The sequence below is a fragment of the Hyla sarda genome, chromosome 4 (assembly GCF_029499605.1).
Source record: "Hyla sarda isolate aHylSar1 chromosome 4, aHylSar1.hap1, whole genome shotgun sequence".
NCBI classification, from domain to species: domain Eukaryota; kingdom Metazoa; phylum Chordata; class Amphibia; order Anura; family Hylidae; genus Hyla; species Hyla sarda.
The window spans coordinates 21495350-21567438 of NC_079192.1; the positions used below are offsets into that span (position 1 = coordinate 21495350).

At 45.0% G+C, this 72089-nt stretch overlaps 8 non-coding genes across 8 annotated transcripts; 2 read left to right on the top strand and 6 right to left on the bottom strand.

Annotated features, from left to right (window-relative positions):
* Nucleotides 1-17444: 17444 nt before the first annotated feature.
* TRNAD-GUC (transfer RNA aspartic acid (anticodon GUC)) lies at nucleotides 17445-17516 on the top strand. The gene has a single exon. It is a non-coding gene; the product is annotated as a tRNA-Asp (tRNA).
* Nucleotides 17517-17595: 79 nt separating this feature from the next.
* TRNAL-AAG (transfer RNA leucine (anticodon AAG)) lies at nucleotides 17596-17677 on the top strand. Its single transcript has one exon. It is a non-coding gene; the product is annotated as a tRNA-Leu (tRNA).
* Nucleotides 17678-21253: 3576 nt separating this feature from the next.
* TRNAG-GCC (transfer RNA glycine (anticodon GCC)) lies at nucleotides 21254-21324 on the bottom strand. Its single transcript has one exon. It is a non-coding gene; the product is annotated as a tRNA-Gly (tRNA).
* Nucleotides 21325-25554: 4230 nt separating this feature from the next.
* On the bottom strand, nucleotides 25555-25625 carry TRNAG-GCC (transfer RNA glycine (anticodon GCC)). The gene has a single exon. It is a non-coding gene; the product is annotated as a tRNA-Gly (tRNA).
* A 15952-nt stretch (nucleotides 25626-41577) lies between these two features.
* On the bottom strand, nucleotides 41578-41648 carry TRNAG-GCC (transfer RNA glycine (anticodon GCC)). The gene has a single exon. It is a non-coding gene; the product is annotated as a tRNA-Gly (tRNA).
* Nucleotides 41649-51515: 9867 nt separating this feature from the next.
* TRNAG-GCC (transfer RNA glycine (anticodon GCC)) lies at nucleotides 51516-51586 on the bottom strand. Its single transcript has one exon. It is a non-coding gene; the product is annotated as a tRNA-Gly (tRNA).
* Nucleotides 51587-59637: 8051 nt separating this feature from the next.
* TRNAG-GCC (transfer RNA glycine (anticodon GCC)) lies at nucleotides 59638-59708 on the bottom strand. The gene has a single exon. It is a non-coding gene; the product is annotated as a tRNA-Gly (tRNA).
* A 9318-nt stretch (nucleotides 59709-69026) lies between these two features.
* On the bottom strand, nucleotides 69027-69097 carry TRNAG-GCC (transfer RNA glycine (anticodon GCC)). The gene has a single exon. It is a non-coding gene; the product is annotated as a tRNA-Gly (tRNA).
* Nucleotides 69098-72089: the final 2992 nt, after the last annotated feature.

Sequence of the window (72089 nt, forward strand, 5' to 3'; positions counted from 1 at the left end):
AGGGGGGGGCATAGCAAAAATCGATATGGGCCTCCTATAATGACATCTTAATCCCACCCCCCCTTACCTTCCATGTCCTAATGGAATGTGACCAACCAAAATGGGGCCCCCTCTTGGGACCACATAGTCTGCAACTATGGCACAAACATCCGAGTATGTGGCTGTTTGAGCTGTGTATGTAAACTTGGCTTTACACATTCCCCAGACAGCAGGCTGCTGTATTCTGGGGCCCCACATCGGGGATTAATTTTGTCCATGTAACTGTATAATAAAAGATAATAGGATTCTTTATCTGGTCCTCCAGGTGATTTTTTTATTTTGTTGCTATTCCTCATGGGTCACTCATCTCCCTTTATTGAATGATGGCCACCATACTCCCAATTACGTCTACCAATGGTGTCGAAATGTTGGCAGAAGGCTTGGTTGACCCTTCACATTCGAGTAAAACAATAGAAAATGCCCAAAAACAGTAGTGTGATAGCCCCAACATCCGTGATAGTCCCTCCCATTTACAACACTAGTGTCTTCCTGTACAGCAGAGAAGCCCATTCCCCCGGACACCAGGGCCCAAGTTTGATTGTGAATATTTTGGCCCTAGGAGACAACAGTAGAGGAGATGTGGGAGCTCATTCTTATTTGTGAAGGTTCTTACGTCTTTGATGTCCGAATTTACATAACATTCAACATATCAGCACAATGGCCGAGGAGCCGATACCGTGTTAGTGTCTCTATATTCACCGCACGGTATTGTTCTTCTTATACACAACAATGGCCCAGGAGTGTGCAGAGAAGTGTGCATATTGTATACATGCCTGTTATATACACAGGGGGACCATGTTTGGTAAACAGAAGGTTGTGAGGTGAGCGTTGTGGATTCTCCCCCCTACAAACCACAGACAAAGCCAGAAGGGAAATGTATTGTATCCCCACAGAAGATTCTAATGGGGGCGCTAATGAGATGATAATTTAGTTGTAGCTACTACCAAAGTAGATGTCAATCCCACCATATGAAGACTGTAGGAGGTCATCAGAAATCTGAGGAAACCTGAGTAGTCAAGAAAATTACTTTTTGCGACATGTTGGTGTTTGGTAGAATCTGTACATGAAATTGTTCCATAGACTAAAAAGCTTAAACCACAATAATTTATGTAGACCAAGTCTAACTAGACATTTGCTATAGAAAAACTAGACCAAAAATTGTGGAAACTAGTGAAAAATTGTGCCGGCTGCACCGCTACTACACAGGGTCCCCACCAGCATACTCTTACAGCACCAACTACAAGTGTACAGTGACCCCCCGAGCTGCGATGGCCCCGACACACGATAATTTCAGCATACGATGGCCTCTCAGAGGCCATCGCATGTTGAAGGCAGCATCAATATACAATGCTTTTGTATGTCGGGGCCATCGCATAAATGGCTATCCGGCAGCTCAGACTGCTTCAGCTGCCGCCGGATAGCCATTTACAGTGCCCTGTGTGGTCCGGTGATGGTCACTCACCTGTCCCCGATGTTCCGGACCGTCCTCTTCGGGCTCCACTGCATCACTGGCGCTCTCCTTCATTGTCATCACGTCGCCGCGCACGCCGTCCCGTCATCCAATAGGAGTGGCGTGCGCAGCGACGTGATGACGATCCCAGCCAGCAGAGACGGTCCGGAGCGGCGGGGACACCATGGGGACGCGGCGACAGCGATGGAGGGTGACATCCAGGGCAGCGATGACGGTCCAGAGCGGCGGGGACCGGTGAGTATAACTTCCTATACTTTACATTGCACGGATCCCTCAACATACCATGGTTTAAACTAACGATGGTTCATTTGGAACGAATTACCATCGTAGTTGAGGGATCACTGTACTGCCAAATTGGACCTGAGGAAGGCACTTTGTAAGTGCTGAAACATGTTGTCCGTACTGTCTAATAAAATATTTATTGTCCTGTGCCGGCCTGAGTCCGTCTTACTTTGAACACCCCTGAGCAGCGCCTCCAAGACCGCCTTTTCCTACTAATTCTCATATTTCTATGCTGGTCCCCCATTGGGAGTCCAGAATCGGTTCGAGTGCAGCAGCTCTATTTCCACACACTCAAGTGTACCCAAACCACTACGACCCCCAACAGCTGTGGATCAAAAACGTCATCATCTTATAGGTGAGTATATCATTCAGGTGCGGTGGAGGGATCACACCGAGTCGATATTCGCTACAAGGAAGCGCCCCCTGTCTCTTTATCTATCTCTCCCAACTATTATCATTATGTCACACCGCTATCATTCAGTCTCCTCTCTATGGGGGACATTTATGAAAGCATTTACCCATTTTTTCTTTCATATAAGTGTCTCATAAAAGTCGCAACTGCTCCTACGCAATTTTCTGTGCGACAAACATCCCTAAGAGCGAGAAAAGCAAGAAAATTGATTTTTGCTTATCTAAGCAAGTTTTACAAATTAACTTGCAGTAGTGAGAGATTTATCAAATGGGACTGTTGCTAAAAAGTCGCTATAGTGCAAAACTTAAATTTACTCCAGCACATTCCTGGCTTACTAAATGTCTTACATCCTCTAAAATGAATTGTCCTCTTATCCTAACCCCTTAAGGACGCAGGGTTTTTCCGTTTTTGCATTTTCATTTTTTCCTCATCACCTTCTAAAAATCATAACGCTTTCAATTTTGCACATAAAGTTCCATATTATGACTTATTTTTTTGTACCACTAAATCTACTTTGCAGTGACATCAGTCATTTTACCAAAAAATCCACGGCGAAACGGAAAAAAAATTCATTGTGCGACAAAATTGAAGAAAAATTGTAAATTTTATAAATTTTGGGGGCTTCCGTTTCTACACAGTAAATTTTTCGGTAAAAATTACACCTTATCATTATTCTGTAGGTCCATACGGTTAAAATGATCCCCTACTTATATAGGTTTGATTTTGTCGCACTTCTGAAAAAAATTATAACTACATGCTGGAAAACTTATACTGAAAAAAATCTCATCTTCTGACCCTTATAACTTTTTTTATTTTTCCGCGTAAGGGCGGCATGAGGGCTCATTTTTTGCGCCGTAATCGTAAGTTTTTATTGGTATCCTTTTTGTGTTGATCGGACTTTTTGATCACTTTTTTTTTCCATTTTTTTCATGATATAAAAAGTGACCAAAAAACGCTATTTTGGACTTGGAATTTTTTTGCGCATACACCATTGACCGTGTGGTTTAATTAATAATATATTTTTATAATTTGGACATTTCCGCATGCAGCGATACCACATATTTTTATTTTTATTTACACTGTTTTTTATGGGAAAAGGGGGGGTGATTCAAACTTTTATTAGGGAAGGGGTTAAATTACCTTTATTAACTTTTTTTTTTTTTTGCAGTGTTATAGCTCCCATAGGGGGCTATAACACTGCACACACTGACCTTTTACACTGATCGCAGCAAAGCCATAGCTTTGGATTGATCAGTGTTATAGGCGGTCGATTGCTGAAGCCTGTATCTCAGGCTTGGAGCAATCAATCGTTGATCGGACGTGACAGAGCAAGGTAAGGGGACCTTCACTCGTGTCCTAGCAGATCGTGACATTGCGATTTTATCGCGATGGTCCCGATCAGCCCGACTGAGCTGCCGGGAAGCTTTCACTTTCAATTTAGACGCGGCGATCAACTTTTTCCGCCACGTCTAAAGGGTTAATAGCGCGCGGCACAACGATCGGTGCTGCACGCTTTTAGCCCAGAGTGCTGGCTATCATTAGCTGCCGGGATCGAGCCGGTATGAAGCGGGGTCATGGCGTGACCCCGTTTTATATACCGGGATCGGGCGTAGGGCGTACAGGTACGCCCTGCTTCCTTAAGAGGTTAATGGCATTCTTTGTTTTTTTTTTTGTAAAGTGTGATAACTGCATTTTACATATTATTTTTTTTGCTTACTTTTGGGAACTGTCTGCGATTTTTTTATTTTTTTTGTCTTTTTACACTGATTGCCATAATCAACCTCTTCTACTCCAGCTAATTCCAATGTTGACTTGTCAAAACGTCATTTAACCCCTTAAGGACTCAGGGTTTTTGGGTTTTTGCACTTTCGTTTTTTCCTCCTTACCTTTTAAAAATCATAACCCTTTCAATTTTCCACCAAAAAATCCATATTATGGCTTATTTTTTGCATCGCCAATTCTACTTTGCAGTGACATTAGTCATTTTACCCAAAAATGCACGGCGAAACGAAAAAAAAATTCATTGTGCGACAAAATCGGAAAAAAAACGCCATTTTGTAACTTTTGGGGGCTTCCGTTTCTACGCAATGCATATTTCGGTAAAAATTACACCTTATCATTATTCTGTAGGTCCATACGGTTAAAATGATCCCCTACTTATATAGGTTTGATTTTGTCGCACTTCTGGAAAAAATCATAACTACATGCAGGAAAATTTATACGTTTAAAAATGTCATCTTCTGACCCCTATAACTTTTTTATTTTTCCATGTACAGGGCGGTATGAGGACTCATTTTTTGCGCCGTGATCTGAAGTTTTTATCGGTATGATTTTGTTTTGATCGGACTTTTTGATCACTTTTTATTCATTTTTTAATGGTATAAAAAGTGACCGAAATACGCTTTTTTGGACTTTGGAATTTTTTTGCGCGTACGCCATTGACCGTGCGGTTTAATTAATTATATATTTTTATAGATCGGACATTTACGCACGTGGCGATACCACATATGTTTATTTTTTATTTTTTTTACACTGTTTTATTTTTTTTATGGGAAAAGGGGGGTGATTCAAACTTTTATTAGGGAAGGGGTTAAATGACCTTTATTAACACTTTTTTTTTACATTTTTTTTGCAGTGTTATAGGTCCCATAGGGACCTATAACACTGCACACACTGATCTTTTACACAGATCACTGACATGTATTAAAACGCCTGTGATCAGTGTTATCGGCGCTTGACTGCTCCTGCCTGGATCTCAGGCACGGAGCAGTCATTCGTCAATCGGACACCGAGGAGGCAGGTAAGGGCCCTCCCGGTGTCCGATCAGCTGTTCGGGACGCCACGATTTCACCGCGGCGGTCCCGAACAGCCCGACTGAGCAGCCGGGTCACTTTCACTTTAGAAGCGGCGGTCAGCTTTGACCGCCGCTTCTAAAGGGTTAATACCGCACAACGCCGCGATCGGCGATGTGTGGTATTAGCCGCGGGTCCCGGCCATTGATGAGCGCCGGGACCAACGCGATATGATGCGGGATCGCGGCGCGATCCCGCTTCATATCGCGGGAGCCGACGCAGGACTTAAATATACATCCTGCGTCGTTAAGGGGTTAAACTTAAAATTTAAAACTGAAAAGAATAATGAAAAAGAAAACACCTATGAGAAAATTTTTATTTAGTTAAAACGCAAAAGAGCTTTGCCAAATTTCACAATACGAGGAAAGCAAACAACACATATGGAATTATATATTGTTTCATTGAATTGCCATTGATAAACGAAACAAACATCTTCTAGACACTCTTTCTATTACACTCGTATTTACTTATGCTTTAACAGGAATCGTACTCTGCTTCTGTCGTTATTAGCAATGCATTGGGACGTAGGACATTCATACATAATTATAATAAATAATTAAATAATAATTAATAGATTAACAAGTGAGGACAGCAAAGAACCACCTCTGTAGCTAACGAGGGAACAGCAGAGCTATCTCCGGCACTTACCTCACAGCTTTTGCTTACGTGGGGGGATTTTCCCACTTTTGTTTACGTGCGACAAATTTATTAAAGGGGTACTCCGGCTCTAAGACATCTTATCCCCTATCCAAAGGATAGGGGATAAGATGCCTGATCGCGGGGGTCCTGCCGCTGGGGACCCCCGTGATCTTACACGCTGCACCCTGTTTATAATCAGTCCCCGAAGCGTGTTTGCTCCGGGTCTGATGACTGGCGATCACGCGGCCGGTGCATTGTGACGTCACGACTCCGCCCCCGTGTGACGTCACGCTCTGCCCGCTCAATGCAAGCCTATGTGAGGGGGGCGTGACAGCTGTCATGCCCCCTCCCATAGGCTTATATTGAGGGGGCGGAGTGTGACGTCACATGGTGGCACGACAGCTGTCACGCCCCCTCCCATAGGCTTTCAATTTTGGGGGGAGTGGAGCGTGACATTACACGGTGGTACGACAGCCGTCACGCCCCCTCCCTTCCCTTTCATTGAGGGGGCAGAGCGTGACATCACACGGGGGCGGAGCCGTGACATCACAATGCTCCGGCCCTGTGATCGCCAGTCATCAGACCCGGAGCGAACATGCTCCGGGGACTGATGGTAACGGGGTACTGCGTGCAAGATCATGGGGGTCCCCAGCAGAGGGACATCCGCGATCAGGCATATTATCCCCTATCCTTTGGGTCGGGGATAAGATGTTTTGGCGTCGGAGTACCCCTTTAAGGCCGTGGACAGAATAAAAAATGTATTGCTCGTAAGCAAAACAGTAGGTGGGAAAAAAATTACTAAAAAATAGACTACTAAAGCAAAGTTTCCTAAATGTCCCCCTATGTTCTCTGTACTTTAGACATTCAGAGATTGGTTGGTGACTGGTTCATCCAAATTCCTTCTCTTCGTAAGAAAACAGCTTGGACGACCCTTCACATCTGAAGAAACAGTAGAAAATGACCAAACAGTAGTAAGAAAGCCCCCAACATCAGTAATAGCCCCTCACACCCTTCATGTGCCATTTACAATACTAGTGTCTACCTATAGGGCAGAGAAGCCCATTCCCCCGGACACCAGGGCCCAAGTTTGATCATGAATAATTTGGCCCTAGGAGACAACAGTAGAGGAGATGCGGGAGCTCATTCTTATTTGGGAAGGTTTTTATGTCTTTGATGTCCGAATTTACATAAAATGTAAGTTAGTGTCTCTATATTCACCACACGGTATTGTTCTTCTTATACACAACAATGGCCCAGGAGTGTGCAGAGAAGTGTGCATATTGTATACATGCCTGTTATATACACAGGGGGGCCATGTTGGGTAAACAGAAGGTTGTGAGGTGAGCGTTGTGGATTCTCCCCCCCTACAAACCAAAGACAAAGCCAAAAGGGAAATGTATTGTATCCTCACAGAAGATCCTAATGGCGGCGCTAATGAGATGATAATTTAGTTGTAGCTACTACCAAAGTAGATGTCAATCCCACCATATGAAGACTGTAGGAGGACATCAGAAATCTGAGGAAACCTGAGTAGTCAAGAAAATTACAGTGGTCCCTCAAGTTACAATATTAATCGGTTCCAGGACCACCATTGTAGGTATAGACCATAGCTCTATGGGAACCTGGTAATTGGTTCTGAAGCCACCAGAATGTCATCCAAAAATAGGAAAAAGTGAGGATTAAAGAAAAATAAGTGGATAACTAATACAGACAAAGCAAATCTTTACATATAAAAGTAATAAAGATCTGCTGGGAGCTGTAATCACTGTATATGTAGAGGACAGGAGCTTCTTCAGGGTCCTGTACAGTACACAATGTCCTAAAAAAAAGTAATGGAGCCGCCCTCACCTGGTGTCCAAAGGAGCAGCTAACCCTGGTACAGGTAAAGAGTACAGAACATGTAATACCTCCCTGTACTGTGGGGGGCGCTACCAGACACCAGTCAGTGCATACACTTCAGTAATACAGGTAAAGAGTACAGAACATGTAATACCTCCCTGTACTGTGGGGGGCGCTACCAGACACCAGTCAGTGCATACACTTCAGTAATACAGGTAAACAGTACAGAACATGGAATACCTCCCTGTACTGTAGGGGGCGCTACCAGACACCAGTCAGTGCATGCACTTCAGTAATACAGGTAAAGAGTACAGAACATGTAATACCCCCCTGTACTGTAGGGGGCGCTACCAGACACCAGTCAGTGCATGTACTTCAGTAATACAGGTAAAGAGTACAAAACATGGAATACCTCCCTGTACTGTAGGGGGCGCTACCAGACACCAGTCAGTACATACACTTCAGTAATACAGGTAAAGAGTAGTACAGGACATGTAGTACCTCCCTGTACTGTAGGGGGCGCTACCAGACACCAGTCAGTGCATGCACTTCAGTAATACAGGTAAACAGTACAGAACATGGAATACCTCCCTGTACTGTAGGGGGCGCTACCAGACACCAGTCAGTGCATACACTTCAGTAATACAGGTAAACAGTACAGAACATGGAATACCTCCCTGTACTGTAGGGGGCGCTACCAGACACCAGTCAGTGCATACACTTCAGTAATACAGGTAAAGAGTAGTACAGGACATGTAATACCTCCCTGTACTGTAGGGGGCACTACCAGACACAAGTCAATGCATACACTTCAGTAATACAGGTAAAGAGTAGTACAGAACATGTAATACCTTCCTGTACTGTAGGAGGAGCTACCAACCAGCCAGTCAGTGCATGTACTTGAGTAATACAGGTGTTTTACCAATAAAATGTCCGTTCTGATTGGTCGGTTCTTCCAGCGATTGACACATTTCTGTACATTGTACACTGTCTGTACATTGTATGTTGAGTCTGGTGTCAAGTTATAATGGTACAGAAAAGAACATTGTATGTCGAAGCTATTGTATGTTGAGGCCATTGTAAGTTGAGGGATCACTGTACTTTTTTCGACATGTTGGTGTTTGGTAGAATCTGTACATGAAATTGTTCCATAGACTAAAAAGCTTAAACCACAATAATTTATGTGTCTGACAAAAGGGGTGTGACGGCACCACTGAGAAGCGTTCCAATTGCACTGAACAGGTGGAGGGCAAAACTCAACCTTAGTAGTGAGTCAGCAGAGGTGCTGGGACGTGATAGAGGGATAGACATAGTGGCCCTCATTTACTAAGAAAATCGGGTTGTAAGTCTATCTTGCTTTCTTACCCGACTGCTTTTTTCCCCTGGTATTTATTATTATGTTGCATCCTGTTTGTCGCACGTGGGTTTTGTTGGTTTTGGTTTCCAACTCCTCTGAGCTGTCGGGAAAAAATCCACAACAATTCAACAAATTTGGGTTGGAAACCTTTATAAATATGTGGGAAAGCTCAGAAATGTCGGGTTACGCCCCTTTTTCGGGTTTGGGAGAATCCACATCGGGTCCGTCGGGAAAAAATGTCGCATCGTGTCGCAGACTGGCGCACGATGTCTGCGACATGGCGCAGACAAAGATGCGACAAAAAAAACAGACAAAAGAGGTCGGGTTTAGAATAGTAAATGAGGGCTAGTATCAAATAAACCATTAAAGCATACAGAAATATCCGGCACTCACCGCTCAGCATCAGACTCAAAGCTCCTTAACCCCTTAAGGACCCAGTCATTTCACACCTTAGGACCCGGCCATTTTTTGCACATCTGACCACTGTCACTTTAAACATTAATACCTCTGGAATGCTTTCAGTTATCATTCTGATTCAGAGACTGTTTTTTCGTGACATATTCTACTTTAACATAGTGGTAAAATTTTGTGGTATCTTGCATCCTTTCTTGGTGAAAAATCCCCAAATTTGATGAAAAATTAGAAAATTTTGCCTTTTTCTAACGTTGAAGCTCTCTGCTTGTAAGGAAAATGGATATTCCAAATAATTTTTTTTTATTCACATATACAATATGTCTACTTTATGTTTGCATCATAAAATTGACGTGTTTTTACTTTTGGAAGACACCAGAGGGCTTCAAAGTTCAGCAGCAATTTTCCAATTTTTCGCAAAATTTCCCAAATCACGTTTTTTCAGGGACCAGTTCAGGTTTGCAGTGGATTTGAAGGGTCTTAATCTTAGAAATACCCCACAAATGACCCCATTATAAAAACTGCACCCCCCAAAGTATCCAAAATGACATTCAGTCAGCATTTTAACCCTTTAGGTGTTTCACAGGAATAGCAGCAAAGTGAAGGAGAAAATTCACAATCTTTATTTTTTACACTCGCATGTTCTTGTAGACCAAATTTTTGAATTTTTACAAGGCGTAAAAGGAGAAAATGGATTGTTATTTTTGTAGCCCAATTTCTCTCGAGTAAGCACACACCTCATATGTCTATGTAAAGTGTTCGGCGGGCGCAGTAAAGGGCTCAGAAGCGAAGGAGCGACAAGGGGATTTTGGAGAGTACGTTTTTCTGAAATGGTTTTTGGGGGGCATGTTGCATTTAGGAAGCCCCTATGGTGCCAGAACAGCAAAAAAAAAACACATGGCATACCATTTTGGAAACTAGACCCCTTGAGGAACGTAACAAGGAATAAAGTAAGCCTTAATACCCCACAGGTGTTTCACGACTTTTGCATGTGTAAAAAAAATATATAATTTTTTTCACTAAAATGTGTGTTTCCCCCCAAATTTCACATTTTTGCAAGGGTTAATAGCAGAAAATATCCCCCAAAATTTGTAACCCCATCTCTTCTGAATATGGAGGTACCCCATAAGTTGACCTGAAGTGCACTACGGGCGAACTACAATGCTCAGAAGAGAAGGAGTCATATTTGGCTTTTTGAGAGCAAATTTTGCTCGGGGGCATGTCGCATTTAGGAAGCCCCTATGGTGCCAGGACAGCAAAATAACCCCCACATGGCATACTATTTTGGAAACGAGACCCCTTGAAGAACGTAACAAGGGGTACAGTGAGCATTTACAACCCACTGGTGTCTTTCAGATCTTTGAAACAGTGGGCTGTACAAAATGTTTTATTTGCACAACCCACTGTTCCAAAGCTCTGTCAGACACCAGTAGGGTGTAAATTCTCACTGCACCCCTCATTCCATGAGGGGTGTAGTTTCCGAAATGGGGTCACATGTGTTTATTTATTTTATTTTTTTTGCGTTTGTCAAAACCGCTGTAACAATCAGCCACTCCTGTGCAAATCACCTCAAATGTACATGGTGCTCCCTTCTGGGCCCTGTTGTGCGCCCCCAGAGGACTTTACGCCCACATATGGGGTATCTCCGTAGTCGAGAGAAATTGCATTACAAATTTTTGGGGGCTTTTTTCCCTTTTACCTCTTGTCAAAATGAAAAGTATGGGGCAACACCAGCATGTTAGTGTAAAAATTTTATTTTTTTACACTAACATGCTGGTGTAGACCCCAACTTCACCTTTTCATAAGGGGTGAAAGGAGAAAAAGCCCCCCAAAATGTGTTTCTCCCGAGAAAGGCGATACCCCATATGTGGCCCTAAACTGTTGCCTTGAAATACGACAGGGCTCCAAAGTGAGAGCGCTATGTGCATTTGAGGCCTGAATTAGGGATTTGCATAGGGGTTGACATAGGGGTATTCTACGCCAGTGATTCCCAAACAGGGTGCCTCCAGCTGTTGCAAAACTCCCAGCATGCCTGGACAGTCAACGGCTGTCCGGCAATACTGGGAGTTGTTGTTTTGCTACAGCTGGAGGCTCCATTTTGGAAACAGTGGCGTACCAGACGTTTTTCATTTTTATTAGGGAGGGGAGGGGGGCTGTGTAGGGGTATGTGTATATGTAGTGTTTTTTACTTTTTATTTTATTTTGTGTTAGTGTAGTGTAGTGTTTTTAGGGTACAGTCACACGGGTGGGGGATTACAGAGAGTTTCCCGCTGCGAGTTTGAGCTGCCGCGCAAAATTTGCTGCATCGCAAACTTGCAGCCTGATAATCACTGTAAGCCCCTGCCCATGTGAATGTACCCTGTACATTCACAGGGGGGGAACCTCCAGCTGTTGCAAAACTACAACTCCCAGCATGCACAGTCTATCAGTGCATGCTGGTAGTTATAGTTTTGCAACAGCTGGAGGCACAAGGTTGGGAAACACTGAGTTAGGAAACAGACAATGTTTCCCAACCAGTGTGCCTCCAGTTGTTGCAAAACCACAACTCCCAAACATTCTCAGGCATGCTGGGAGTAGTAGTTCGGCAACATCTTTAGAGCCAGATGTTGCCGAACTACAACTCCCAGCATGCTTGGAGTTGTAGTTTTGCAACATCTGGAGGACTACAGTTTGCAGACCACTAATACAGTGGTTCACAATCTGTGCCCTTCCAGATGTTGCAAAACTACAACTCCCAGTATGCCAAAACTGTCCAGGCATGCTGGGAGTTGTAGTTCTGCAACATCTGAAGGGCCAGATGTTACGGAACTACAACTCCCAGCATGCCTGGACAGTAAGGGCATGCTGAGGATGTGTAGTTTTGCAACATCTGGAAGGGCACAGTGGTCTCCAAACTGTGGACCTCCAGATGTTGCAAAACTGCAACTCCCAGCATGCCCAGACGCCAAGGGCTGTCTGGGCATGCTGGGAGTTGTAGTATACAGGGTCCCATTACAGCAATGCATGTCGCTTCACGGCGACGTGCATTGCTGTAAAGGGCCCGACCACGGCTGAAGATCCACTCACCTGTCGCCACCGCCGTCTTCATCGCCGGGATCCGGGTCTTCAGGGATGAGGTAAGTACCGGGGCTGGTCCCCAGCACTCCCCCGTCCCCCACCGCATCCTCCGGTCTTCCTCCCGTCCTCTCCGGACTTTCAGGGGCCGGACAGGACGGGAGGAAGTAACCGCCCCCCCCTGCGATTGGTCGGTTAACTAACCCACGGATCGCAGGGGATCGGAGGAGGTGGCAGGCTTGCCACCTCGCTCCTAGGCTCCAGCATGGTCCTGGCTGTCTGTGACATCTGGGATCATGCAAAATTACTGGGCGGTCGGGTCCCAGAGATCCGATCAGCCCGGTATCGCCGCAGATCGCAAGGGTGATTTCCCTAGCGATTTGCGGCGATCGCCGACATGGGGGGCCTACATGGCCCCCCTCGGCGTTTGCCCTGGATCATTTCAGCAGGCATACGCTTCCGATCTCTGCCCGGCGCGCGGCAGGGACCGGAAACCACCAGGGCGTAAGTTTACGCCCTGGGTCCTTAAGTACCAGGGCGCCGGGGCGTAAAATTACGCCCTGGGTCCTGAACAGGGGTACTCCAGTGGCAAACTTTTTTTTTTTTTTTTTTTATCAACTGGTGCCAGAAAGTTAAACAGATTTATAAATTACTTCAATTAAAAAAATCTTATTTCTTCCAGTACTTATTAGCTGCTGAATACTACAGAGGAAATTATTTTCTTTTTGGAACACAGAGCTCTCTGCTGACATCACGAGCACAGTGCTCTCTGCTGACACCTCTGTCCATGTCAGGAACTGTCCAGAGCAGCATATGTTTTCTATGGGGATTTTCTCCTACTCTGGACAGTTCTTAAAATGGACAGAGATGTCAGCAGAGAGCACTTCACCAGTTGATTTAAAAAAAAAAAAAGGAGTACCCCTTTAACCTCTTAGCGCAAATGGAGGTTTATTAACGTCCATATGCGCATCCCCAAATATACTGTGCGCTCAGGAGGTGAGCGCGCATCATACCCAGTGGGTCCCAGTTGCTATAAGCTGAACATCACTGATTGGGCTGTGTCCGGCATTAACTCTTTAGACGCGGCGATCAAAGTTGATCGCCACATCTTAAAGTGAAAGTAAAAGCATTCTGGCTGCTCAGTCGGGCTGATCGGGACCATCGCGATGTCCAGATCAGCTAGGACGCAGCAGGAGGGTGGCTTACCAGCCTCCTGCCTGTCCGATCGGTGATTGATTACTCCAAGCCTGAAATCCAGGCTTGAACAATCAACCTCCAATAACATTGATCCATGCAAAGCTATGGCTTTGCAGTGATCAGTGTAAAAGATCAGTGTGTGCACGGTCAATGGCGTACGCGCAAAAAAATTCCAAACTCCAAAATAGCGTATTTTTGGTCACTTTTTATACCATAAAAAAATTAATAAAAAGTGATCAAAAAGTCCGATCAAAACAAACATGGTACTGATAAAAACTTCAGATCACAGTGCAAAAAATGAGCCCTCATACCGGCCCGAACATGGAAAAATTAAAAAGTTATAGGGGTCAGAAGATGACAGTTTTAAACATATACATTTTCCTGCATGTAGTTATGATTTTTTCCAGAAGTCCGACAAAATCAAACCTATATAAGTAGGGGATCATTTTAACCGTATGGACCTACAGAATAATGATAAGGTGTCATTTTTACCGAAATATGTTTTTTTTTCAATTTTGTCGCACAATGATAGTTTTTCAGTTTTTCCATAGATTTTTGGGTAAAATGACTGACGTCATTACAAAGTAGAATTGGTGGCACAAAAAATAAGCCCTCATATGGATTTTTAGGTGCAAAATTGTTATGATTTTTTAAAAGTAAAGAGGAAAAAAACGAAAGTGCAAAAACGGAAAAACCCTGAGTCATGAAGGGGTATGCTACAGAATTTTCTCTGTAGCATAAAGCTGCTAAAAAGTACAGGAAGGGTAAAGATTTTTTTTTATAGAAGTCATTTACTTTCTGGCACCAGTTGTTTAAAAAAAAAAAAAAGTTTTCCACTGGAGTACTGTTTCCACAGTCCATGCTGTGGTGTCTGTTCTGTCTGTGGACCACCGTCCGATCCTTCAGGGTCTCTAATGCATAAATCGAGTGGATATTGGTCAAAATTTGATGGTTTTAAAGTCATGTGCACCTCCGTCACTCAAAAATTAGGCAGTAACCCTGAATCATAGGTCAGACTGGCCAAGGTTCTACCATAGAAACAGACCACGAGGTGAAGGAGAAAACCCTCTATGACAGTCACTTGGGGGCCATCACTTATTGTTTGGGACAATTAGATTGGGAAAGAATTGTAGAAGAGATTATTGGTGCAATCTGTGTGTACATTGACAACATCAACAGACAATGTACCGAAAAGTGGCTTCACACATTATGTGTACAGTGACCCCTCGACCTACGATCATTTCAACATACCATGGCCTCTCAGTATGTCGGGGCCATCGCTTAAACGGCTATCCGGCAGCGCAGACTGCTTCAGCATCCACCGGATAGCCGTTTACGGTGCCCCGTGTGGTCCGCTGATAATCACTCACCTGTCCTTTGGGTTCCGGCGCGTCCTCTTCGGGATCCCCTGCATCGTTGGCGCTCTCCATCGTCGTCATCACGTCGCTGCGCACGCCGTCCCGTCATCCAATAGGAGCGGCGTGCGTCGCGACGTGATGGCGGCGACGGAGAGCGAGGATGCCGGGGAAGCAGAGGCCTTGCTGGAGCGTCGGGGACACCTCGATGGACGGCGACATCCCGGGCAGCGGTGACAAGCGGTGATGGTCCGGAGCGGCGGGGACAGGTAAGTACAACTTCCTCTAACAGTGGTCTTCAACCTGCAGACCCCCAGATGTTGCAAAACTACAACTCCCAGCATGCCCGGACAGCCGTTGGCTGTCCGGGCATGCTGGGTGTTGTAGTTTTGCAACATCTGGAGGTCCGCAGGTTGTAGACCACTGTCTTATACTTTACATTGCACGGATCCCTCAACATGCGATGGTTTCAACAAACGATGGTCCATTTGGAACGGATTACTATCGTATGTTGAGGGACCACTGTATTTTGGGGGTTGGATCCCACAACTGCCATTTTGCTGAGCTCTTTCAGCTCACGTCACATGCCTGGTTGTTGGTGAACAACACTGTCCAGCATTCCTGAGGGATCTTCAGATACTAAAGGAGGTGTTTAGGACTCGGGGGGCACGTGTGACTTGGTGTTTGGTGCTGTGGAGGTCGTGCAGCACTGAAATTCAGACATGGGCTGGTGTAGGGTGGGAACATTCCCCCTTTGCTTGACGGGCTCCCTCAGCTACAGGCTCAACACTTTCCCCTGCCCTAAGGGAAAGCAATTGATTGGTGGAAGCCGGTCCCTACCGGCCATTTATTAGGCTATGCTCCTTAACTAATCAGCGCTTCCCCTTTAATGCGGGAGAGGTTCTCGTCCCGCTCTCGTTATGGGCGCTGTATTAACGCCTGCCAAGATGTTGTGCAGAGCAGCTGGAATACAATTTCAAAGAGGGACCCACAGGGATCATCTGTACTCTGCGTTTAATAGGAATATGGTGAACGGGAACAAATACAAAACTGACAAAGGTGCCATAATCTGCACCGAGCTGAAAAAGCCAGGGATATTCACAGAGAGGTTAACCAATCAGGAACTCCACTCTATACTAGCCAGAGCTGAGCAGCCAAGACAAGCTGATCCAGAGTGATAGATCGGCTGTGAGACAGTTGCAAAGCCAGGGACCCAAATAGACTATTAGGCTAGGTTCACACTTTGGAATTTTGGGGCAGAATTTCTGCCGAAGATCAAGCTGGCGGCACTAGGACCGCGCAGACTACATTGCTATCCCCATAGATGGCAATGCATTAAAGGAGTAGTCCAGTGGTGACTCAGTGGTGAAAAACTTTTCCCCTATCTTAAGGTTGCAGATCGCGGGGGGTCCGACCGCTGGGGCCCCCTGCGATCTCCTGTACGGAGCCCCGAGAGCCTGCGGGAAGGGGGCGTGTCGACATCCGCACGAAGCAGCGGCCGACACGCCCCCTCAATACAACTCTATGGCAGAGCCGAAGCGCTGCCTTCGGCAATCTCCGGCTCTGCCATTGAGATGTATTGAGGGGGCGTGTCGGCCACCGCTTCATGCAGGGGTCAACACCCGCTATCTGGCCGGAGAGCCAGGGCCCCGTACAGAGAGATCGCAGTGGGCCCCAGCGGTCGGACCCCCCGCGATCTCAAACTAATCCCCTATCCTTAGGATAGGGGATACGTTTTTCACCATTGGACTACCCCTTTAATGAGCTGATCTCCCAAAATATCCACCCAGAAATGCATTGCAGTCTATTGGGGGCAGCAATGCAGTCTGCTTGGTCCTAGCACCGCCGTCTCAATCACCGGCAGAAATTCTGCCCAGAAATTCTGCAGTGTGATCCCAGCCTTTAGGGGGCGTTCACATGTGCATATTTGCTGCTGCAGATTTTGCTTCACATTTAAGTCAATGGGCAGCAAAATCTGCTGAAGCAGATTTGTAGTAGAAAATATGCACATGTGAACACACACTAAGGGTACGTTCACACGTGCGGTTTTACAGCATATTTTACGCTGCAGATCCGCCGCTGAAGGACCTCTGTATGGTGCCCTTAAATGTGCCTGCTCGGAGCGGCACATATAAAGGCAGCATATAGGAGGTCCTTCAGCGGCGGATCCGCAGCGAAATGATCGTATCCCCGCGGCAGTGCTGCGGGCGATCGGATCATCCATTTAAAGTACCTGATGTGTATTGATCATGGCATCTGAGTAGTTAATGGCGGACATCCGCACGATCGTGGATGTCCGCCATTACCGGCAGGTCCCTGGCTGCTGATAGCAGCCGGGATCTACCGTGCATGATGTGAGCACCGGACCGGTCATGGCGGAGCGTAAATGTACCTCATGGTGTGTTAAGTATCATGGCACCATGATGTACATTTACGTCCATTGTCGTTAAGGGGTGAAAATTGTTCATTCTCTATCATGAATTCTTCAGCACTGCCCCTTTAAGGAGTTTACTACGGGTCACCAGCTATAAGCCATTCCTCGTTAGTATAGTGGTGAGTATCCCCGCCTGTCACGCGGGAGACCGGGGTTCGATTCCCCGACGGGGAGGCTGATCTCTTTTGACCTTTTTGTTAGTTATGCTTAGGTCTGTGACCTCAGATAGTATGAAATGCAATCAACACCATGTGGTAGCGTGGCCGAGCGGTCTAAGGCGCTGGATTAAGGCTCCAGTCTCTTTGGGGGCGTGGGTTCGAATCCCACCGCTGCCATAAAACACATTTTGCTGTTATACGTTCTTTCAGCTCACGTCACATGCCTGGTTGTTGGTGAACAACACTGAGGGATCATAATGGAAATGTGCAGCATTAGATGGTAGGTTCTGCATAGACCCCTGCTTAGCAGATATAGTCACCCAGCATAAATAGATCAAATAATAGAACAACAAAAGGGTATGCATGTTCAGGGTGTGCTTAAAATGTAACTTTTAATATTTTTGGTTAAAATATCACCAAAATAATATAATGTGCCTGTGCACCCCAAAGGTTTGAAAATAATGTATATACAAATGCTGTATATACGCTAGCCCATGAGTCGTGCAGGAATTGTCAACCCAGTACTGACAGGGCTAGTCTTATAATAATCAGCACCAGCTCACCAACCCAATGTGGGTCCTATGAGAGCAAGTTGAACTAAAAAAAAACACCAACGCGTTTCTACCTCGATGTATGATGAGGTGTCATCAGGGAGGTTTAATTACAGTATTACTTATTTATACCACAATTAACGCCCAGCATGGGAATGCAAAATATTCATAAAATTCAGTGGCTACAACCACCAAAGTGAAATCGGCAACATTCCATAAACAATATATATATATCGGGGCATATGGGGACGTAATCCCTCAACCTGTATGGAAAAAGATTGCACAAATCACAAACATCAGTCTGCTGTAGCCACTTCTAAACTTTTCAGGAGCGCCGTCTTTGGACCTGTAAAAACAAAAACGGGACAGGCACAAGCCCGTTCAGTACTCGCCCTGTGGGAAGAATAAGGAAAGGTATACGAACCCTTTCCCTTGCTACTCACGGTTCTGTAGTGTGGACAGCGGGCGATGCGCCAACCTGCATGTAGCGCAGGGAGCCATGAACTCCGGCTCTTGCCGCCTGGTATGGCGAGGTGTCGGCGTCTGAGGCAGCTTCCGGCCGTGAGCGGAAGTATATGTGCGTAGCTCCGCCTACCCTCCCGGCGCCGTCACACAGGAGGGCGGCCTAACTACGCTTACTATTAACAGCCGCTCATCTATTGGACCCGGAGCAAGAAGTATGATTGGATTTAACAGGCAGGTTAAGTATCTTTGCACTATAACAACAGTAGGATGACCGCTAATGTCAATGTATATGGGAGTAGTTGGTAATCATTACGTCCATTATAAGACCAGGAGCTAGGGAACCAACCAATTCACACAGCTCACAAGGGATATAATTATTGTAATAGATATTAAAGGTGAAGCAAACATTCTCAATGGCCACAGGAAACAGGAGTCATATATAGACCTTAATATGACCATGTACCTGGTTCCTGTAGAGATCGAGTGGTATGAGGTGCCTACGGTGGGACCCTAACAGGGGTGGGGGAGTGTAATATTCAGGGGCCTAGTGAGCCTATTCTGACCCTATTTGGCCCTACGGTAACTTAGCGGTCCTGCGCAGGAGCCTCCTATTATGCAGCTATCATGCCCCAACTAGGAGGTGGCTATTGGCTCTTAAGGGACTTACTAAAGTCCTCCCTGACTACCTCACCACCACTCCAGCACCCCAACCAGTCAATCGCTACAGGAAACAACCATAATTAAGTTGCTCATTGAGCCCTTTGGGTGCCACTGTATCCAATCGATGGATCCAGAGAAACTCTCGCTGGAGCAATAATCTATCCATGTCTCCTCTTCTCTGTGAGGGTGTCAAAAATTAGACTCCCACAAATTTTAAACATGTAAGATCTCCATTGTGTGCTGTATTGATGTGGGTGGCAATGTCTCCCTTTTGTTCCTGCAATACCCCAAATGTTTTTGTGGTTGTAGCCACTGAATTTTATGAATATTTTGCATGCCCATGCTGGGCATTAAATGTGGTATAAATAAGTAATACTGTAATTAAACCTCCCTGATGACACCTCATCATACATCGAGGTAGAAACGCGTTGGTGTTTTCTTTGAGTTCAACTTGCTCACATAGGACCCACATTGAGTTGGTGAGCTAGTGCTGGCCCTGTCAATACTGGGTTGACAATACCTGACCGACTCATGGGCTAGCGTATATACCGCATTTGTATATACATTATTTTCAAACCTTTGGGGTGCACAGGCACATTATATTATTTTGGTGATATTTTAACCAATAATATTAAAAGTTACATTTTAAGCATACCCTGAACACGCATACCCTTTTGTTGTTCTATTATTTGATTCCTGAGGGATCTTCAGATACTAAAGGAGGTGTTTAGGTCTCGGGGCACGTGCGACTTGGTGTTTGGTGCCGGGTAGAATCCTGTGGAGGTTGTGCAGCACTGAAATTCAGACATGGGCTGGTGTAGGGTGGGAACGTTCCCCCTTTGCTTGATGGGCTCCCTCAGCTACAGGCTCAACACTTTCCCCTGCCCTAAGGGAAAGCAATTGATTGGTGGAAGCCGGTCCCTACCGGCCATTTATTAGGCTATGCTCCGTAACCAATCAGCACTTCCCCTTTAATGCAGGAGAAGCTCTCGTCATGCTCTCGATATGGGCCTGCCAAGATGTTGCGCAGAGCAGCTGGAATACAATTTTAAATGCGTGTGGCGACTCGCACATCGCAGTGTGTCTGCTTGTAGCGGCGTATTGCAGCTCCGAGCAGGCACATATAAAGACAGTATATAGGAGGTCCTTCAGCAGCGGATCCGCAGCTAAATACGCTGCGAAAATCCTCACGTGTGAACGTATCCTTAGGCAGGAAAAAGACAGAACAGCTGGATGATTCCTGCTCTTCGTAGCAAACACCTCATGTCTTTTCCGTTCATAAAATAGATTGACCCCAGGTCTAGTTGTTTAGAGATATCATCATTCGGGCATAATCATGAGGATAGCCCTAAAAGAGGTTATCCAGGATATTAAAAACAACACATGACTACTTTCCACCAAAAACAGGAACACCACCCCCTGTCCTCGTGCTGTGTGCGGTATTACAACTCATTTCCTTCCAGTTCAATGGAACTGAGCTTCAGTACCATGCACAAACTGAGGACAATAGGCGTGCATATGTACTGCCAGTGATTTAAGGATTATAGAACAAAAAGTCCCGGCACTCACCAAGTTGCAAGCCAATGCGTATTTATTGTATGCGGCTAAACAGGACGCGTTTAGGCAAAGCCTTCCTCTGCTGTCTCAGACAGCAGAGGAAGGCTTTGCCGAAACGCGTCCTGTTTACCCGCATACAATAAATACGCATTGGCTTGCAACTTGGTGAGTGCCGGGACTTTTTGTTCTATATGCCTATTTTTTCCACGTGCACCACCCACCACAGAAGTGCCGACTCTTTTTTCCTATACTAGTGATTTAAGGATTGTCATTAGGTCAAAAGAGTCAATAAAAAAAAACATGGCAAAATTGCGGGAAAACCGCACAGTATGAACACAGCCTGTTATAAGGCAAATATGTAGTGACTACAATCCCTTTCAGCCTTAATGTGCATTTACCTGACCTCATTGCATAGACATCCGCACTAGAGATAACTCTCTATAGTTACAGGATCTCAATGGTACACAGAACAGTAAACTCTTGCTGTAATATTAAAAAAAATAAAATAAATAAAACAAGCTGCATTGGCCGGGAATCGAACCCGGGCCTCCCGCGTGGCAGGCGAGAATTCTACCACTGAACCACCAATGCTTAGCTGTATAGATTTTGTTATACACGGATTATAAATGTAGGTCGTGTGAATGTAGGCGTCAATGTTCTGCAGATTTGTTTTTTTATGCTATACACTTTCAGCCAGATGTTGCTGTTCCCAAGTTTAACAATTACAGCTGATTAATTTTTTCCTGATACATTATTTAAAGAGTACCTGTCCCCAAACTAAACTCTTAATATATTGTTCCTTATGTAATTATGAGACACTTTGCTATTTACTTGCTGTTAAAATTCTCAACCTTGATATGTTTTTAATGTGATTGAAAAAACGACCACTAGGTGGCTCTGTTCTGTTTCCTGCTGCAGGTCAGTTAGTTTGGTCTCCAGCCGGACTTGCAGAAGTCCATACTCAGGAAGTGCGTGTGGGGCAAGGCGAAGCACAGCTCTCACAGGCTTCAGTGACATCACGCCTGCTGGGAAACATCCACTTTCTCCTGCCGGGAGCTTAGACAATGGCCCTCATTTACTATTCTAAACCCGACCTCTTTTGTCGGGTTTTTTTGGCGCATCTTTGTCTGCGCCATGTCGCAGACATCGTGCGCCAGTCTGCGACACTATGCGACATTTTTTCCCGACGGACCCGATGTGGATTCTCCCAAACCCGAAAAAGGGGCGTAACCCGACATTTCTGAGCTTTCCCACGTATTTATTAAAGTTTTCAACCCGAATTTGTTGAATTGTTGTGGATTTTTTCCCGACAGCTCAGAGGAGTTGGAAACCAAAACCTACAAAACCCACGTGCGACAAACAGGATGCGACATAATAATAAATACCAGGGGAAAAAAGCAGTCGGGTAAGAAAGCAACATAGACTTACAACCCGATTTTCTTAGTAAATGAGGGCCAATGTGAGCAAGGGTAAATGTGTGATACACAGCTTTTTAAAGCTCGGATAAAAATGTTAAGGGCAGGAAGGGTATTAGAAGTAGTTAGGGAATATAATCTGAGTTAGTTTAGTAAATATAGTATAATGACAGGTACTCTTTAAATGGGTTTTATTGACTTTTGGCAATTTGTCAAGGGCACAGAATAAATATAAAATATATTTAAAAAAATGTCCAGCACCACTATGTGGCTCTCAGCAGAGGTATCCCAATGCAGGATCACTAGTGAAACACATAAAAAGACCTGAATGATGAAGGATCACTAGTGGAACACCAAGAAAGACCTGAATGATGAAGGATCACGAGTGGAACACCAAGAAAGACCTGAATGGTGAAGGATCACGAGTGGAACACATAAGAAAGACCTGAATGATGAAGGATCACTAGTGGAACACCAAGAAAGACCTGAATGATGAAGGATCACGAGTGGAACACCAAGAAAGACCTGAATGATTAAGGATCACGAGTAAAACACATAATAAATACCTGAGTGATAAAGGATCACTAGTGAAACACATAAGAAAGACCTGAATGATGAAGGATCACTAGTGAATCACATAAAAAGACCTAAATAATGAAGGATCACTAGTGAAACATGTAAAAAATGCCTAATAGACGAAGGATCACTAGTGAAACATATAAAAATCTGAATGATGAGGAATCACTAGTGAAATGCATAAGACAGACCTGAATGATGAAGGATCACTAGTGAAACACATAAGAAAGACCTAAATGATGAAGGATCACTAGTGAAACACATAAGAAAGACCTGAATGATGCAGGATCACTAGTGAAACACATAAAAATGCCTGAGTGATGAAGGATCACTAGTGAATCACATAAAAAAGACCTAAATAATGAAGGATCACTAGTGAAACACATAAGAAACCCCTAAAAGATAAAGGATCACTAGTGAAACACATAGGAAACCCCTAAAAGATAAAGGATCACTAGTGAAACACATAAGAAACACCTAAAAGATAAAGGATCACTAGTGAAACACATAGGAAACCCCTAAAAGATAAAGGATCACTAGTGAAACACATAAGAAACACCTAAAAGATAAAGGATCACTAGTGAAACACATAAGAAACACCAAAAAGATAAAAGATTACTAGTGAAACACATAAGAAACACCTAAAAGATAAAGGATCACTAGTGAAACACATAGGAAACCCCTAAAAGATAAAGGATAACTAGTGAAACATATAAGAAACGCCAAAAAGATAAAAGATCACTAGTGAAACACATAAGAAAAACCTAAAAGATAAAGGATCACTAGTGAAACACATAAGAAACACCTAAAAGATAAAGGATCACTAGTGAAACACATAAGAAACACCTAAAAGATAAAGGATTACTAGTGAAACACATAAGAAACCCCTAAAAGATAAAGGATCACTAGTGAAACACATAAGAAACACCTAAAAGATAAAGGATCACTAGTGAAACACATAAGAAACACCTAAAAGATAAAGGATCACTAGTGAAACACATAAGAAACACCTAAAAGATAAAGGATCACTAGTGAAACACATAAGAAACACCTAAAAGATAAAGGTTCACTAGTAAAACACATAAGAAACACCTAAAAGATAAAGGATCACTAGTGAAACACATAGGAAACACCTAAAAGATAAAGGTTCACTAGTAAAACACATAAGAAACACCTAAAAGATAAAGGATCACTAGTGAAACACAAAGGAAACACCTAAAATATAAAGGATCACTAGTGAAACATCTAAAATATAAAGGATCACTAGTGAAACACATAAGAAACACCTAAAAGATAAAGGATCACTAGTAAAACACATAAGAAAAACCTAAAAGATAAAGGATCACTAGTGAAACACATAAGAAACACCTAAAATATAAAGGATCACTAGTAAAACACATAAGGATCTGAATGATGAAGAATCACTAGTGAAACACATAAGAAACACCTAAAAGATAAAGGATCACTAGTGAAACACATAGGAAACACCTAAAAGATAAAGGATCACTAGTGAAACACATAGGAAACACCTAAAAGATAAAGGATCACTAGTGAAACACCTAAAAGATAAAGGATCACTAGTGAAACACATAAGAAACACCTAAAAGATAAAGGATCACTAGTGAAACACATAAGAAACACCTAAAAGATAAAGGATCACTAGTGAAACACATAAGGATCTGAATGATGAAGAATCATTAGTAGTGTTGCTCACGAATATTCGCAATTCGAATATTATTCGCGAATATCGCATATTTGCGAATTCGCGAATTTCGCGAATATAGCGCTATATATTCGTAATTACGAATATTCTTTTTTTTTTTTTTTTTTTTTCACAGTACACATCACAGTGATCACCCCTCTCTGCTTCCAGCTTGTGTGGTGTAAAGAATGCTCTAATACTACTGTGTGAGACTGGCGCGCGAAAATTCGCATTTGCGAAAATTCGCACATGCGAAAATTAGTATATGCTAATTTTCGCATATGCGAATGTTCGCATATGCGAAAATAAAACGAATATGCGAATATTCGCGAATATATGACGAATATTCGTCCATATATTCGCGAATATTCGCGAATTCGAATATGGCCTATGCTGCTCAACACTAATCATTAGTGAAACACATAAGGATCTGAATGATGAAGAATCACTAGTGAAACACATAAGAAACACCTAAAAGATAAAGGATCACTAGTGAAACACATAAGAAACACCTAAAAGATAAATGATCACTAGTGAAACACATAAGAAACACCTAAAAGATAAAGGATCACTAGTGAAACACATAAGAAACACCTAAAAGATAAAGGATTACTAGTGAAACACATAAGAAACACCTAAAAGATAAAGGATCACTAGTGAAACACATAAGAAACACCTACAAGATAAAGGATCACTAGTGAAACACATAAGGATCTGAATGATGAAGAATCACTAGTGAAATGCATAAGACCTGAATGATAAATGATCACTAATAAAAGATCAGAAAGAACTTAATGAGAAAAGATCAAAGAAACATATTAGGACCTGAATCATGAAGAATCAGTAGTGAAACACCTGCCAGGCACATGTTCTCAGGAATCACTTACTACCCAAGGCAAATTGTGTCCTGACATGTGGCCCGCACCCCCGCCTGTGCACACACTTCTCTATATACATCCCACATTCCTTCATCAACCCTGAAGAAGAACATATTGGTATTTTAAGACAAGACTGTTACATATTACATAGGGGACCATGCGGTAATATAATAAAAGAGAACACAAAAAGTCATATATAAAAATGCTATTAAAATAAATAAAATCAACTTTAACAAAAAAACTAAATAGTTGCATTGGCCGGGAATCGAACCCGGGCCTCCCGCGTGGCAGGCAAGAATTCTACCACTGAACCACCAATGCCTACATGAAAATCTCAGGAGTCGTAATCACCTTTTCACAACTTTCAGACAGTGTTCATAGGTTTCTGTACGACAGTGATACTAAGTGACGGACCGCAGTAGAATTATTTCTATAAATATTAGAGATGAGCGAATTTACAGTAAATTCGATTCGTCACGAACTTCTCGGCTCAGCAGTTGATGGCTTACCCTGCATAAATGAGTTCAGCTTTCAGGTGCTCCCGTGGGCTGGAAAAGGTGGATACAGTCCTAGGAGACTCTTTCCTAGGACTGTATCCACCTTTTCCAGCCCACCGGAGCACCAGAAAGCTGAACTAATTTATGCAGGATAAGTCATCAACTGCCGAGCCGAGAAGTTCGTGACGAATCAAATTTACTGTAAATTCGCTCATCTCTAATGAATATTGATGATAATCTCTACCTGCTAAGGCAGTAATAGTTTTGCAAGGGCTGGAGGCCCCTGGTTAGGAAACACTGAGCTAAGGAGAAGGAAAAAGAGGATTTGTTATATATTTTTATAACGTTTATTTATTTATTTGTGTTTATGCTTCTTTAACCCCTTAAGGACTCAGGGTTTTTCAGTTTTTGCACTTTCATTTTTTCCTCCTTACCTTTTAAAAATCATAACCATTTCATTTTTCCACCTAAAAATCCATATTATGGCTTATTTTTTGCATCGCCAATTCTACTTTGCAGTGTTTTTAGTCATTTTACCCAAACATTCACGGTGAAATGGAAAAAAAAATCAATGTGCGACAAAATCGATGAAAAAATGCCATTTTGTAAATTTTGGGGGCTTCCGTTTCTACGCAGTGCATATTTCGGTAAAAATGAAACCTTATCATTATTCTGTAGGTCCATACGGTTAAAATGATACCCTACTTATATAGGTTTGATTTTGTCGCACTTCTGGAAAAAATCATAACTACATGCAGGAAGATGTATACGTTTAAAAATGTCATCTTCTGACCCCTATAACTTTTTTATTTTTCCACGTACAGGGCGGTATGAGGGCTCATTTTTTGTGCCGTGATCTGAAGTTTTTATCAGTACCCTTTTTGTTTTGATCAGACTTTTTGATCACCTTTTATTCATTTTTTAATGGTATAAAAAGTGACCAAAAATGCGCTTTTTTGGACTTTGGAATTTTTTTGCGCGTACGCCATTTTATAGTTATTTTTATAGTTTGGACATTTACGCACACGGTGATACCACATATGTTTATTTTTATTTTTATTTACACAGTTTTATTTTTTTATGGGAAAAGGGGGGTGATTCAAACTTTTCTTAGGGAAGGGGTTAAATGACCTTTATTAACACTTTTTTTTTACTTTTTTTTGCAGTGTTATAGGTCCCATAGGGGCCTATAACACTGCACACATAATCTCTTATACTGATCATTGTTATCCCATAGGGACCTATAACACTGCACACATGATCTCTTATACTGATCATTGTTATCCCATAGGGACCTATAACACTGCACACACTTGTCACGATGCCGGCTGGCAGGTAGTGGATCCTCTGTGCCAGAGAGGGATTGGCGTGGACCGTGCTAGTGGATCGGTTCTAAGTCACTACTGGTTTTCACCAGAGCCCGCCGCAAAGCGGGATGGTCTTGCTGCGGCGGTAGTGACCAGGTCGTATCCACTAGCAACGGCTCAACCTCTCTGGCTGCTGAAGATAGGCGCAGTACAAGGGAGTAGACAGAAGCAAGGTCGGACGTAGCAGAAGGTCGGGGCAGGCAGCAAGGATCGTAGTCAGGGGCAACGGCAGGAGGTCTGGAACACAGGCTAGGAACACACAAGGAAACGCTTTCACTGGCACGATGGCAACAAGATCCGGCAAGGAAGTGCAGGGGAAGTGAGGTGATATAGGGAAGTGCACAGGTGATAACACTAATTGGAACCACTGCGCCAATCAGCGGCGCAGTGGCCCTTTAAATCGCAAAGACCCGGCGCGCGCGCGCCCTAGGGAGCGGGGCCGCGCGCGCCGGGACAGGACTGACGGAGAGCGAGTCAGGTACGGGAGCCGGGGTGCGCATCGCGAGCGGGCGCTACCCGCATCGCGAATCGCATCCCGGCTGAAGGCGGTATCGCAGCGCCCCGGGTCAGTGGATCTGACCGGAGCGCTGCAGTGAGGAGAGTGTAGCGAGCGCTCCGGGGAGGAGCGGGGACCCGGAGCGCTCGGCGTAACAGTACCCCCCCCTTGGGTCTCCCCCTCTTCTTAGAGCCTGAGAACCTGAGGAGCAGACTTTTGTCTAGGATATTGTCCTCAGGTTCCCAGGATCTCTCTTCTGGACCACAACCCTCCCAATCCACTAAAAAAAAAGTTTTCCCTCTGACCTTTTTGGATGCTAAAATCTCTTTGACGGAGAAGATGTCTGAGGAGCCGGAAACAGGAGTGGGAGGAACAGATTTGGGAGAGAAACGGTTAATGATAAGTGGTTTAAGGAGAGAAACGTGAAAGGCATTAGGAATACGAAGAGAAGGGGGAAGAAGAAGTTTGTAAGAGACAGGATTAATCTGGCACAAAATTTTGAAAGGACCAAGATAGCGTGGTCCCAACTTATAGCTAGGGACACGGAAGCGGACATATTTAGCGGAGAGCCATACCTTGTCTCCAGGGGAAAAAATGGGAGGAGCTCTTCTTTTCTTATCCGCGAATTTCTTCATGCGTGAAGAAGCCTGTAAGAGAGAATTTTGGGTCTCTTTCCATATGATGGAAAGATCACGAGAAATTTCATCCACAGCGGGCAGACCAGAGGGCAAGGGGGTAGGGAGGGGGGGAAGAGGGTGACGGCCGTACACCACGAAAAATGGGGATTTGGAGGAGGATTCAGAGACTCTGAAGTTATACGAGAATTCGGCCCATGGTAGAAGATCTGCCCAGTCATCCTGGCGGGAGGAAACAAAATGTCGTAAATAATCACCCAAGACTTGGTTAATTCTTTCTACTTGTCCATTGGATTGAGGATGATATGCAGAAGAAAAATTTAATTTAATCTTGAGTTGTTTACAGAGAGCCCTCCAGAATTTAGACACGAATTGGACGCCTCTATCCGAGACGATCTGCGTGGGCAACCCGTGAAGACGAAAAATGTGTACAAAAAATTGTTTAGCCAACTGAGGCGCTGAAGGAAGACCAGGAAGAGGGATGAAATGTGCCATTTTGGAGAATCGATCAACGACCACCCAAATAACAGTGTTGCCACGGGATGGGGGTAAGTCAGTAATAAAATCCATACCAATCAGAGACCAAGGCTGTTCGGGGACAGGCAGAGGATGAAGAAAACCAGCGGGCTTCTGGCGAGGAGTCTTATCCCGGGCACAGATAGTACAGGCTCGCACAAAGTCCACCACATCTGTCTCTAGAGTCGGCCACCAATAGAAGCGAGAGATGAGTTGCACAGATTTCTTGATGCCCGCATGACCTGCGAGATGGGAGGAGTGACCCCATTTGAGGATTCCGAGGCGTTGGCGTGGAGAAACAAAGGTCTTTCCTGGAGGAGTTTGCCTGATGGAGGCTGGAGAAGTGGAAATCAGGCAGTCAGGAGGAATAATGTGTTGAGGAGAGAGTTCAACTTCAGAAGCATCTGAGGAACGAGAGAGAGCATCGGCCCTAATGTTCTTATCGGCAGGCCGAAAGTGAATTTCAAAATTAAATCGGGCAAAGAACAGAGACCACCTGGCCTGGCGAGGATTCAGCCGTTGGGCAGACTGGAGGTAGGAGAGGTTTTTGTGATCGGTGTAAATAATAACTGGAAATCTTGATCCCTCCAGCAGATGCCTCCATTCCTCAAGTGCTAATTTAATGGCTAGAAGCTCTCGATCCCCGATGGAGTAGTTTCTCTCCGCCGGAGAGAAGGTCCTAGAAAAAAAACCACAAGTAACAGCATGCCCGGAAGAATTTTTTTGTAGAAGGACAGCTCCAGCTCCCACTGAGGAGGCATCAACCTCCAATAGGAAGGGTTTAGATGGGTCAGGTCTGGAGAGCACGGGAGCCGAAGAAAAGGCAGACTTGAGCCGTTTAAAGGCGTCTTCCGCTTGAGGAGGCCAAGACTTGGGATCGGCATTTTTTTTGGTTAAAGCCACGATAGGAGCCACAAGGGTAGAAAAATGTGGAATAAATTGCCTGTAATAATTGGCGAACCCCAAAAAACGTTGGATGGCACGGAGTCCGGAGGGGCGTGGCCAATCTAAGACGGCAGAGAGTTTGTCTGGATCCATTTGCAGTCCCTGGCCAGAGACCAAGTATCCTAGGAAAGGAAGAGATTGGCATTCAAACAGACATTTCTCTATTTTGGCATAGAGTTGATTGTCACGAAGTCTCTGAAGAACCATACGGACATGCTGGCGGTGTTCTTCTAGATTGGCAGAAAAAATCAGGATATCGTCTAGATATACAACAACACAGGAGTATAGGAGATGACGAAAAATTTCATTAACAAAGTCTTGGAAGACGGCAGGGGCGTTGCACAGGCCAAAGGGCATGACCAGATACTCAAAGTGTCCATCTCTGGTGTTAAATGCCGTTTTCCATTCATCCCCCTCTCTGATGCGGATGAGATTATAAGCACCCCTTAAGTCCAGTTTGGTAAAAATGTGGGCACCTTGGAGGCGATCAAAGAGTTCAGAGATGAGGGGTAGGGGGTAGCGGTTCTTAACCGTGATTTTATTAAGACCGCGGTAGTCAATGCAAGGACATAGAGAGCCATCTTTTTTGGACACAAAGAAAAATCCGGCTCCGGCAGGAGAGGAGGATTTACGGATAAAGCCCTTTTTTAAATTTTCCTGGACGTATTCAGACATGGCAAGAGTCTCTGGGACGGACAGAGGATAGATTCTGCCCCGGGGTGGAGTAGTGCCCGGGAGGAGGTCGATAGGACAATCATAAGGCCTGTGAGGAGGTAGAGTCTCAGCTTGTTTTTTGCAAAAAACATCCGCAAAGTCCATATAGGCCTTAGGGAGACCGGTTACAGGAGGAACCACAGAGTCATGGCAAGGGTTACTGGGAACCGGTTTTAGGCAGTCCTTGGAACAAGAGGGCCCCCAACTCTTGATCTCCCCAGAGGACCAATCCAGGGTTGGGGAATGAAGTTGAAGCCAGGGAAGTCCAAGGAGAATTTCAGAAGTGCAATTGGGGAGGACCAAAAGTTCAATCCTCTCGTGATGAGATCCGATGCACATTAGAAGGGGCTCCGTGCGGAAACGTATGGTACAGTCCAATCTTTCATTGTTTACACAATTGATGTAGAGGGGTCTGGCGAGACTGGTCACCGGGATGTTGAACCTGTTGACGAGAGAGGCCAAAATAAAATTTCCTGCAGATCCGGAGTCCAAGAAGGCCACAGTAGAGAAGGAGAAGGCAGAGGCAGATATCCGCACAGGCACAGTAAGACGTGGAGAAGCAGAGTAGACATCAAGGACTGTCTCACCTTTGTGCGGAGTCAGCGTACGTCTTTCCAGGCGGGGAGGACGGATAGGACAATCCTTCAGGAAGTGTTCGGTACTAGCACAGTACAGGCAGAGATTCTCCATGCGGCGTCGTGTCCTCTCTTGAGGTGTCAGGCGAGACCGGTCGACCTGCATAGCCTCCACGGCGGGAGGCACAGGAACAGATTGCAGGGGACCAGAGGAGAGAGGAGCCGGGGAGAAGAAACGCCTCGTGCGAACAGAGTCCATATCCTGGCGGAGCTCCTGACGCCTTTCGGAAAAACGCATGTCAATGCGAGTGGCTAGGTGAATGAGTTCATGTAGATTAGCAGGGATTTCTCGTGCGGCCAGAACATCTTTAATGTTGCTGGATAGGCCTTTTTTAAAGGTCGCGCAGAGTGCCTCATTATTCCAGGATAATTCTGAAGCAAGAGTACGGAATTGTACGGCATACTCGCCAACGGAAGAATTACCCTGGACCAGGTTCAACAGGGCAGTCTCAGCAGAAGAGGCTCGGGCAGGTTCCTCAAAGACACTTCGAATTTCCGAGAAGAAGGAGTGTACAGAGGCAGTGACGGGGTCATTGCGGTCCCAGAGCGGTGTGGCCCAAGACAGGGCTTTTCCAGACAGAAGGCTGACTACGAAAGCCACCTTAGACCTTTCAGTGGGAAACTGGTCCGACATCATCTCCAAGTGCAATGAACATTGGGAAAGAAAGCCACGGCAAAACTTAGAGTCCCCATCAAATTTATCCGGCAAGGATAGTCGTAGTCCAGAAGCGGCCACTCGCTGCGGAGGAGGTGCAGGAGCTGGCGGAGGAGATGATTGCTGAAGCTGTGGTAGTAACTGCTGTAGCATAACGGTCAGTTGAGACAGCTGTTGGCCTTGTTGCGCTATCTGTTGTGACTGCTGGGCGACCACCGTGGTGAGGTCAGCGACAACTGGCAGAGGAACTTCAGCGGGATCCATGGCCGGATCTACTGTCACGATGCCGGCTGGCAGGTAGTGGATCCTCTGTGCCAGAGAGGGATTGGCGTGGACCGTGCTAGTGGATCGGTTCTAAGTCACTACTGGTTTTCACCAGAGCCCGCCGCAAAGCGGGATGGTCTTGCTGCGGCGGTAGTGACCAGGTCGTATCCACTAGCAACGGCTCAACCTCTCTGGCTGCTGAAGATAGGCGCAGTACAAGGGAGTAGACAGAAGCAAGGTCGGACGTAGCAGAAGGTCGGGGCAGGCAGCAAGGATCGTAGTCAGGGGCAACGGCAGGAGGTCTGGAACACAGGCTAGGAACACACAAGGAAACGCTTTCACTGGCACGATGGCAACAAGATCCGGCAAGGAAGTGCAGGGGAAGTGAGGTGATATAGGGAAGTGCACAGGTGATAACACTAATTGGAACCACTGCGCCAATCAGCGGCGCAGTGGCCCTTTAAATCGCAAAGACCCGGCGCGCGCGCGCCCTAGGGAGCGGGGCCGCGCGCGCCGGGACAGGACTGACGGAGAGCGAGTCAGGTACGGGAGCCGGGGTGCGCATCGCGAGCGGGCGCTACCCGCATCGCGAATCGCATCCCGGCTGAAGGCGGTATCGCAGCGCCCCGGGTCAGTGGATCTGACCGGAGCGCTGCAGTGAGGAGAGTGTAGCGAGCGCTCCGGGGAGGAGCGGGGACCCGGAGCGCTCGGCGTAACAACACTGATCTCTTATACTGATCATTGTTATCCCATAGGGACCTATAACACTGCACACACTGATCTCTTATACTGATCATTATTATCCCATAGGGACCTATAACACTGCACACACTGATCTCTTATACTGATCATTATTATCCCATAGGGACCTATAACACTGCACACATGATCTCTTATACTGATCATTGTTATCCCATAGGGACCTAGAACACTGCACACACTGATCTCTTATACTGATCATTGTTATCCCATAGGGACCTATAACACTGCACACACTGATCTCTTATACTGATCATTGTTATCCCATAGGGACCTATAACACTGCACACACTGATCTCTTATACTGATCATTGTTATCCCATAGGGACCTATAACACTGCACACACTGATCTCTTATACTGATCATTGTTATCCCATAGGGACCTATAACACTGCACACACTGATCTCTTATACTGATCATTATTATCCCATAGGGACCTATAACACTGCACACACTGATCTCTTATACTGATCATTGTTATCCCATAGGGACCTATAACACTGCACACACTGATCTCTTATACTGATCATTATTATCCCATAGGGACCTATAACACTGCACACACTGATCTCACTTTTTTTTTTGCATTCTGTTTTTTTTTTTACTTCTCGCCTTCTAAAATCCATAACTCCCTCATTTTACCATAAAATGTACAGTTAACCCCAAAAAATTATTGTTTGTGTGAGGAAATGTAAACAAAAATCACAATATAACAAAATTGTGTGGGGGGGGGGGGGGAGGTGTTGCTTTTACACAATACACTTTACAGTAAAAATTTGATATTTTCTTTATTCTGTGGGTCAATACGATTAAAATGATACCCCTGATTACACGCTTTTCTATTATTGTGCTGCTTTTAAAATATAAAAATCACTTTTTCTACAAAATCAATACGTTTAAATTTGCCCTTTTATGACCACCTCTAACATTCTCATTTTTTCGTATATGTGTGAGGGCTCATTTGTGTGAGGCCTCATTTTTATCGGTACCACTTTTACGTGTTGCATTTGATCTGTATGACCGAATGACTTCAGATGCTGTGATCTGTATTGATTATGGAATCTGAGGGGTTAATGGCGGACATCAGCGCGATCGCCGATGTCTGTGATTACTGGCGGGTCCGCGCTGACAGCCACCGGGACCCGCAACGCATGAAGCGAGCTCTGCTCCTGCGCTCGCTTCATAGCCATGCCGTAAATGTACGGCGCTGTGCATGAAGTTATTCGTTGCAGCACCAAATGGCGCATGTCCTTAAGGGGTTAAATAATTTACTCCTTTCCTTTTTATATTACAGAATTGATTTATTTTTATTTGATGTATTTTTCTTTATTTACATTTTCCGTAATAGTTTCAGTGTAGACATGCTGGGAGTTGAAGTTTTGTAACATTTGTAGGGCCACAGTTTTGGACCACGGCCCTAGATATATGCCATTAAATTTGAATAAAGTGGCATATATTACCCATAGCCTTCCTTGTTTAAGACATAACCTCAAAACTGATGTCCCATCCCTCCTTCAGATTGGGCAGGGAGAGACGCTGGTCACGCTGGGTGGTTGGGTTGCCGAGGTGTCATACAGTGGCCTCAGCCAGCGTGGACCTGCGTTTGTCCATAAGAACTTTACAGGTAAATAAATGAGGCTCTTCACACCACTTGAAGTCTAACAAAAATAAAAAGTTGGAACTCTCTAGTTTATGCTTTAATTTCTATATTTTGAATTTCAGATCCCCATGCCACCATCCCCTGGCTTCCTCCGAGTGTGGGTGGTAGCTGGCGCAGCATGCCAAGAGACACAGAGTAAGGCACAGGGTCAGGCACAGAGAGGTCCGTGTACAGGCACAGAGTCAGGCACAGGGTCAGGCACAGACAGGTCCATGTACAGGCACAGGGTCAGGCACAGACAGGTCAGTGTACAGGCACAGGGTCAGGCACAGGGTCAGGCACAGAGAGGTCCGTGTACAGGCACAGGGTCAGGTACAGGTCAGGCAGAGACAGGTCCATGTACAGGCACAGGGTCAGGCACAGGGTCAGGCACAGGGTCAGGCACAGGGAGGTCCATGTACAGGCACAGGGTCAGGCACAGACAGGTCAGTGTACAGGCACAGGGTCAGGCACAGGGTCAGGCACAGACAGTTCCATGTACAGGCACAGGGTCCGGCACAGGGTCAGGCAGAGACAGGCCCACATACAGGCACAGGGTCAGGCACAGACAGGTCCATGTACAGGCACAGGGTCCGGCACAGACAGGTCAGTGTACAGGCACAGGGTCAGGCACAAGGTCAGGCACAGACAGGTCCATGTACAGGCACAGGGTCAGGCACAGACAGGTCAGTGTACAGGCACAAGGTCAGGCACAGGGTCAGACAGAGACAGGCCCATGTACAGGCAGAGGTCTTTGGCTCAAGGATCAGGCAGAGAAAGAGCTGGAAAGGCAGGCCGAGGTCAGACACAGAATACAGAACACTTGGCAGCAACATCTTCACTTGGAATTGGAAAAAGAAGATTACTATTCCCACAAGTTTGATGAAGACCTCCAGGCAAAACGTTTGGTAGGTGCCTCAATCCCACCTCTAGAACTTGAAAATCCCTATAACAACCACATAAAAGGTCTGTAGGTCATGAATACCTACTGAACACATCATGTAATAGATATACCTAAATATCACATTTAAGATAGAACAGGCCTTGAAAGAGGGTGCCTAGGACCCCAAGGTGTTGAAGGCCACTTGCACCCTGCCCATAGTTCTGTCACCGGAGCCTCAACTGGCAAATGTCACCTACTATTGTGTGAACCAGAGCATCCCAGAAGAGAGAAGCCTTGACGACATTGGACATGTGTAGACAGGAGTCTGGGAGGATCTGACTGGTCAATGTGAATGACTCTTTTGTCAACTTTATCTCACTAATCTGTGTGAACAAGAGACACGAGAGGTGAAGAAGTGTGTGAGGGATGTGGACGTCAAAAAGGCAATTGGTGGGAAACGGATGATTTTTCTCAGGTGCCCCTATGTGGAGGAAACATCTATGCACGCCTTTTGGCAGTGCTCCTTTGCGTAGGGTCTGTTGAACGCCTTGGAACTGGAACTTAGAGACTCGGTACCCAGTAACAACCTATCGTACCATTCGGTGCTTTATGGCCATCCAGGAGGCCTGGCGCCTTATGAACTGTTTTAAGGACGCTATATGGCTGGCCAGGAACCGCCTCATCTACAACAGGGAGGACATGTCCGTCCAGGACTGCCGCAGGCTGGCCCACAGCTGGTTTAGAGACTATCCAATCTTGGACTGTCCGGACGTCGATGAAGAAGAGGACTCTGCTTTCCCTACCTCCCCATACGTTTGCCCAGTAGTTTCACTCTGTGATCCGCCCCTCCCTACCCCCATAGATCCCACACCCCTCCTCAGTCACAGACTGTAATGTGTTGTTGTTTTCGACCTTGCTTCTTTGATATCAAGCGATGGAGCGGAATGTTAGCATAGCATGTGGTACGGTGTATAGCTTAGGGAACCTGTGCTGTATATTGTATCGTATGCTTTTTGTGATTGTAATTTATTGTATGACTTGTAATGACGACTGAATGATGAATAAAGCTCTTTCAATACCTTTTCCCAAGATAAAATTTGCTTTAGATAGCTGTTGACCATACTGCGTTATTTCCCCATACATATGCCTACTTGGCCAAGATGCAACCAGATTTCTCTGCCGGCAACTTTTCTCTAATAAGACCAAAAGGGATTGGACATGTTGACACCCAACTTCCTGATCCTTCTGTCTCTTTGCATCTACTGTTGAGAGAGAGTTAGGAGGCCATCATGGAAAATAGAACTTAAAGGGGTACTCCGCTGAAAAAAATGAAATAAAATATATATAGACCGTATTTATCGGGGTATACCACGCACCGGCCTATAACACGCACCCTCATTTTACCAAGGATATTTGGGTAAAAAAAGTTTTTTACCCAAATATACATGGTAAAATGAGGGTGCGTGTGTGCGCGTGTATACCCCGATACAACCCCAGGAAAGGCAGGGGGAGAGAGGCCGTCGCTGCCGGCTTCTCTCCCCCTGCCTTTCCTGGGGTCTAGAGCCCTGCTGCCGGCCCTTCTCTCCCCCTGGCTATCGGCGCCGCTGCCCGTTCTGTCCCCCTGACTATCGGTGCCGGCGCCCCATTGCCGGCGCCGATAGCCAGGGGGAGAGAAGCGGCGCCGACAGCCAGGGGGAGAGAAGGGGCAGCGGCACCCATTGCCGGCGCCGCTGCCCCGTTGCCTCCCCCCATCCCCGGTTGCATAATTACCTGTTGCCGGGGTCGGGTCCGCGCTGCTTCAGGCCTCTGGTGTGCGTCCCCTGCGTCGTTGCTATGCACTGCGCGGCGCACTGACGTCATGTGCCGCGCCGTGCAGCGCATAGCAATGACGGCCTCTCTCCCCCTGCCTTTCCTGGGGGTGTATCGGCGTATAACACGCACATAGACTTTAGGCTAAAAATTTTAGCCTAAAAAGTGCGTGTTATACGCCGATAAATACATATATATATATATATATATATATATATATATATATATATATATAATCAACTGGTGGCAAAATTTTTTTACAGATTTGTAAATGACTTCTATTTAAAAATCTTAATCCTTCCAGTACTGATCAGCTGCTGTATGGAAGTTGTTTTCTTTTTTAATTTCCTTTCTGTCTGACCAAAGTGCTCTCTCCTGACACCTCTGTCCATGTCAGGAACTGTCCAGAGCAGAGGTGTCAGCAGAGAGCCCTGTGGTCAGACAGAAAGGAAATTCAAAAAGAAAACAACTTCCTCTAGAGCATACAGCAACTGATAAGTACTGGAAGGGTTAAGATTTTTAAATAGAAGTAATTTACAAACCTGTTTAATTTTCTGTCACCAGTTGATTTAAGAAAAAATGTTTTCCAGTGGAGTACCCCTTTAAGCTAGCCACACACCTTAGATTAATGTTGGCCGGACCCTCCAGGGTCCGGCCAACATTAATCTAAGGTGTATGGCTAGCTTAAAGGGGTTCTTCAGGAATAGAAAAATAGATCTAATTTCTTTCAAAAACAGCTCCACGTCTGTCCCCAGGTTGGGTGTGTTATTACAACTTGGCTCCATTGACTTCAATGGAACTAAGCTGCAGAACCACATCCAACCTGGAGACAGAGGGGGAACAGTTTTTGGAAGAAATTAGCTCTGTTTTTAACCCCTTTAAGTTCTTCATTGAACAAGATCTTAGAAAGTTGACCAAGAACCAACAGGACCAATATAATAGGGGCCACCAAGCTTTGGTTAACCTATGGTTATCCATGAAGGTTTTATTCTATTGATGTCCTTGGTTAAGATATATTTACAGTAGATCGGAGGTCTACACAGTCCAGCATTGTCATCCTGATACACAACGGTGGAGTGTTGGGTGCAGAGTGGACATTGTAAGTCAGATACGTGTGTGTTGGGATCATGCAGGGGGGCTTTATTAGGTAAATGTAGAGGTGTGAAGTCTCTATTGTGTATTTTAGACATCCAGACTCCAACCACAGCTAGGAAGGAAACAAACTGTATACAGTACCAAGTTGGCCATATAACTCAGATACCAATGTTGGTGGGATCTGTCAACACTGTAATTTCTATAGGGGTATCTAGAATATCCATGAAAGGGGTATTCCTGTACCTAAAATGTTAGCTGCCCCCCTGGGATCTCTGGATTGTAGGCCCAAAGCTCCCGACAAAATGGAACACCATGCACTCTATACATGGTCTATGGGACCACCGAGGTACCCAAGTGCTGGTTCAGGTATCTCCACCAGGAATCTCCAAGGATAGCCGATGTGTTTAGGAGCTGGAGTGCCCATTTAAAGGGGTACTCCGGTGGAAAACTTCTTTTTTTAAATCAACTGGTGCCAGAAAGTTAAACAGATTTGTAAATGACTTCTATTAAAAAATCTTAATCCTTCCAGTACTTACTAGCTGCTGAATACTACAGAGGAAATTATTTTCTTTATGGAACACAGAGCTCTCTGCTGACATCATGACCACAGTGCTCTCTGCTGACAACTCTGTCCATTTTAGGAACTGTCCACAGCAGCATATGTTTTCTAAGGGGATTTTCTCCTACTCATGGACAGAGATGTCAGCAGAGAGCACTGTGGTCATGATGTCCTCCAGGGTCCGGCCAACATTAATCTAAGGTGTATGGCTAGCTTAAAAGGGTTCTCCAAGAATAGAAAAAGAGATCTAATTTCTTTCAAAAACAGCTCCACGCCTGTCCCCAGGATGGGTGTGGTATTACAACTTGGCTCCATTTACTTCAATGGAACTGAGCTGCAGAACCACACCCAACCTGGAGACAGAGGGGGAGCAGTTTTTGAAAGAAATTAGCTCTGGTTTTTTTTACTCCTGGATAACACTGCTATCACATGGGTATAGTCAGCTTAAAAATGGCATACATGGGAATTATTTTGCCCCGATTCATGGGCGAATCAAGAGATGGCCAAGTAGATGGGTATTCTTCATCCCACCAGTGTCCCTCATGTGCCTTTATTGTGCTTATATAGTATTATGTATGGTATAATGATATGTGATCACAGTTATGAGAAAGATCTGAATACTGAAAAATCTCTAGTGAAACATATGATGTAGAACCCTGGTGCCTTCATAACAAGCCAGTGTCTACCCCCGGTCAAGGTTGTCCTAACAAGGTTGTCATGGGGTGCATCAATAGGGCATAGATGCCCCCGACAAGGAAATTATTCCACCGCTGTACAAATCACTAGTCAGACCACACATAGAATACTGTGTACACAAGAGAGGACAGTGCACTGTGTATAGTAGATAACACAATAGAGGACAGTGCATTGTGTATAGTAGATAACACAATAGAGGACAGTGCACTGTGTATAGTAGATAACAATGTAGAGGACAGTACACTGTTACAAATGGTTCTGCATAGGTTGGAGTTTTGGGCCGGGAAGTGGCAGATGAGGTTCAACACTGATAAATGTAAGGTAATGCACATGGGGAAGAAAAATCCGGGCTGGAATTATGTATTAAATGGGAGAACACTTGGGACGACTGACGTGGAAAAGGACTTGGGAGTTTTAGTTAATAGTAAATTTAGCAGTAGTGACCAGTGTCGGGCAGCTGCTACCAAGGCAAATAAAACCATGGGGGACATCAATAGGGGCATAGATGCCCACGACAAGGAAATAATTCTACCGCTGTACAAATCACTAGTCAGACCACACATAGAATACTGTGTAAAGTACTGGGCACCTGTGTACAAGAAACATATAGTGGAGCTGGAGAGGGTTCAAAGACGGGCAACCAGAGTAATACGGGGAATGGGAGGACTACAGTACCCAGAAAGATTATCAGAATTAGGGTTATTCAGTTTAGAAAAAAGAAGGCTTAGGGGAGACCTAATAACTATGTATAAATATATCAGGGGACCGTACAGAGATCTCTCCCATGATCTATTTATACCCAGGACTGTACCTATAACAAGGGGGCATCCTCTACGTTAAGAGGAAAGAAGGGTTCTACACCAGCACAGATGAGGGTTCTTTACTGTAAGAGCAGTGAGACTGTGGAATTCTCTGCCTCAGGAGGTGGTCATGGGGAACTCTGTATAATAATTTAAAAGGGGTCTGGATGCATTTTTGGAGAATAATAGCATTACAGGTTATGGATACTAGATCTATAGGGACAGAAGGGATTTATTCTGATGCCATATTTGGAGTCAGGAAGGAATTTTTTTTAGTGATGAGCGGCAGGGGCCCTATTTGAATCTGTGATATTTTGCGAATATATGGACGAATATTCGTCCTATATTTGCGAAATTGGCATATTCGCTATGTTCGTTCTGAAATTCGCATAGTGGGCATGTACAATTATATCTTTCAGCTAAAAGAAAGGAGGGATCAGTGTCCTCTGAATGGAAGTGGAATATTCACGAATTTACATATTCGCACATGTTCGCATATATTCGCAAAAAAATACCGAATATTCGTCATTACAAATATATGTCACTATAGTCTAAATATTCGCGAAATCGCGAAGTGCCGATATTTGCTGTAAAAATTTGCATTTCGAATATTCATGCTCAACACTAATTTTTACCTCTAGTATGAGGGTTTTTTGCCTTCCTCTGGATCAACTCAGTTGGGGCTCATTAGGGTTATAGGATGAACTCGATGGACTCCGATCTTTTTTCAACCTTATGAACTTTGTTACTATGTGGACAAAACACCAGCGTGTACACACTGAGGTTTATTTACTAAGAGTGTTGTGTAGTTTTCTTTGTGGGTTTTGATTTCCAACAGGTATTTTCCCAAGGTATTTACTAAGGTTTCCCTACATTTTGCACTTTTCCCTACGTTTTGCTTTTTTTTTTACAACTATTCTGATCTGTCGGGATTTTCCCAGCTCACATCCACTACAATTTCTGTGGAAACCTTAGTAAATAAGTTGGGATTTTTCAAAACTGTTGGGGACATGCCCCTTTTGTCAGGGCCACGCCCACTTTCCGGATTTTTTCAGTCGCAATGCTACACAATTTGGGAGCAAAACCCGACAAAAAAGAGTTGGGATCACGTGTAAATAATCCGACTTTGTACACACTTTCTCTACACTATCCGTACCACTCTCTAGACCATTATTCCTAATGTAAGACTAGATGGCAAATAGGACTGTATTAACCAGCAGAAAGTCAGGAAATAAGTAACATACATAAGAAGCAATAGAAAGTTAATGTCAACTTTTAAAAACTGAAAATGTAAGCAAAAGCTTTGTTGCATTGGCCGGGAATCGAACCCGGGCCTCCCGCGTGGCAGGCGAGAATTCTACCACTGAACCACCAATGCTCACATGACAGCATTTTAACTGAAATAGAATAGAATCATGAATATGTACGGTGTGCTGGCACTTTCATGAATTATTGCCATAAGGGGGTGCTATAGAATGAATATTCCAGTCGAACATTACAAGTGTGGTTCTTAATGTAGTATATTTATGTGTTGTATATTTGTTTTTGCATATTTGTAGTTATGTTAGTTTCATAATTATTGGTTTAATATATTTAATTTAATATAATATTTATTTTTTTACTTTTATTAACTCTTTCAGATTGTCCCCTTTCAAATAGGAGCCCACATGTCCAGCTCCTAGAACCTAAGGCAACAGCTAATGTTCCTGGGGGCAAGCCTTACATTTCCCCTGCAGTGGCCATAAATTTCAGGTTTGCCAAAGGCTGTATGTCTCAAGTTCCAATTGAAGGGGTACTCATCTGCCCCAGCGTTCAGAACATTTTGTGTTCGGGCGGGGGTTGTGATGCCACGGGCACGCCCCTCATGGGGTCCAACAAAGCCTCCTCAATGCAAGTCTATGGGAGGGGTCGTGGCAGCTGCCACGCCCCTCTCATAGACTTGCATTGAGGGGGCATGGTGTGATGTCATGAGGGGCGTGGTCAAGATTTTTTAATAGAAGTCATTTACAAATCTCTTTAACTTTCAGGCACCAGTTGATTTGAAAAAAATAGTTTTCTACTTGTTTCCACCGGAGTTCCCCTTTAAGGCCAACCTATACTATTCCAATGGAGTAACTGAAAGAAATCCTGGCATGGTGGTGGACCTTAAGGACTGGGTTGGGGACCTCTGCTCTAAAGAAGAGCTGATTCTAAAGTTACAATAATAATCAGGACCATATTGTAGGGAGGACACATAGGTCAAGTTCCCTGAGTCCACTCTCACATTGGGGCCATTTCGGGCCTCCACCGCAATGTTGTTGTTGGATCGGCTGCTTAAAGGGGTACTCCGCTGCTCAGAGTTTGGAACAAACTGTTCCGAGTGCTGGAGCCGGCGCCGGGAGCTTGTGACGTCATAGCCCTGCCCCCTCTTGGCATCACGCCCTGCCCCCTCAATGCAAGTCTATGGGAGGGGGCGTGACGGCCGTCACGCCCCCTCCCATAGACTTGCATTGAGGGGGCGGGGCAGGGTGTGACATCAAGAGGGGGTATGGCTATGATGCTACGAGCTCCCGGCGCCGGCTCCACAGCGGAGTACCCCTTTAATAACTCATAGACATCAGTGAAGAGGGCCATGCAAGTGGGTGCAAAAAGAGATTAAGAACTACGAAGTCAGCCAAACTTTTTACCCATGGGTCTACACTGACCTTGTCTTTAAACATTCAAGGCAAGAAAGAACATTGATTTTTTTATTGCCTTGAACGTTTAAAGTCAAGATTAGTCTAGACCCATGGGTAAAAAGTAAATGTAAATAGAGAAAGGAGGGGTAAGCCACTGCCAGGCAGGTCTGGCGCCATCTTATCTCTCAGAGAACGAGAATGATTAGGCATATCTGACCCTTGATATGATATCTAGCATCTGACCCTTTTCTTCCCCAACATCATCTGTTGGGGAGAAGTCACAAGGCCCCTGAATACGTTAGAGTGACGTTGGAACCCATTTTTATTGGCTTTGGTCGACTGTTAACTACAGTGTATTTCGGCCTTTTGGCATTGACCTATAGGATCATTTACAGTGTAAATCAGGGTTAAAGTCTTGGAGATTTTCTGACTTCTATTTCAAATGTATGCCACTGTATAGACTTGAGGTTGTATACATCACCCCAAGGCTGGACATTTTTCAAATTGACCTCCAGTATTCACAAAGATCCTGTATATTTTATGAGGGTTGTTGGGATTTCAGCCCAATAAATGAATGTACGTGAAATTGTTGTACGGCATATTTAGCTTATTTTTGGGCTTTTCTCTCTTTTTGGGTCATATATTGTTATTTTTTTCTAAGGAAAAATGAAAGTTGTTCTGCTATTTCGCCTCTGGGCTTAGCAACAACCAGTGGACCAACTCTGTCACCCATCTGGTTGTGCTACAGGCCACTCCTAAAGCCGTTGTCTAAGAGGACCCCTGGCCTTTACCCTTTAACCCCTATACAGGATATCTAGACTTCACTGCAGGAGACCACTAGGTGGCTTTATCTAGGACTGGTCCCAGTTTAGGTGACCGCAGGCCTTGGAGGCCCTTCAAGATGGAAGGAAGTAGGGATACCCAACGGGCAGATCCATTAGCACATAAGTGTGTATGGCAATGAGGGGGGCCAAAGATAGTCCAACAAGGAATATAGGTAACCTTATGGCTATGACTTCCAGTATGACCAGTACGCAAGTAGGAGCAGAACACCAGTGTTACAAGGCTCCATGATTTTATACAATTGCCTATTAATATGGCCCCTTCATTTAGGATGTGTGTAACTGTTTGAGTTCTATTTGTACGGCCCTGTAGTCAACATGGACTTCACATGACTTCTTCTTCAATTAGAACAGAAGATAAGGAGAAGATGCAGAAGATTTTTAGAAACTCCTTTGTCCTAAGTAACAATATTTAGAGCTTGATAGTGATAACCCCCATGATCACCATTTTGGAGCCCCTCTACTAGTATCAGTCCGAGGGTCCCACATAGAAGTGTTTAGGAAAGACAGATCCTGGTCTAAAAACATCTGTGCGCCTTCATACCACTTTGGCTTTCATTACATTCTGTTTTCCTTGTAATAAAACCCCATGACAGTGTGTTGAGGAGTGTTTCAGGAAAATGTGTGAATTGGGTCTTTCTCACCTTTCCATACTGCCCTGAAGTGTGACCCCACCAAGTGGTGAATAGTAGACCATGAGGCTGACAGACTGTACCAGAGAGTCTACTAAAAGCTCAGGTTGAAAGTTTGGATGGCTGAAAATATTCAACCCGGTAGGTAGGTAATATGTCCTATTAGGTAGAAGCCCCTAGTAGGTAGGTAGGGATTCCAATAAGGTCGATGCTTTCAGTTTATATGTGGGTAGGGAATCCCCTCTATTAGGTCCTTACTTAGGTAGTTACTTCCAATAGGCCCCTGTTAATCTGCTCCGGGACTCTCTTTATCCTTTGGTCTCTCTCTTTATCCTTTGGTCTCTCTCTTTATCCTTTGGTCTGTCACCCGGAGCCGAACTGGACCTTCTCCTTCAAGCTGCCCCCAATGATATCACATAATCTCATAAGCACTGCAGTGATACTGTGGTGCCACAGGGGTTTTAGGAAAAATACCTTATCACATTGTGACGCAAGGGCACCGTTTTCCTATACACAGTCCGAGGTTGAAGGCAGCTCCTCCTGGGTCAGACACGGGGAGTAAATGAACACGCCGATGTCTGGTTACGGATAACTGTCTTTACTGAGCAGGTGCAGATGGTATCACACAGACAAATGGTATTAAAGGGGTATTCCAGGAATATTTTTTATTTGACTATGCTACAGGGGCTGTAAAGTTAGTGTAGTTCATAATATAGTGTCTGTACCTGTGTGTGACGGTTTTCTCACAATTCTTCTGTGATTTTCACCCCAATATTTATTTTTACCAGCATACAAAATGACTGTTGTCTCAGATTTTTCCCAGGTTGCAATGCAGCCGAGTCCTGACATCACAAGTCAGCTGATGACAGGGAGCCTGTCTGCTTCAATGGGTGGAGCGATCGCTTGGTGGCAGAGAGATCAATCTGCAACTAATGCAACAGCTTTAGGCACCCTGATTGAAAACCACAGGACTTTTGAATGGATGCAGCTCATTTATGCTTCAATGGGTGGGGTGGCTGATGTATGGGAGGGAGGAAAATGGAATTAGGGGATTTGTAGGCCAAAAAGAAAAGTCAAACAGGAAATACCAGTTCACAAATAGCTAACCAGTGTTATGGTAATCTCACAACATAGCCATTTAGCCTCATGACAAGAGCAGATCCTTTCTAAGCATGTCCATTACTGTCTGCCAGGTACGTACTAAAATCACCTTATGGTGGGGAACCCTTTTAAGTGAGAGGATGCAGCGTAATCCCTTGGGAGCCCCGTTGTCTCAGTGGGACTTGAGTTGCTTTCACCAAATGAATTGATTCTGACTTGTAAGACAGGTAGATGAATCCTGGTAGGTAGAGTTCTGTCAAGGAATTGTAGTCTTCTCCGCCTCCGCCGGGGCATGAACTTCCACCGTTTGGGTGATGCTTGCAGAATGACGGGATTATGTAGATTTGTTCTAGACCTTCCCTTGAGGCTTCTACACACAGCACACCTCAACCACACTGTATCTCAGCAGTAACTTACTAACTGGGGTGACTCCCCCCCCCTACTACACTATATAGGGAAGAATTTAGGGGTTCCCATTGGGAGGCAGGGTGACATGGGGCTTACACAGCATCTCTCTTAAGGGTACAGTAACATCTTTAACATACAATTGAATGACAACAATAAAATAGATACAAAAATAAATGAATTTCTCAATAGAATGCCAAACATAATAAATATCACAAGAAGCCTTTTAGGGGGCCCAACACCAGTTCTGAGTTATCTGAAGCCACAGGACAGCCATTGGTGCTGGGACACCACAATACAGTACGGGAGCAGGAAGTCCTGCATTCTGATGGACTTCCTGCTTCTGTAGAATACTGAGTTGGGATGCGTACATTGTATGCTTCACCACTCATTTACTCGCATAATTAGAGAGCCGCCTCTATAGACCAACCAAAAATGTCCCTTATGAAGTTACTTCCTTTTAGGATTAAAGGGGTACACCCAAGGATTTTTTTTTTTAAATCAACTGGTGCCAGAAAGTAAAACAGATTTGTAAATTACTTCTATTAAAATATCTTAATCTTTCTAGTACTTATTTGCTGCTGAATACTACAGAGGAAATGGTTTGCTTTTTGGAACACAGAGCTCTCTGCTGACATCTTGACCACAGTGCTCTCTGCTGACATCTCTGTCCATTTTAGGAACTGTCCAGAGCAGAATATGTTTGCTATGGGGTTTTCTCCTACGCTGGACAGTTCTTAACCTTTTCAGGACATAGGGCATATGCATTCGCCCATGGTAATACTGATCCCCGCCACTAGCCGGTTGGGGACCGGACCGGGATGCCTGCTGAAATCATGAGCCCCCCCCCCCCCATGTCGGCGATCGCAGAAAATCGCATGTCAATTCAGACATGCGATTTTCTGCTATTCTGGGCTGATCGGGTCTCTGGTGACCCGATCACCTGAAAAATAGGGATGATCGGAGCTGTCAGTGACAGCCCCGATCATCCTGAGGGATAGGAGCGAGGTCGCAGTGCTGTGATCTCCTCCTATCCCGTGCCCTTAGTCAGAAATGAATTCTGACCAATGGCAGCGTACGACATGGGTTTGCCATTGAAACCCACCGCTCTGCTCACCGCTGTATGTCGGGCAGAACGGGGGAGAAGATGGTGGCCAGTACCTGAAGAGAAGATGCCGTGGGGACTGGCGATCATCGGTGGAGACAGCGGAGATCAGTGGCGCAGGTAGGGAAGTGATGGTGTGGGGGGAAGGAAGGGGGCAGTAAGCGATATTTACTGCTGCCTTCCTAGTGGGTGCCAAACTGTAACTCCCAGCATGCCCAGACAGCCAAAGGCTGTCTGGGCATGCTGGGAGTTGTAGTTTTGCAACATCTGGAGGGTCACAGTTTGGAGACCACTATTACAGTGGTGCCCAAACGGTGGCCCACCAGATGTTGCCCAACTACAACTCTCAGCATGCCTAGACTGCCCAGGCATGCTGGGAGTTGTAGTTCTGTAACATCTGTTCCTTCAGATTTTGCAATTTTCATGAAATTTTTGAAGAATATGTCACGAAAAATCAGAATAATCAGAATCAGAATAATCGGTAAAAGCATCTCAGAGTTATTAATGCATAAAGTGACAGCGGTCCGAATTGAAAAAAATGGCTCCGTCCTTAAGGTGAAAATGAGCTGCGTCCTCAAGGGGTTAAAATGGACAGAGATGTCAGCAGAGAGCACTGTGGTCAGGATGTCAGCAGAGAGCTCTGTGTTTCAAAAAGAAAAGAATTTCATCTGTAGTATTCAGCAGCTAATATGTACTGGAAGGATTAAGATTTTTTAGTAGAAGTAATTTACAAATCTATTTAACTTTCTGGCACCAGTTGATTTAAAAAAAAAAAAAAAAACAGTTTTCCACGGGAGTACCCCTTTAAGTCTAAAGTCTTAATAGGAACGAGGTGTGGAGTGTGCCATGTTGGTCCAATATGTCCTGGCACAACTATACCGAATAGCCTGATTGGCCAATTGATTGACCATGTGATGAAGATAAAAACTTTCTGGGCCACCAGGTTGTCACTTATGATATCATCTTATCTGGTGTGGAGACATCACCAAATAGGAGAAGCTCCAAAAGAATGGAATTTAAAGGGGTACACCACGTCCATCACGCCCCCTCCCATAGACTTGCATTGAGGGGGCGTGGTGTGACATCATGACCCCCACAGCCCGTACCCAGCATTTGGAACATGTTCCGGGCACTGTGGAGTACCCCTTTAATGGAACAGTCTGACAGGTTAAGGGGGTACTCCCGTGGAAAACTTTTTTTTAATTTTATAAATCAACTGGTGCCAGAAAGTTAAACAGATTTGTAAATTACTTCTATGAAAAAATCTTAATCCTTCCAGTACTTATTAGCTGCTGAATACTACAGAGGAAATTGTTTTCTTTTTGGAACACAGAGCTCTCTGCTGACATCATGACCACAGTGCTCTCTTCTGACATCTCTGTCCATTTTAAAGACGCAGACTTTTTCTATTCCGTCCTGCCCGGGCTGCAAAAAAAGACAAAACAAACTTTCACTCACCTCCATATGTTCTCCCGGAGCTCCGCAACAGCTGATCGGTCGGCCGGGCTGTTTACTTCCTACTTCCTTTAGCCCGTTACGTCACACTGAGCTTCATCCCATCACGGGCCAAGGCGGGACATCGCTGCGGGACATAGCCTGAAGTGCCGTGTGACGTACCGGGCTAAAGGAAGTAGGAAGTAAACAGCCCGGCCGACCGATCAGCTGTTGCGGAGCTCCGGGAGAACATATGGAGGTGAGTGAAAGTTTGTTTTGTCTTTTTTTGCAGCCCGGGCAGGACGGAATAGAAAAAGTCTGCTCCGGACATCTCCTTTAGGAACTGTCCAGAGTAGGAGAAAATCCCCATAGCAAACATTTGCTGCTCTGGACAGTTCCTAAAATGGACAGATATGTCAGCAGAGAGCACTGTGCTCATGATGTCAGCAGAGAGCTCTGTGTTCCAAAAAGAAAACCATTTCCTCTGTAGTATTCAGCAGCTAATAAGTACTGGAAGGATTAAGATTTTTTAATAGAAGTAATTTACAAATCTGTTTAACTTTCCGGCACCAGTTGATTGAAAAAAAAAAAAAAAAAAAAGAGAGAGTTTTCCATGGGAGTACCCCTTTAAGAGGCCCATCATCTGTTTTTTGCCCAAAAGAGGGTTCTTGACCCAAGATGTACCCGAGGTCAATCAATCGAAGTACTTAGTAACTAGTGTGTAGAAATATGTGTCTAGAAATATACTATGAACATATACTTGGGTGGAGATGATCCTTTCCATCCAGTGGTGGACTACATGTAACTCAGTGCAGGGATTGACAACATCCGTCTTGGCTTCTGAGAACCACAGAGAAGACCAATTCCCGTACGGGGCTGTGAAGTTGACAAGGACGTGACAATTTCCAAGCTTTTGTCACCTTTTTATCCCAATAAGAAGTGTGCCCGGGAAGAGGTACAACACTTCTACAGAGGCTTTGATGTTCCACCAACAGGTCCTTCAGAGGCGTCATAGAATCAGCTCCCATGTTGTATCCTAGACTGGAGACAGAGGCTGCTTTAGCAGGAGCTGACTGACATTGGCAGCCATGAAGGTGAAGTTCCATCCCTTACATGGTAAAATTTGCATAAAAATTGTGGAGAGAAATTTTTGGCAACAGGAAGATGAGATGAGATGGGGCTCAGTGGATGAACAAGTATTGGATGCCTGACTACAAATGTGGAAGAGGATTAAAGGGGTATTCCAGGAAAAAAAAACTTTTTTTTTTTTTTTTTATATATCTCAACTGTCTCCAGAAAGTTAAACAGATATGTAAATGACTTCTATTAAAAAATCTTAATCATTTCAGTACTTATGAGCTGGTGAAGTTGAGTTGTTCTTTTCTGTCTAAGTGCTGTCTGATGACACGTGTCTCAGGAACTGTCCAGAGAAGAAGCAAATCCCCATAGCAAACCTCTTCTACTCTGTGCAGTTCCCGAGACAAGCAGAGATGTCAGCAAAGAGCACTGTTGCCAGACAGAAAAGAACAACTCAACTTCAGCAGCTGATAATTATTAGAAGGATTAAGATTTTTTAATAAAAGTAAATTACAAATCTGTTTAACTTTCTGGAGCCAGTTAATTAAAAAAAAAAACTATTTTCCTGGAATACCCCTTTAACAACTAACACACGGGAGGAATTTTGCGCTAGGGTCTTGACTTCTCTTGGTTTGAGGGTAGGCAGCTGAGGAGATTGTTGTCATAGCTGAATAAAAAGGCATTGATTCTGGAAATGCTGAAGTTCCTTGGAGGTCTGTTCTTAAAGAGGTAATCCGGTGGAAAACTTTTTTTATTTTTTATTAACTGGTGCAAGAAAATTAAACAGATTTGTAAATTACTTCTTTAAAAAAATCTTAATCCTTCCAGTACTTATCAGCTGCTTTATGCTACAGAGGCAATAGTTTTCTTTTTGGAACACAGAGCTCTCTGCTGATATCATGACCACTGTGCTCTCTGCTGACCTCTCTGTCCATTTTAAGAACTGTCCAGAGTAGGAGAAAATCCCCATAGCAAACATATGCTGCTCTGGACAGTTCCTAAAATGGACAGAGATGTCAGCAGAGAGCACTGTGGTCATGATGTCAGCAGAGAGCTCTGTGTTCCAAAAAGAAAGGAATTTCCTCTGTAGCATACAACAGCTGATAAGTACTGGAAGGATTAAGATTTTTTAATAGAAGTTATTTACAAATCTGTTTAACTTTCTGGCACCAGTTGATAAAAAAAAAAAAAAAAAAAAAAAAAGTTTTCCACGGGAGTACCCCTTTAATAACTCATTGACATCAGTGAAGAGGGCCATGCAAGTGCAATAAGACTGAGAACCAGGAGGTGAGACAGACTTTTCACCCATGGGTCTACACTGACTTTGAATGTTCAAGGCAAGGAAGAACATTTATGTTCTGTAAATGGACAGAGGAGGGGTAAGACGCTGCCTGGCAGGTCTGGTAGCATCTTATCTCTCAGAGAACAGGAAGGGTCAGGTATCGGAATCCAACATCATCTGTTGGGGAAGAATCAGAGGGTCTCTAAATACATTATAGAGTGATCAGAATCCATTGTCATTGTGACCTTTCCGCCCTTAACCTACAAGGACCATTTACAGTGTATGTCCGGGCACAAGCCGTGGAGACTTCCTGACTTCTATCTCAGGTGGACGCCTCCGATGTATATCCCTGCAAACAGCAAACTGTGTTATTCCATACGGATAAAATTGGGGATGAATTCAGTGTTTCTCATAGATTTCGGGAATATGTTCTCTTCACCATAGAGGCTTTGGAATGTAGTAACACTGTAAAGTGGTCACCGTAGACTCTCGTCTGTCCTATAAAGCTTCCTTGGAAGTGATGATGTGGCAGAGCTCTGCATTCCGTCATGTGCTGTGTATACCGGACTGGGCATTTACTGACTGCACTAGGAACAAGCAAGAATGAAATGTAATTATATCAAAGTGTCATTGACTTTATGTTTGAGGTTTTTTTTAACTAAAAATATAAGATATTTACAATTAAATGATAGAAAAACAAAAAGAGCTGCTGCATTGGCCGGGAATCGAACCCGGGCCTCCCGCGTGGCAGGCGAGAATTCTACCACTGAACCACCAATGCTCACATTGAATGCTCACATTGAATGCTCACGTTGAATGCTCACGTTGAATGCTCACGTTGAATGCTCACGTTGAATGCTCACGTTGAATGCTCACGTTGAATGCTCACGTTGAATGCTCACGTTGAACGCTCACGTTGAACGCTCATGTCGAGTGCTCACGGCGAGTGCTCATGTCGAGTGCTCATATTGAATGGTCAAATCATACAGTGTGAATTCGGGTAGAAAACAGACATGGTGCACATCTACAATCTTGTATAATGATCTGATTGCTTCTCAGCAGAATATCAAAAACTAACAGGTTGTTAGTATACATTTTTGATCAAAAAGTACAAAGCCCACTCGCCACGTCAAGGCCACCTATTTAGAGTGGGTCCCTAACGTCCCTAGCATAAAATGGCGCAGCACCGGGTCGCGACCACCACCGCCGCGACACCAGTGCCCACAGGGAGGGGGGAGGGAAACGACCCACTGGCAGAGTGGCCCCTATGCCACTCAAACCAGTCTATGGGTCGCACCTCCCCGCAGACACGGCGCCACGGCAGCAACGGACGCCGCACAGCACCACACCAGTGTGAAAAAGGTGTAATAGCTCACTTACCACGCTCTCCCAGTCAGACTGGGAGGCTGCTAGGAAAGAAATGGCCCTTGTGTAGCTAACTACTACTTATATAGGGTTGGGCTGAGGGAGTGGGGAAGAGTGCAGAAACATGTTCAAACAAAAGAAAAGTAGCAGTTAGCTACACAAGGGCCATTTCTTTCCTAGCAGCCTCCCAGTCTGACTGGGAGAGCATGGTAAGTGAGCTATTACACCTTGTTCACACTGGTGTGGTGCGGGGCGGTGTCCGTTGCTGCCGTGTCTGCGGGGAGGTGCGGCCCATGGACTGGTTTGATAGGCATTGGGGCCGCTCTGCCAGTGGGTCGTTTCCCCCCGTGGGCACTGGTGTAACGGCGGTGGTGGTCACCGCCCAGTGCTACTCCATTTTATGCTAGGGACATTAGGGACCCACTCTAAATAGGTGGCCTTGACGTGGCGAGTGGGCTTGTACTTTTTGATCAAAAATGTATACTAACAACCTGTTAGTTTTTTATATTATGCTGAGAAGCAATCAGATCATTATACAAGATTGTAGATGTGCGACCATGTCTGTTTCTTCTACCTGAATTCACATCATACAATGCTCACATACAATGCTAACATCATACAATGCACACATACAATGCTTACATACAATGCTGACATCATACAATGCTCACATACAATGCTCACATCATACAATGCTCACATACAATGCTCACATCATACAATGCTCACATACAATGCTCACATCATACAATGCTCACACATAATGCTCACATACAATGCTCACATCATACACTGCTCACACACAATGCTCACATACAATGCTCACATCATACAATGCTCACACACAATGCTCACATCATACACTGCTCACATACAATGCTCACATCATACACTGCTCACACACAATGCTCACATACAATGCTCACATCATACAATGCTCACACACAATGCTCACATCATACACTGCTCACATACAATGCTCAGATCATACAATGCTCACATACAATGCTCACATCATACAATGCTGACATCATACACTGCTCACATACAATGCTCACATCATACAATGCTGACATCATACACTGCTCACATACAATGCTCACATACAATGCTCACATCATACACTGCTAACACACAATGCTCACATCATACACTGCTCACATACAATGCTCACATCATACAATGCTCACATCATACACTGCTCACATACAATGCTCACATCATACAATGCTGACATCATACACTGCTCACATACAATGCTCACATACAATGCTCACATCATACACTGCTAACACACAATGCTCACATCATACACTGCTCACATACAATGCTCACATCATACAATGCTCACATCATACACTGCTCACATACACTGCTCACATCATACACTGCTCACATCATACAATGCTCACACACAATGCTCACATCCAGTGGCGTACCAAGGGGGTACCAGGGGCGGACTGACCCGCCGCCGCTACTGAGGTCCGGGACACTCGCGGATTCCCAGCAGACAGTGGTGCCTTCTCCTTTATGCGCGATACACGTACATGCAGGAGAAGACGTCCCCTCTGTGTGAGCCGCATCTGCAGCTACACAGAGGAGACGTGACCTCCGCCCCCACGCAGCACGCAGTACAGGCACCGATGACAAAGACGCGGCCCCTGCTGAGGATATTGCTGCGTGGGATATCAGGTGAGCATCACTTTTCTTCTTTTTTTTCTCCTCAACTCTGCCTATACCTATGGGGGGGGGGGGGCGGTGTTACTCTGCATATACCTGGGGGGGGGTTACTCTGCATACACATATGGGGAAGAGGGGGGGTTACTCTGCATATACCTATGGGAAGATGGAGGTGGGGTTACTCTGCATATACCTATGGGGAAGAGAAGGCGGGTTACTCTGCATATACTTATGGGGAAGAAGGGGGGTTACTCTGCATATACCTATGGGGAAGAGGGGGGTGGGGTTACTCTGCATATACCTATGGGGAAGAGGGGGGGTTACTCTGCATATTCCTATGGGGAAGAGGGGGGTTACTCTGCATATACCTATGGGGAAGAGGGGGGTGTAACTACATATACCTATGGGAAAGAGGGGGGAGGGGGGTTACTCTGCATATACCTATAGAAAAGAGGAGGGTGTAACTGCATATACCTATGGGAAAGAGGGGGGGGTAACTGCATATACCTATGGGAAAGAGGGGGGGTAACTGCATATACCAATGGGAAAGAGGGGATGGGGTACCTGCTTATACCTATGGGAAAAAGGGGGGGCGGTAACTCTGCCTATACCTATGGGGAAAGGGGAGGAAAGGGGGGGTAACTCTGCCTATACCAATGGGGAAGAGGGGATGGTGTACCTGCTTATACCTATGGGAAAAAGGGGGGGGCAGTAACTCTGTCTATACCTATGGGGAAAGGGGAGGAAAGGGGGGGTAACTCTGCCTATACCAATGGGGAAGAGGGGGGGGGAACTCTGCCTAAACCTATGGGGAAAGGAGGAGGGAGGGGTGCAATTTTTCCTATACGTACGGGGAAAGGGGGTGGAGGGTGGGGGGACTCCTATACCTAAAGAGAAAGGGGATTAACTCTGTTCCTATACCTATTGGGAAGGGGGTATAACTCTGCTGCCTATACCTATGGGGACGGGTGTGGGCTAACTCTGCTGCCTATACCTTTGGGGGAGGGGGGTTAACTCTGCTACCTATACCTACAGGGAAGAGGGGGGGGGGCTACCTAACTTTATACCTGGATGCCTAACTACTTACCTACATACCCAGCTACCTAACTATGTACATACCTGGCCTTCATACATGGCTGCCTAACTACCTAGCTAGCCCCCTACCTACCTGGCTTGTCACCTACCTACATATCTGGCTTCCTGATCTACCTACCTAGTTACCTATTTACCTGGCTACCTACCTACCTGCCCTTTTACTGTGCAGGACACAAAGGAGGGCATTATTACAGTTTGTGGGCCTATAGATGGGAAGATTGCGTAGAGGAGGGCACTGGAAAAATGCAGAGTCTGACATGTTTTTCCTGTAGATGTTAAGAGATCCACATGGCGGTCTGATCCGGACGGAGAAGAAAAGAGGACGCCGCTGATCAGAAAAGACGTAATTGTGAGTCCCAAAATGTAACTGTAATCACTTATATGGTATACACATCCTGTGTACAGCTGATATCTACCACTGTATGGTCCTGTATATAATCACTTATATTGTATACAGATCCTTTATAGTATACAGTGACCCCCCGACCTACGATGGCCCCGACATATGATCAAATCGACATACGATGCTTTTTTATTTCGGGGCCATCGCATTAAGTGCTATCCGGCAGCGCAAAATGCTTAAGCTGCTGCCGGATAGCAGCTTAATGTTCCCCATGTGGTGCGGTGAGTATTACTTACCCCTCCACGATGCTCCGGGGTGCCCTCCGGGTCCAGCGCTGGTCCTCCGGTGTCTTCTCGGCCCTCTCCGGTGACGTCACTACGCTGTAGCGCACGCCGTCCCGCCATCCAATAGGAACGGTGTACGCAGCGGCGTAATGACGTCGCTACGCAGGCCCAGTAAGGCATTGCGGAAGACAGCGGAGGACCGGAGAAGACAGCGGAGGACCGGAGAAGACCAGGAGAGCCCAGCGGAGGACCAGGGTCACCATCGGGAGCGGCGGGGACACCATCGGGAGTGGCGGGACGCAGTCCGGAGCGGCGGGGACAGGTGAGTACAGCTTCCTATACTTAACATTGCCCGAATCCCTCAACATACGATGGATTCGACAAACAATGGCTCGTTTGGAACAAATTACCATAGTATGTTGCAGGACCACTGTACTGGTCTGTGTATAGTGGTTTTATTCAGTACAGTATGGCGGTATTATCCAATTATTGTGTGGTGGTATATATTTACTCCTTGTATACCAGTATTATTGGTCATAGAAATTTACCTATGTTAAAGTGTTTCTTACATATATAAATTTTAGTTTATTGTGTGTGTGAGATTTGGGTGGAATAAGGGCGTGGCAGAAGATTGACGAGCTGCAGAGCCTAGGAAGGGCCCTTTGCTTTTTTTTGGTCTGAGGGCCCCAAGTGTTGTCAGTCCACCCCTGGGGGGGGGGAGGGAGGGGGTGTAATTAAGGGGGGGGAGGAGGGGGTGTAATTAAAGGGGGGGAGGGGGGATGTAATTAAGGAGGGTGGGGTGTAATTAAAGGGGGGTGCGGGTGGGGGGGGGGGGTGCCAAACAAAGGGTCCGACCCGGGGCCAAATGCTCTAGGTACGCCCCTGCTCACATCATACAATATCCACCAACAAAACAGAACCAGACTGTGTTTAATATATGAATACAATTTATTAACATATATGCAAAAGATGACATACATTTAAAATGAGAATGCTCACACACAATAAAGTTTGCAAGCTTTGGACATTTTGCAACTTTACCTCTAGTATTCATATTTTATTAAGGTTGTTCTGATTTTAGACCAACAAATCAATGTACCCGAAATTGCTGTGTGCCTATTTTTGGGGGTCTCTGATTTTTTTTTTATTTTTTTTTTTTGGATCACCTACTGCTATTAGTTCTATAGGGAAATTAAATCTGTTCGGCTATTTAGTCTCTGGGCTTCTAACAACCAGTCGACCCACTCTGTCGCCCATCTGATTTGGCAATAGGCCACTCCCAAGGGTGTTCTCTAAGGGACCCCTGGCCTTCACCCTTAAACCCCTATACAGGATATCTAGACTTCGCTGCAGGAGACCACTAGGTGACTTTATCTAGGACTGGTCCCAGTTTTGGGGGCCCTTCAAGATGGAGGAAGGAAGTAGGGATACCCCATGAGCTGATCCATGACAATAAGGGGGACCACAGATAGTCCAGCAAGGAACAAAGGTAACCCAGTGGCTATTACTGCCAGTATGACCAGAACCCGAGTAGGAGAAGACCGCCCGTGTTACAAGGCTCCATGATTTTATACAATTGCCTATAAATTGGGCCCTTTCGTTTAGGATATGTGTAACTGTTTGAGTTCCATTTGTACGGCACTGTACATGGACTTCACATGACTTCTTCTTCAATTAAAACAAAAGATAAGGAGAAGATACATAAGATTTTTGGAACATCCTTTATCCTTAATAACAATATTAAGACCTTGATAGTGATAACCCCAATGATCACCATTTTGGAGCCCCTCTACTAGTATCAGTCCGAGGGTCCCACATAGAAGTGTTGAAAACATCTGTGCGCCTTTATACCACTTTGGCTCTCATTATATTCTGTTTGCCTTGTAATAAAACCCTATGACAGTGACTACGGTGTGCTGAGGAGTGTGTCAGGAATGTGTGAATTGTGTCTTTATCACCTTTCCACTCTTGTCACTTTTCCATACTGCCCTAAAGTGTGACCACACCAAGTGGGGAAGAGTAGACCATGGGGCTGATAGACTATACAAGAGAGTCTACAAAAATCTAAAGGATTAAAGAGACTGAGATTGAGAAAAAACAATCCTAAACACTGGGGGTCATAGGCACAGGTTGGGAGTTGAGAGTTTGGGTGGCTGAAAAACATTCAGCCCCGGTAGGTAGGTAATATGTCCTATTAGGTAGAAGCCCCTAGTAGGTAGGTAGGAATTCCAATAAGGTAGACGCCTTCAGTTTATAGGTAGGTAGGGAATCCCCTCTATTTGGTAGAATCCTTAATTAGGTACCGTATTTTTCGTCCTATAGGACGCACCGGCGTATAAGACGCGCCCAATTTTTAGGGGCGAAATCTAAAAAAATTTAGATTTTGAACCCAATAGTGGTCTTCAACCTGCGGACCTCCAGATGTTGCAAAACTACAACTTCCAGCATGCCCGGACAGCCGTTGGCTGTCCGGGCATGCTGGGAGTTGTAGTTTTGCAACATCTGGAGGTCCGCAGGTTGAAGACCACTGCATAGGAGGTAATACTCACGTGTCCCCGCCGCTCCGGACCCGTCACCGCTGCCCTGGATGTCGCTCCATCGCTGTCGCCGTGTCCCCGTCGCTCCGGAACGTCTCTGCTGCTGGCCGGGTATCCTCGCTCTCCGTCGCAGCCATCACGTCGTTACGCACGCTTACGCACATCCGCGAGGACGTGATGACGAGGAAGGAGAGCGCCGGCCATACAGGGGATCCCTGAACGGAGAAGACACCGAGGAGGCAGGTAAGGTCCCTCCCGGTGTCCTGTAAGCACTAACCCGGCTATTCAGTCGGGCTGTTCGGGACCGCCGCAGTGAAATCGCAGCGGTCCCGAACAGCCCGACTGAACAGCCGGGTTAGTGTCACTTTCCCTTCAGACGCGGCGGTCAGCTTTGATCGCCGCGTCTGAAGGGTTGATACAGGGCATCACCGCGATCGTTGATGGCCGCAGGGACTGCCGCGATAGGGGTGTATTCGCCGTATAAGACGCACCGACTTTTTCCCCCCAGTTTTGGGGAAGAAGAAGTTCGTCTTATACGGCGAAAAATAAGGTAGTTACTTCCAATAGGCCCCTGTTTTCAAGACAAGGAAGAACATTTATGTTCTGTAAATGGAGAGAGGAGGGGTAAGACACTGCCAGGCAGGTCTGGTAGCATCTTATCTCTCAGAGAACAGGAAGGGTCAGGTATTGGAATCCAACATTATCTGTTGGGGAAGAATCAAAAGGTCTCTAAATACATTATAGAGTGATCAGAATCCATTGTCATTGTGTTTGGGCAACTTTTAGCTACAGTGTATCGGGACCTTTTCGCTCTTAACCCACAAGGACCATTTAGAGTATATGGGGGAGATTCATCAAAACCTGTGTAGAGGAAGAGTGGTGCAGTTGCCCATAGCAACCAATCAGATCCCTACTTTCATTTTTAACAAGGCGTTTGAAAAATGAAAGAAGCAATCTGATTGGTTGCTATGGGCAACTGGGCAACCTTTACTCTGCACAGGTATTGATAAATATCCCATTATGTCCGGGCACAAGTCTTGGAGATTTCCTGACTTCTATCTCAGGTGGACGCCTCCGATGTATGTCCCTGTATAGGCCTGAAGTTATATACAAAGATCTTTATGTTATAGATACATATACACATTTGTATGCAGGACGTCTCTGTATAGAACAATGCAGCAAACTGTGTTATTCCATACGGATAAAATTGGGGATGAATTCAGTGTTTCTCATAGATTTCGGGAATATGTTCTCTTCACCATAGAGGCTTTGGAATGTAGTAACACTGTAAAGTGGTCACCGTAGACTCTCGTCTGTCCTATAAAGCTTCCTTGGAAGTGATGATGTGGCAGAGCTCTGCATTCCGTCATGTGCTGTGTATACCGGACTGTGCATTTACTGACTGCACTAGGAACAAGCAAGAATTAAATTAAATTATATGAAAGTGTCATTGACTTTATGTTTGAGATTTTTTAAACTAAAAATATAAGATATTTAAAATTAAATGATAGAAAAACAAAAGAGCTGCTGCATTGGCCGGGAATCGAACCCGGGCCTCCCGCGTGGCAGGCGAGAATTCTACCACTGAACCACCAATGCTCACATACAATGCTCACATACAATGCTCACATACAATGCTCACATACAATGCTCACATACAATGCTCACATACAATGCTCACATAGAATGCTCACATAGAATGCTCACATAGAATGCTCACATAAGATGCTCACATAAGATGCTCACATATAGCGCTCATATAGAGTGCTCCCATAGAATGCTCCCATAGAATGTTCCCTTAGAATGCTCCCATAGAATGCCCCCATAGAATGTTCCCTTAGAATGCTCCCATAGAATGTTCCCATAGAATGCTCACATATAATGTTCTCTTATAATGCTCTCATATAATGCTCACATATAGTGCTCACATAGAGTGCTCCCGTAGAGTTCTCCCATAGAGTGCTCCATAGAATGCTCACATATAGTGCTCTCATACAATGCTCACATATAATGCTCTCATACAATGCTCACATATAATGCTCTCATATAATGCTCTCATATGATGCTCTCAGATGATGCTCTCATATAATGCTCTCATATAATGCTCACATATAATGGGTAAGGATCACGAATAATGGTTAGTAAGCTTTGGACATTTTGCAACTTTAAAACCCCTTAAGGACTCAGGGTTTTTTCGTTTTTGCACTTTCGTTTTTTCCTCCTTACCTTTTAAAAATCATAACCCTTTCAATTTTCCACCTAAAAATCCATATTATGGCTTATTTTTACTTTGCAATGCCAATTCTACTTTGCAGTGACATTAGTCATTTAACCCAAAAATGCACGGCGAAACGGAAAAAAAAATCATTGTGCGACAAAATCGAAGAAAAAATGCAATTTTGTAACTTTTGGGGGCTTCCGTTTCTACGCAGTGCATATTTCGGTAAAAATTACACCTTATTATTCTGTAGGTCCATACGGTTAAAATGATCCCCTACTTATATAGGTTTGATATTGTCGCACTTCTGGAAAAAATCATAACTACATGCAGGAAAATGTATACGTTTAAAAATGTCATCTTCTGACCCCTATAACTTTTTTATTTTTCCATGTACAGGGCGGTATGAGGACTCATTTTTTGCGCCGTGATCTGAAGTTTTTATCGGTATGATTTTTGTTTTGATCAGACTTTTTGATCACTTTTTATTCATTTTTTAATGGTATAAAAAGTGACCAAAATACGCTTTTTTGGACTTTGGAATTTTTTTGCGCTTATGCCATTGAACGTGCAGTTTAATTAATGATATATTTTTATAGTTCAGACATTTACGCAAGCGGCAATACCACATAAGTTTATTTTTATTTTATTTTTACACTGTTTTATTTTTCTTATGGGAAAAGGGGGGTGATTCAAACTTTTATTAGGGAAGGGGTTAAATGACCTTTATTAACACTTTTTTTTTTACTTTTTTTTTGCAGTGTTATAGGTCCCATAGGGACCTATAACACTGCACACACTGATCTTTTACACAGATCACAGGCGTGTATTAACACGCCTGTGATCAGTGTTATCAGCGCTTGACTGCTCCTGCCTGGATCTGAGGCACGGAGCAGTCATTCGTTGATCGGACACCGAGGAGGCAGGTAAGGGCCCTCCCGGTGTCCTGTCAGCTGTTCCGGACGCCGCGATTTCACCGCGGCGGCCCCGAACAGCCCGACTGAGCAGCCGGGTCACTTTCGCTTTAGAAGCGGCGGTCAGCTTTGACCGCCGCTTCTAAAGGGTTAATACCGCACATCGCCGCGATCGGCGATGTGTGGTATTAGCCGCGGGTCCCGGCTGTTGATGAGCGCCGGGACCGACGCGATATGATGCGGGATCGCGGCGCGATCCCGCTTCATATCGCGGGAGCCGGCGCAGGACGTAAATATACGTCCTGCGTCGTTAAGGGGTTAAGGAAAGGTGCCGACAGCTCATGATGCCATGATTAAGGGTCAAGTTTGATCCGAAACGCGTTGACTATTGTTCCTGTGTATATCCCTGTGATCTGTAATAAAGAGTTCCTGTTTCATCCTACATAATGCGCTGGACCTCTCTTCTTGTTATTTTGCAGCTTTACTTCCAGTATTAATATTTTATTAAGGTTGTTGTGATTTTACACCAACAAATTAATGTTCCTGAAATTGCTTTGTGACTATATTTTGGGGTCTACTATCTTTTTTTGGGTCACCTACTGGTATTACTTCTATAGAGAAATTAAATCTGTTCAGCTATTCAGTCTCTGGGCTTTTAACAACCAGTTGACCCACTCTGTCGCCCATCTGGTTTGGCTATTGGCCACTCCCAAGGGTGTTCTCTAAGGGACCCCTGGCCTTCACCCTTAAACCCCTAAACAGGATATCTAGACTTCCCTGCAGTAGACCACTAGGTGGCTTTATCTAGGACTGGTCCCAGTTTAGGTGACAGCAGGCCTTGGGGGCCCTTCAAGATGGAGGAAGGAAGTAGGGATACCCCATGAGCTGATCCATGGCAATAAGGGGGACCACAGATAGTCCAGCGAGGAACAAAGGTAACCCAGTGGCTATTACTGCCAGTATGACCAGTACCCGAGTAGGAGCAGACCACCCGTGTTACAAGGCTCCATGATTTTATACAATTGCCTATAAATTGGGCCCCTTTGTTTAGGATATGTGTAACTGTTTGAGTTCCATTTGTACTGCACTGTAGTCAACATGGACTTCACATGACTTCTTCTTCAATTAAAACAGAAGATAAGGAGAAGATACATAAGATTTTTGGAACATCCTTTATCCAGAGTAACAATATTAAGACCTTGATAGTGATAACCCACATGATCCCCATTTTGGAGCCCCTCTACTAGTATCAGTCCGAGGGTCCCACATAGAAGTGTTGAAAACATCTGTGCGCCTTTATACCACTTTGGCTCTCATTATATTCTGTTTGCCTTGTAATAAAACCCTATGACAGTGACTACGGTGTGCTGAGGAGTGTGTCAGGAATGTGTGAATTGTGTCTTTATCACCTTTCCACTCTTGTCACTTTTCCATACTGCCCTAAAGTGTGACCACACCAAGTGGGGAAGAGTAGACCATGGGGCTGATAGACTATACCAGAGAGTCTACAAAAATCTAAAGGATTAAAGAGACTGAGATTGAGAAAAAACAATCCTAAACACTGGGGGTCATAGGCACAGGTTGGGAGTTGAAAGTTTTGGTGGCTGAAAAATATTCAGCCCCGGTAGGTAGGTAATATGTCCTATTAGGTAGAAGCCCCTAGTAGGTAGGTAGGGATTCCCCCCAATAGGGTAGATTCCTTCAGTTTATAGGTAGGTAGGAAATCCCCTCTATTAGGTAGAGTCCTTAATTAAGTAGTTACTTCTAATAGGCCCCTCTTAATCTGCTCCAGTACTCTCTGCATCCTTTGGTCTCTCTTGGCATCCTTTGGTCTGTCACCTGGAGCCGAACTGGACCTTCTCCTGCAAGCTGCACCCAATGATATCACGTAATCTCATAAGCACCGCTGTGATACAGTTGCGGAGCAGGAAGTCCTGCATACTGATGGACTTCCTAATTCTGTACAATACTTATTTGGAATGCGTACATTGTATGCTTCGCCATAGATTTGGTTTTGATTCTTGGAGCATGAGTTAGGTGGCAGCGAGGGCCCCATGAACACAAGGCCTAAGGCAACTGTCTAAAGGTGGGTTCACACTATGCTTTCACTGTATGGGTGCCGGATCCGTTTGGGGGGATTGAAAACCGGGCGCTCCCATATTCCACCCGGACCCGGCCCATATCTAATGCATTTCAATGAGCCGACCGGAGTCAAATGGTGACTCCGGTTGGCACATTTTTGCCCTGTATGAGGTTTCCTGACCGGACCTGAAACCGTGGTATACCACGGTTTTAGGTCCGGTCAAAAACCGGATATGGGGCCGTACAGTGAAATCAAAGTGTCTCTATAGACTGACCTCTATAATATCCCTTATAAAGTTACTTAGGAGAGCTGTATCAAAGTCTAAAGTCATAATAAAAACGAAGCATGAGGTGTAGAGTGTGCCAGGTTGGTTTCTTTGTGTTAGTGTAAGAAGTGTGTGTGTCGTATTACTGAGGTGAATTGTTCTCCTCTCACCTCTCCATTCTGCCAACACCTTCCCTTTCCTCTACTGAGGGTGGGAGAAGCAAAAGGTCGGGCTACAAGATGTCACAAGCCCAACCACACATAGGATTCACTCTCTTATCTCTTCTGGTTTAAGATTCTAATGTCCAAATGCCCCAAAAAATAGCACAGTATGTCCTTGCACAACTGTACTGAATAGCCTGATTGGCCAATTGATTGACCAGGTAAAAACTTTCTGGGCCACCAGGTTGTCACTGTACCCGAGGTCAATCAATCGAAGTACTTAGTAACTAGTGTGTAGAAATATGTGTCTAGAAATATACTATGAACATATTCTTGGGTGGAGATGATCCTTTCCATCCAGTGGTGGACTACATGTAACTCAGTGCAGGGATTGACAACATCCGTCTTGGCTTCTGAGAACCACAGAGAAGACCAATTCCCGTACGGGGCTGTGAAGTTGACAAGGACATGACAATTTCCAAGCTTTTGTCACCTTTTTATCACAATAAGAAGTGTGCCCGGGAAGAGGTACAACATTTCTACAGAGGCTTTGATGTTCCACCAACAGGTCCTTCAGAGGCGTCACAGAATCAGCTCCCATGTTGTATCCTAGACTGAAAACAAATGCTGCTTTAGCAGGAGCTGACTGACATTGGCAGCCATGAAGGTGAAGTTCCTAGGGATTTGCATAAATTATGTGGATAGCAATTTCTGTAAACAGGAAGACGAGATGGGGCTCAGTGGATGAACAAGCATTGGACGCCTGACTACAAATGTGGAAGAGGATTGACAGCTAACACCCGGGAGGAACTTTTCATAAACTTTGCTCTAGGGTCTTGACTTCTCTTGGTTTGAGGGTAGGCAGCTGAGGAGATTGTTGTCATAGCTGAATAAAAAGGCATTGATTCTGGAAATGCTGGAGTTACTTGGAGGTCTGTTCTTAAAGGGGTACTCCACCCGTAGACATCTTATCTCCTATCCAAAGGATAGGGGATAAGATGTCTGATTGGGGGGTCCCGCCACTGTGGACCCTCGCAATATAGCATGCAGCACCCACCTGTATCTTCTTCCGGCAGCGCTGGAGGTTCTGGCTCCCGTCCATGGGAACGGAAGATTGTGACGTCACGACTTTGCCCCGTGTGACGTCCCGCCCGCCCCCTCAATGCAAGTCTATGGGAGGGGGCGTGACAGCTGTCACACCCCTTCCCATAGGCTTGCATTGAGGGGGCGGAGCATGACATCACACGGGGGCGGAGCCTTGACGTCTCAATGTTCCGGCCCCGTGATCGACAGCAATCTGATTTTAACGGGGTGCGGCGTGCAAGATCTGGTGGAAAACTTTTTTTTTTTAAATCAACTGGGGCCAGAAAGTTAAACAGACATATATTATTCACTCTCAAAAAGCGCAACCGGCACTGCCCGGCTCAAGCACCTATATGATTAAACGCCCATCTTCTAGCAGATCCAAAAATAAGGTTTTCCTGGTTGTGCTCACTGCAACTAGTAGTCTACAAGGAAAAAAACTTCATCCACAAGGAGAAACCTCGGGACCCCGCGATCGGGCATCTTATCCCCTATCCTTTGGATAGGGGATAAGATGTCTAAGCACCGGAGTACCCCTTTAAGCAGAGGTGTCCAACCTTGTTCTTAAGGCCCACTTGTTCTATTCCAATGGAGTATCTGAAAAAATCCTGGAATGGAACCTTAAAGGGGTACTCCCGTGGGAAAATAAATAAATAAATCAATTGGTGCCAGAAAGTTAAACAGATTTGAAAATTACTTCTATTTAAAAAAAAAAATCTTAATCCGTCTAGTATTTATCCGCTGCTGTATGCTCCAGAGGAACTTGTGTAGTTCTTTCCAGTGTGACCACAGAGCTGACACCTCTGTCCATGTCAGGAATTGTCCAGAGTAGGAGCAAATACCCATAGCAAACCTCTCCTGCTCTGGACAGTTCCTGACACGGACAGAGGCGTCAGCAGAGAGCACTGTGTTCAGACTGGAAAAACGACACAACTTTCTCTGGAGCATACAGCAGCTGAATAAGATTTTTAAACGGAAGTAATATACAAGTCTGTTTAACTTTCTGGCCCCAGTTGATTTAAAAACAAAAGTTTTCCACCAGAGTACTCCTTTAAGGACTGGGTTGGAGACCACTGCTCTAAAGAACTTTTTTTTCCACGGTGGGACCCGACCATATGCCAGTGGGTATTTAAACCCCCGTGTGACTAGGTACCAATGCCATGACTAAGAGCAACTGCTCGAAACGCGTCGGCGTTTCGCCCCTCTTTTGTTTTTAGTGACATGTCACTTGCCACCTTGTGGCGATTTTCCATGTTTTAATTAGTTGCCATTAAAGGTTAAGTTTTATTGGATACCTCAACCCAGGAGCTGGACCCCCTCCACTTCTTTTTCTAAAGAACTGTGCATAATCTGAAGTTACAATAATAATCAGGACCATATTGTAGGGAGGACACGTAGGTCAAGTTCCCTGAGTCCACTGCAACATTGGGGCCATTTTGGGCCTCCATCTCACACCCTTGATGGTTGTGATTAAAAATGAGCAAACTTTTGAAAAATTCAATTCAGACGATTTGCCAAATTTTTTGGCAAAATTTGTTTTGATACAAATTTATTTGAAGAGAATCTATATTAAAGGGGTATTCCGTCAAAAACATCTTATCCCCTATCGAAAGGATAGGGGATAAGATGTCTGCTCTCCCTGCAGCAGCCCGCATTCTATACCTAGCTGCTTCTGAAGTTTCTGAAACCTCCGGGCTTCCAAGACGGGGACGTGATGTCACGCCACGCCCCCTCCATTCATGTCTATGGGAGGGGGCGTTGCGGCCGTTACGCCCCCTCCCATAGAAATGAATGGAGGGGGCGTGGCGTGATGTCACTTCCCCGTCTCGGAAGCCCTGAGGTTTCAGAAACTTCAGACGCAGCTGCGCATAGAATGCGGGCTGCTGCAGGGAGATCGCGGGGGGTCCCAGCGGCGGGCCCCCTGCGATCAGACATCTTATCCCCTATCCTTTCGATAGGGGATAAGATGTTTTTCTTGGAATGCCCCTTTAAAAACAGCTATTTCTGGCCTACAGAGAGGGGATGTAGAACACTGTGGGGATGTAGAACACTTTGTTGTGTTGTAACACGCATATGGAGTGTACTGGGGTAGTGAAATAATACTGTTATTCAGTATGAAATGCAGATTACGGGCATGGCTATTAGAATCACTGCTGCAGAGCGACACAATGACAGAGCCTTGAGGTGGCATCAGTATGAGGAGACCATATAGTGACTGAATGGCACAGCATGGAGGTGTTGGCAGCATGAGGAGACCATATAGTGGCTGAATGACACAGCCTGGAGCTGGCAGCAGCATGAGGGGACCATATAGTGTCTGAATGGCACAGCCAGGAGTTGGCAGTAGCATGAGGAGACACAAGGGCTTCACAATGCCTAAGATTAAAAGCAAAATTCTGAAATTGAAATTGAACATTTATGGTAGCTAGTGATACCATAAAAAATTTTAGGTCCAGGCCCAGGCTCAGCAGCATCAGTAAACCATATATTGGCTGAATGACACAGCCTGGAGGTGGCTGAAGCATGAGGAGACCATATAGTGTCTGAATGGCACAGTCTGGGTTTGGAAGCAGCATGAGTAGACACCAGGGCTTCACAATATCAAAGGATAAAATATGAATTTTGACATTTAAATTGAAGATTTAGGGTAGCTAGTGCTACCAAAAAATTTTTTAGGCCCAGACCCAGCATAATCAGTAAACCATATATTGGGTGAATGGCACAGCCTGGAGTTGGCAGCAGCATGAGTAGACACTAGGGATTCAAAATCCCTAAGATGAAAAGACAAATTTTGAAATTTAAATTGAAGATTTAGGGTAGCTAGTGCTACCATAAAAACTTTTTAGGCCCAGACCCAGCAGCATCAGTAAACCATATATTGCCTGAATGACACAGCCTGGAGTTGGCTGAAGCATGATGAGACCATTGAAACTTATGCTTTTTAAATTTAAATGTAAGATTTTGAAATGAAGGATTTTGAAATTGAACTTTTAGCTCCCAAGTTTTAGTGTCCCGGACCCTGGCGTGGGGGTACAAAGGACCAAATCTAACAAGGAGTCACATGTCACATGGCAGCACAATGACAAAGCCTGGAGGTGGCATCAGTAGGAGGAGACCATATAGTGGTTGAATGGCACAGCCTGGAGTTGTCTGAAGCATGAGGAGAGACTATATAGTGGCTGAATGAGACAGCCTGGAGGTGGCTGAAGCATGAGGAGACAATATAGTGCAAATCCTTGTAAGTAAGACCATGAGCTGTGCAGCATTTACTTTTTATACAAAATATTTAGACACTCACTGTTAGATGCTTTGCAATTGTTTTTTCTTTATTCAATAATTTTCATAAAATTCAGAGCAGTAACATTCCATGCTTGCAGATGTTGTATTCGGCATACAACCGTCCCAGAAGAGATGTCATTCACTAGTCGGGAGCCATCAGGATCTGACGTGACGTTTCGGGGGAACACCCCCTTAATCATGCGTCATGAGTACGGGGGCGTTCCCCCCGAAACGTCGCAAATGGTGACGGCCGTCGCGCCCCCTTCCCATAGACTTTCGTTGAGGGGTGGGGCGTGACGTCATGAGGGGGTGGGCATGATGTCAAGAGGGTCAGCCCTGAACACAGAAGCCCGCACACACATCGTTCGGAACAATAACTTCGGGACGCTGGGGAGCGGAGCTCCGAAAGCAAGGGATAGGAGTACCCATTTAACCTACAAGGACCATTTACAGTGTATGTCCGGGCTCAAGCCGTGGAGATTTCCTGACTTCTATCTCAGGTGGACGCCTCCGATGTATGTCCCTGTATAGGCCTGAAGTTACACATTTGTATGCAGGACGTCTCTGTATAGAACAATGCAGCAAACTGTGTTATTCCATACGGATAAAATTGGGGATGAATTCAGTGTTTCTCATAGATTTCGGGAATATGTTCTCTTCACCATAGAGGCTTTGGAATGTAGTAACACTGTAAAGTGGTCACCGTAGACTCTCGTCTGTCCTATAAAGCTTGCTTGGAAGTGATGATGTGGCAGAGCTCTGCATTCCGTCATGTGCTGTGTATACTGGACTGTGCACAAATAAGAATTAAATGTAATTATATCAAAGTTTCCTTGACTATATGTTTAAGATTTTTTTTTAACAAAAAAATATAAGATATTTACAATTAAATGATAGAAAAACAAAAGGGCAGTTGCATTGGCCGGGAATCGAACCCGGGCCTCCCGCGTGGCAGGCGAGAATTCTACCACTGAACCACCAATGCTCACATAGAATGCTGACATAGAATGCTGACATAGAATGCTGACATAGAATGCTGACATAGAATGCTGACATAGAATGCTCACATTGAATGCTCACATTGAACGCTCACGTCGAGTGCTCATATTGAATGGTCACATACATATAGAATGCTCACATACATATAGTGCTCACATGTTATGCCTGTGAAGATTTATGGAGACATTCTGTATCTTCTACTCAATAACATGAGGTTCATAAGTGTTTATGTTATTATTCTCCTGCCTCATTTTATAGGAACATAACAACAAATAAAACTGATGTGCCAAATTGTACCCAACCAAGCCTACTGACTTTGAAGGGGTTCATTGGGTTTCCATCATGGTGCCCTAAATTTTTCAGAACAGATTTCAGTCATTTTCAGAAGAATCTGTGATGGGGGGCACAACATACAGGTAACCAAAAGTTGAGTGGAAATTTTGCAATTATACTTACCAAATAAAAATATATCCAACACATGAATGGGTTAGGATCACAAATAAAGTAATGGTTTGCAAGCTTTCAACATTTTGCAACTTTACCTCCAGTATTCATATTTTATTAAGGTTGTTATGATTTTACACCAACAAATGAATGTACTTGAAATTGCTTTGTGACTATATTTTGGGGTCTCCCATCTTTTTTTGGGTCACCTACTGGTATTACTTCTATAGAGAAATTAAATCTGTTCGGCTATTTTGTCTCTGGGCTTCTAACAACCAGTCGACCCACTCTGTCACCCATCTGGTTTGGCTATAGGCCACTCCCAAGGGTGCTCTTTAAGAGGACCCCTGGCCTTCACCCTTAAACCCCTATACAGGATATCTAGACTTCGCTGCAGGAGACCACTAGGTGGTTTTATGTGCACAATATGTTGCACAACTATACTGAATAGCCTGATTGTCCAATTGATTGACCATGTGATGAAGAAAAAAACTTTCTGGGCCACCAGGTTGTCACTTATGATTACCTTATCTGGTGTGGAGACATCACCAAATATGAGAAGCTCCAAAAGAATGGAATTTAATGGTACTGTCTGACAGGTTAAGGGGCCACTACAAGGGCCCATCATCTGTTTTTTGCTCAAATATGATTCTTGACCCAAGATGTACTTGAGGTCCATCAATCGAAGCACTTAGTAACTAGTGTATAGAACAGTGTTTCCCAACCTTTTTTGGCTCGGGGAACCCCCTTGCTACTAAACCAACGCGTTTCTGTTCGACCAGTGTATTACATAGACCAAACGTCATCAGGGGTTAAAAGGTGCAAAGAGTAGTTACACATATAAAAAATTTGCTATATATAAGATATCTACTTCATAAAGTGCAGCTAGTGGCCAAGGTAGGAGATTTATAATTACAAACAAAAAGAGGTGGTCCGGCACTGCTGCCCAAATGAAACCGGTCCCAGGACAAAAAGTCAGGAACTGTTCACACAATCCATGCGGTGCCGGGGGTGCAATCCACAAAGCAGGGACAAGTATTGAGCAGAACGGTAGAAAACGAAAGGATGCACTCACCCGGGAGTCTTGATAGCAGAAGACTTTATTGGTACATCAGTACAGGACAACAGGAGGGTAGGCACAGAGGAGCGACCTCGCAGCGACAGGCTGTTTCCTGCGCACAAGGCGCACTTCTTCGGGCTGCTGCTCCGAGCAGCAGCCCGAAGAAGTGCGCCTTGTGCGCAGGAAACAGCCTGTTGCTGCTAGGTCGCTCCTCTGCAGCAGCCCGAAGAAGTGCGCCTTGTGCGCAGGAAACAGCCTGTCGCTGCGAGGTCGCTCCTCTGCGCCTACCCACCTGAGTCCTGTACAGATGTACCAATAAAGTCTTCTGCTATCAAGACTCCCGGGTGAGTGCATCCTTTCGTTTTCTACCGTTCTGCTCAATAGGAGATTTATAATGTTTAGTGTAAGGTACAATAGCCAACAATAATAATAATAATACCCCCCAGCAGGAAGGATAACCTGCTACATAGGTCAATGCCAAATAAACAGGGGGATTAATCGTTCCATCTCCTCCTATAGCTTATGCATTCCACTGAGATACCAGGATTAGCATAGATAAAGGGCCAATTGACCTTTACCCCATAGAGAAGTCTATGGGGGCATTTTGACCTTTACCTATAAGGGAAATTGACACTGTATGTCAGGCTTAAAGGACATCTGCAGCTTGATTAACACTTATCCCCTATCCACAGGATAGGGGATAAGTGTTTGATCGTGGGGGGCCCGACCGCTGGGACCCCCTGTGATCTCCTGTACAGGGCCGCGGCTGTCCCGTGCAGGGGGCGTGCCAGCCGCAGCATGACGTTGCGCCCGGCACGCCTCCTCCATACATCGCTATGGGAGCAGTACAGTTCTATTGGGGGAGGCGGGGAGGCATGAGCGTTGCCTCCTCGCCTCCCCCAATAGAACTGTATTGGGACGGGGAGGAGACGGGGCGTCACCGTCGACCTCACTATGAGCGCTAATGGTGGCGCCCCGTTACGGAGATCGCTTGGGGGGTCCCAGCTGTCAGACCCCCCGCGATCAAACACTTATCCCCTATCTTGTAGATAGGGGATAAGTGTATATTGCGCTGCAGTTGTCCTTTAACCCCTTAAGGACCGGAGGTTTTTCCGTTTTTGCATTTTCGTTTTTTGCTCCTTGCCTTTAAAAAATCATAACTCTTTCAAATTTACACCTAAAAATCCATATGATGGCTTATTTTTTGCGCCACCAATTCTACTTTGTAATGACGTCAGTCATTTTGCCCAAAAATCTATGGTGAAGCGGGAAAAAAAATCATTGTGCGACAAAATTGAAAAAAAAAACGCTGTTTTGTAACTTTTGGGGGCTTCCGTTTCTACGTAGTACATTTTTCGGTAAAAATGACACCTGATATGTATTCTGTAGGTCCATACGATTAAAATGATACCCTACTTATATAGGTTTGATTTTGTCGGACTTCTGGAAAAAATCATAACTACATGCAGGAAAA